Source organism: Chelon labrosus (genome assembly GCF_963514085.1).
Source record: "Chelon labrosus genome assembly, chromosome: 6".
NCBI lineage: Eukaryota > Metazoa > Chordata > Actinopteri > Mugiliformes > Mugilidae > Chelon > Chelon labrosus.
Window position 1 is genome coordinate 13,779,867 of NC_140342.1, and position 71,405 is coordinate 13,851,271.

The window sequence follows — 71,405 nt, forward strand, 5'->3', positions numbered from 1 at the left end:
GGGGAAACAATTTTATGCCTCACTGTCACACAGAATGAAATACAATACTGCATATTCTGTATCAGCTTGTTCCCGCGCTTTAGTGGACTTTAGAATAGATGTAGCCACAGTAAACCAAAAGAAAGAAGAAAGAAAGAAAGAAAGAAAGAAAGAAAGAGACAGAAAGAGAGAGAAAGAAAAAGAAAGAAAGGAAATAAAAGAAACGGAAAGAAAGAAAGATAAAGAATGCAAAAAAAACAAGAAGAAAGAACTAAAGAAAGAAAGAAAGTTGTTTGGCTCTGAAAAATGTTGCAGATGTGGTAGAAATTTGATGTAAAATTTTAAGAATTGTGTCACAGCCTACTTCCTTCTCTAGTGGAAAAGCGTGTACTACGTAATAATCGTATGAAGCATCATGCGGCTGCGTCTGTTCAGTATATACAGTATTTCCGTTTGACCGCTTGACCGAAAGAAACAGATGAGGACCGAAACATATTTAACTTAAACTGCACAGACACAAGAATAAACTCACTATACTGCTTTGCAACTGTACTTAACCCCGGGACGTGCCTATAAGCTTTACTATGCTTACAAGGATAGGTCGAACTCTAATATACATAGTGTTAATTCATTTTTCCAATTAAAACATACCTGGAACAAGTACATCTTTGTCAAAACCATAGGACAATACACTAATTTTACACTATATTGCCAAAAGTATTCGCTCATCTGCCTTTACACTCATATGAACTTAAGTGACATCCCATTCTTAATCCACAGGGTTTAATATGACGTTGGCCCACCCTTTGCAGCTATAACAGCTTCAACTCTTTTGGGAAGGCTTTCCACAAGGTTTAGAAGTGTGTTTATGGGAAGTTTTGACCATTCTTCCAGAAGTGCATTTGTGAGGTCAGACACTGATGCTGAACAAGACGGCCTGGCTTGCAGTCTTTGTTCTATTTCATCCAAAAGGTGTTCTATCGGGTTGAGGTCAGGACTCTGTGCAGGCAAGTTCTTGCACACGAAACTCACTCATCCATGTCTTTATGGACCTTGCTTTGTGCACTGGTGCACATGTTGGAACAGGAAGGGGCCATCCGCAAACTGTTCCCACAAAGACTGGAGCATGGAATTGTTCCATATCTCTTGGTATGCTGAAGCATTCAGAGTTCCTTTCACTGGATCTAAGGGGCCAAGCCCAGCTCCTGGAAAACAAGCCCACACCATAATCCCTCCTCCACCAAACTTAATATTTGGCACAATACAGTCAGACAAGTACCGTTCTCCTGGCAACGGCCAAACCCAGATTCGTCCATCAGATTGCCAGATGGAGAAGCGTGATTCGTCACTCCAGAGAACATGTCTCCACTGATCTAGTGGTGGCGTGTTTTACACAACAGCATCTGATGCTTTGTATTGCACTTGGTGATTTCTGGCTTGGATGCAGCTGCTCGGCTCGGTAACCCATTCCATGAAGCTCTCTACACACCGTTCTTGAGCTAATCTGAAGGCCACATGAAGTTTGGAGGTCTGTAGCCATTGACTCTATGGAAAATCTGTGCACTATGCGCCTCAGCATCCTCTGACCCCGCTCTGTCATTTTACGTGGCCTGCCACTTCATGGCTGAGTTGCTGTCGTTCCTAATCGCTTCCACTTTGTTATAATACCACTGACAGTTGACTGTGGAATATATAGTAGCCAGGAAATTTCAAGACTGGACTTGTTGCACAGGTGGCATCCTATCACAGAACCAGGCTGGAATTCACTGAGCTCCTGAGAGCAATCTGTTCTTTCACAAATGTTTGTAGAAGCACTCTGCATACCTAGGTGCTTGATTTTATACACCTGTGGCCGTGGAGGTGATTGGAACACCTGAATTCAATTGTTTGGATGGGTGAGTGAATACTTTTGTTATACTAGTGTCAAGCACAAAACTAAATATTTCTCTAAAAGGCAAAAATAGTACAAGAGCTACGAACTCAGGCCCAACGTTGTATGCTGGACATCGATGTGAAATATCGTACCACGTTATTAATCATAATAAACTGTACTTCAGCTTCAGAAATTCATTTTCATTCATTCTACTTTACTACTGTCACAGTTTTTATGACTGAAACACTGCACACACTCACCACTTTAAATGAACCTTAATGTATCAGGCAACGTATGAAAAGTCCCCTTTAAGCATAAGCAGATTTTAAAAATTCACTGATAACTATCTTAAGGCATTGTTGCAATAAATTAAAAGCAGTGTGTCTCCCTCTGAGTCACAGGGCTAAGGATCTGTTCTGGAAGCTTTTATTAATATTTCTTTGCCTAAATTTTACATCTCGTTTCAGATCTCTGTCTTCCTCTACTGTAGAATATGACTCATTAATCTAAATGTCCAATAAACATTAATGGGACGGTGAATAAACCCTGCTGAAGCATACACCCACTCTGTTACACAGACTATTTTCCAGTGTGCAGCTCAAGAAAAATAGCTATTTAGAGTTATAGGACACAAAGTGGCCGTCTAGGGACACATACATTTTTACAGTCTATTAATCTATGAATAATTAAAGGCTCTCAGTTATCCCAGAGGAGATTACAGCACTCCGTCTTTCAATACAGTAACTTGTTTAGCGGTGTCCAAGTACAGCACACTGCAGTCTTTATTGTCTGGAGGCTCTGAGCCCAAAAAAAAAACAAAAAAAACGAGCACCTGCGCTAAATATTACAAACAGCAGCAACAAAATAGGTCAAAAAAGAGGCTGCAATACTCCTGATACTAGTATTGTTTAATTAAGGGAGACAAAAAATGACAAGCACAATTCCTTTTTACTCGTTATTTTTATTTCACGCTGACAACTGATGCCTTTTTACTGCTTGAAGAGATTTCTTTCATCATGTTTACACAGGAAAGTATTAAAATCAGTTGTCATTATTCTGTCACAATCACAACACGGCAGGATTGAGGATGCTTTTTTTTTTTTTTTTTTCCAGTTTTCTGAGCGGTGAAGATATGTCCAAACAACAGCTGTTATTGCTGTTTTGCTTGCTTTGAGATTTCAAGTGCTCGCTCGCAGCGCTGGCGACAGTAAACAAGAGCTTCTGCGTGCAGATGACAAAAACAAATAGTTTCCAGTCTCATCAGAGAGGTGGATCTACAGCCAAGCTAACACCATATCCATTATGTATTTCTTTTCCCCACATTAAACAGGAGAAAAAAAATCCACTTTGTGCATGTGGACATGCAATCAGCGTTGATGATAATTGTCGTCATTTGAAGTGCCAGGTTGTAAAGTGGGTGGACAAACTCTAACTCTATGAGCTGGGCATTTCGAAATCACTGGGGCAACAATGAAACCACACTGTTAAAGTACTGTGGGACACCAAAAACAGTATAAAGTAACAAGAAGCAATGAAAAAAGTGCAAAAAACATCCTGTGTTGCCCTTTATCACCACCCCAGCCAACAGCTACTACTTTGTTGGCTGTTCGGGATTGTCTTTTCCAATTTATCTCTGGGATCTTGAAGAAGCAGTCTGTGCATAGCAAGGCGAGCACACAAGCTTCCTCGGGGCTGGTGACAGTGACAGTGTCCAACAAAAACAGCCCATGCTCAAATCTATGGCAGCAGAAGGACTCGGATTCTGTTGGCACTGGAGAGAAATGTGAGCAAATGGACAACTGGTCGCTGTTTGCTCTCTGCTGCTCGGTTTCTGGATGGTCCCCGCCAGCCGTGCCCTAATGCAGCTGCAACCTCGGCCTCTCTCTCTCTCTCTCTCTAAACTCCCTCGCTATCTATCCAAGAATATCTACTCCCATGGTGTCCTCTGCCATCCTATCAAAAGATGCAATTTTCACGGACTGAAACATAGCTAGTTTGCAATAGAGTTCCTTCACTGCGACTTATTTGACGCTGCTTATTTCAGTATGTGGGATGTTGTTATTCTTATACTTGAGATGGTGTCAGTGAAATAAGTCAATGAAATTCCTGACAATACAGAAGGACAATAAAACCTAAAGAGCAGATTTTAAAGAAGCTTTAAAGATGCGGATTTAACTCTGCAGGATTAAAAACAAAGGGAATCAGCAGCGCCTTTGATGTTATCTGTAAATTCATAAAAATTGTTTGAAAACTACGAGAGACCGACCAGGGAGGCATCTGTGGGTGTAATACGACTCCTTTCTCCTGTAATTAGCTAAAAGCATCACGGTAGCATTTTGGATGAGCTGGAGGCGGCTGATCGACCAGCGGGAGCCTGAAATAAAGGGAACTGTAATAGTTTAAATGAGACTTTTTTTGAAGATAGGTGATTGTAAAGTGGAGAAAAACAAATACGTAACTCATGTGGTTCCTCCTCGAGTCTGAGAACAAACGGAGAAAACAAGCCTGGTTTCTCTGATTTGGATTCACTCTGCCGTTTTTGATTATTCTAGTGGCCTTAAATCAAATTGGCTCTCTTGGACATGGCACACAGCAGATATCTAAAAAGAAACAAAAGAATATTATAATTTTTTCTTCTTATTTGGAAGAAAAAGCAGCTAGATTACTTTTTGGGCAAAGCGAGCTGGAGCCTCAAGGGCCCAGACAATCAGCAGCCTGAAACCCCCTTTGTTCAATATGTGTCAGTTGGTTGGAGTTAAATTAATTAATCTGAATTTCTGGGGAACACATCCATCACTAAACCACATGATGAGCACTCAAAAGAGTATGCGGCACAGAGCAGCTGATATTTGAATTAATAGTAAAAACGGGCAGTGGTGCCAGTAAAATGCTGGGATTATGGAAAACTGTGTGGATTTGGGTGATGGTTTATATTGTGCTATAATAAGAAAGTTACCAAGTCACCAAGCGGTGCTGAAGCTAAGCTAGGAACTCCCGGCTACATTAGATATACTCTGGGACATGACGTTGCAACCTCAACAGATCCAGAGTCTCAACTGTGCAGCAGCAGGTTGTTCCTCCCCTTCATTCAGGATCAAGCTCCTGCACACATCTACGGTCTAACATCTGCAAGGGAAGCCATTACTCACTGTAAATAAGGCGATTTGCATTATTCAGTTGGTAGCATTCAAACTGGCTTGAGGTGAACCCGGGGCTTCACTTACAGCCTGTTGTTATAGGTGCTCATGATTAATGCAAATCTCATGCAAATAGCTTCCTGAAGACAGAGAAGAAGTTGGGCTGTGAAGAAAGATGGATTTAATAACTTTTTGCTGAATAAAATTTCACAAATCGGTTGAAAATAGACTCAGCATATCCAAAAGTGAGTCATAACAGACACAATGTCAGATTTGAAAAAAAACAAACAAAGTGAGCTGGATACACAGACGTTTATCTAAAAACTTCTCAAAAAATTCACAGAATTTGCCTGATATGCTTATCAGATAGACAAGTTACATTAATTATGAAACTGAAGAAGCAGAGAAGCAATTAGGGACACGACAATGAAACTGGGGGGGAAAAAAACAAAAAAAACAAAACAAGCACAGGCCTCCTCCACAGATGAGTGCTGAATTGACAAAGTAGGAAGAGAACAGGTGCAAGTAATAACATTTAAATGGCTCCTTTTTATTTAGAGCAATGAGCCTGCATGAACACAGAAATAGAATACTAATGTAGTGTCTGAGAAGTTAAATTTTCCCCTCTCTTTCAGCTCTGCCACAAGTTGGTCAGTACGGACATGAAGGAGGGGAAAGAAGCCTGGACTGCATTGTCCCTTTAATTATCTTATTTAAAGGGAACAGCTTACACAGTGCCACTCAAAAGTATTTGCACCTCTGCATAAAAAGGACTCGAAGTATTAGCACATTTCTCCTTAAAGTAGACAAAGAGAACCAAATCAAACAAATGAAACAGAAATATTAATTAATCGTTAGGTACAAGTAAACCCTTATTTTCAGTATGTGGAGTGGCCCCCTTGTGCAGCAATTACAACGACTAAATGTTTCCGGTAACGGCTCATCAGTCATCTAGAACATTCAGGAGAAATTTGAAGCCCATTCCTTGGTACAGAGTCACTTCAATTCTAAGATGTTGGTGGGTTCTCTCACATTAACTGCCTCCTTCAGGTCCTTTTACAACATTTCTATTGGATTAAGATCAGGACTTTGACTTGGTTGTTCCAAACATACAATTTTGTTCTTCTTTAACCATCCTTTTGTAGAATGACTTGTGTACTTGGGGTCGGTGTCTTGCTACATGACCCAGTTTTTCTAAGATTCAGCTCACAGACAGATGTCCTGACATTTTCTTTTAGAATTTATTGGTATAATTCAGAATTCATTGGTTCTTCAATGATGGCAAGTCATCCTGGCCCAGATGCAGCAAAACAGGCCCAAACAGGGACATTTCCACCCCCATGTTTCAGACAGGATGAGGTTCTGATGCTGGAATTCAGAGCTGTTTCGTCTCCAGACACGATCCTCTCATTTAACCCAAACAATTCTACTTTGGTTTCATCTGTCCACAAAACATTTTCCCTACAGTCTTCTGACTTGTCCACATGATGTTTAGCAAACTGCAGACAGTCAAAAATGTCTCTTGGAGAGAAGTGGCTTTGTCCTTGCCTATCTGACATGACCACCACGGTTGTTCAGTGTTTTCCTGATGGTGGATTTATAAACATTAACATCAGTCAATGTGAGAGAGGTCTTTAGTTGCTGGACATTACCCTGGAGTCCCTTGTGACCTCTCAGACTATTATGCATCTTGCTTTTGGAGTGATCTTGTTGGTTGAGCGCTTCTGTGGAGGGTAACAGTTGTCTTTAATCTCGTCCATTTGTTCACAATCTGCCTGACTGTGGATTTATGGATTCCAAACTCTTCAGAGATGGTTTTGTTACCTTGTTCAGCCTGACAAGCAACAACAGCTCCTCAGAAAGCTCATTTGGCCGTACCATCATACACTTCCACAAACATGTGTTGTGAAGCTCAGACTGTGAAATTTTTTTTAAGCACTGGACAACACTTGAGTCACATCACATTGTTTGAAAAAAAAAAAAAAAAAAAAAAAAAAACTTCTGAACAGATGGACTCTAATTTGGCCTTGAAATTTACTTATAATCCCAGAGAGTTACTTTTGTACCTCACAGGTATATCATATTGGGTGATTTTCCTGAATAAAAAATACCAAAGCATAATATTTCTGTTTCATTTGTTTGATTGGGTTCTCGTTGTCTACCGTCAGGACTTATGTGAAAACTCGCTGATGTTTTGAGTCATTTTTATGCAGAAATGTCCAAACTTCTCAGGGGTGCAAATAGTTTTAAGCAGCGCTGTACGCACGATTATAACCTGACAATGTGTTGTTTTTTCTTACTTGGTGTAATAAGAATGTTTTATGTTCACTTCTATGATCAGCCCAGTTGGCTCAAGGGAGACGGTTGCCACTTCTCTAGGTTTTACATTTTACTATACCATAAGAAAAGAAGAACATCTTTATAATTGAACACATTGTGGTGGGGCTCTACGGGACCCCAAACAACAAGGACTCAGTGGTGACTAGGGATCCAGTCAACCCACTGTTCAATTTGAGCCTCGGTTTTGTGGTCACAGTTTTTGTTTGATTTGGTTCCAACGGCTGTTTGAGAGTTTGTTTGGTACTCCATTCAGTTTCTTCCTGGTCAAAACATGGTGGGCTGTGGTGCTTTTGTGTAAAGAAGTCATTATTTTTCTTACCCTTCCCCAGGAGGCGGGACACTTTCAAACAGGTGACCGGTTGGGAGTACTGCGCTCTTCATGTGCTGATTCGATATACGGTAAACGCTTGCTGTGAGGTAACCATCTGTTGCCAGCTTTAGCCTTTTCGTTTTTCAGTACCTTTGCGTGTTGTTTCAGATTGAGATTCACCTTGGGTCAGAAGAATGAGTGGCAGGGTGCTTTGCAAGAGGGATCGAGCGTTTTTGTACGGTGACAAAAGCCTATGTCTCCAACCACTAAAACAGCTGCAATCATTTGCAATAAGCTTTCACTGAGCTGCTTTTTTTGTGTCTTTCTGAACAAACAGGATGTGAATGATGGACGGCATCAGCGAAGGACAGTTGCTTTTTGGATGTCTGTGTTACCTTTTCAGCTATCCCACTTCAAGACAGTGATGTGGCAGCATAATGGCGACGCAGATGTTCGGTCTTGTTGAAAGTGTTTTCGGTTTGAATAGTGACACACATGAAATAATGCTTGCAGACAGTAATTTTTCTGCTTTCTGCTTACTTTTGCTCACCATTATACTCAACACATAAACTTCACCACTTCCATTCTCCATTCCACTGCTTGCCATGTTGAAATAATGTCTGAAATCTTTATACCAGCATAGTGATTGGGTATTGTACTCGCAGGAAAGCATTTCCTCGTTCAGGCACGTGGACTCAAAGGCGCACACAAACAGAGGCAATCTGGAGAGAAATGTAAATCATGGAAATTGGTTATATGCATTTCACAAGCGCATATTGTACAGAGACGCCTCACCAACCAGCTCGATATTATATTGAGAATGGTGGCGTCCTTAGTCGCTACGTTTACATGAAGAATAGAATTAATATCAGAAAAATAGTCCAATGAGGAAAAAAATACCCGAGTAACCGCCTCCATTGGAAGGAAAGTTCAATTTTACAGAGAAGGGTGGTGTGACCCGTTGATAATTTATCAAATTAGAAACTGTTAGCACATGGTAACCATGTAAACGCTCGGTCCGATCACTACATTCTTTCTGAGCAGGTTTGTCCCAGCATGATGTCTTGGTGGACGCGTTTCTGTGAGGAACAGAAACATGATAAATCAAGTGTTTGAAAAGATGAACAAAGCCAGAGTCAATGTCTGCAGCACCGGTACAAAACGTGGATCCGTCTTCCCTCCATTCTAATTAAATTAATTCAGTCAATGAACTGAATAAATATGTGCAACATATTTTTCTTCTGGCACATTTGACGCTACACTTTACGCTTGCAAAAAAGTTATATTCCCATTTATGTTTTAGGGCATGTTAACGCATATTTTATTGGATAATTTTATTTTGTATCCATGTAAACAGTTATAACCGGTAACTACAGCGGCAGCCCAGACCCAACGCAGACCCTATGCAAACCCAAACACCGTAGCGTGACGCACACCTCGCCAGAAATGTAACTGCGCATTGCAGCAACGCAGACTGCAAGAGCTGTGATTGGTCCACTTGGTAGTAGCGTATTTCCTCTTTAGTATTTCCGACTGCTTCTCTATCTGTTTCTTTTCGAATCGATTGTTTTGGATCAATAAAGGTGGAACACACCGACGCAAGGTTAACTGAGGAGGTTCGGAGATACAAACATTTGTATGGCAAGTCTTTGGTGAATTTTCGGCGAATGTTTCAGTCGCCATTGTTAAAAGTATAGCAGGAAGTGGAAAGTGAAGCAGGAAGTAGAAACAAGACGTAATCCGAATGGCAAAAAAGCTCTTGTCCCACAGTGCTTTAAATGAGCCTGGAATCAGTACTATCTTAATCGATATGTCAACAAAGTACCAGGATTTAAACACAATCTGAAAGGTTTAGTGTACCTGAGGGTCATAAAACATAACTCTACAATTCTTTGTATGCAAAACATGGTGGGAAAAAATGTTCCAGAAACTACGTTCCCACAGAAATCAAGGACTTTATGCATGAAATGAATTCAGTACAAGTGGAATGCAGTAGTTAAACAGCAAAATCAACAGTGATAGTAGGAAGCAGATTTGATTATTATTGCACATTTTCCACCTAATTACCATTAGCTCTTGCATAAAGCAGGTTTCACAGAAAAAAAAAAAACAGGTGTCTAAACTTTTAATCACTTAGACACAAAAGCAACTACTTCCTCTCGGTTGCAAAGCATTAATGAGCAGAGTCATCCCAGAAATGTATTTGTGAAAAATGCAGAGGGAAAGCAGTGTCACAAAGTTTCATTTCTCTTCAGCATTATCAGGCAATTAGTTCCACCCATTTATCACACGGCGGGTTTAGCAGACAGGATCGCGTACAAGCGACACACGTGAGCTCACCCTCACATACACACCTCGTTCTCCAGCGACAAGCAACGCATGTGGAGGTATCAGCAAGGCGGCGCGCACACGCACACTTCTCATTTCCAACAGGATTAGCATATCATTTCACAGAATAAAGTGGAGCTTCTGCACGGGAGCACACAGGGAAGAAGAGGCAGCAGGTTTCTGCAGATTAGACACGTATTCATGGGTACTGAGGACTGACATTGTCTGATCGAGCAGATAATATGGCTGCAATTAGTTCAGAATGTCTCTGTGATGAAAATGTTTCCAACACTAATAATTTTCGTGAATGAAAACTGTGAAATGAGAATAGCAGTTTGAAAGAGAAACATCAACTTTCAGAGGAGCTTGATGATTGTGGCCACACTAACAGGCTGAAGCAGGCTTATGTGGTTTAGTTATGGGCAAAGAGAAGTGGTGTTTGGGTGAGTGCAGCTCCCAGACACTCACGAGGTGGTTTATGTGCACACCTCAAAAATTGCAGCTACCCATTATATGTATCTGCCATGATGGTTCTTGGAGTATAAAAGGATATTCAAGAGCAGCACAAGGTGGGCCCTGAAACCAGGTATGAATTAATAAGGGCACCAGCAGCAAAATCACGCAGAGGGACTATTTTATTTATTTTCCAGTGTGGAGTTTTTCACTCTTCTTGCTTTCTCTTTGCAAATGCTAACTGCCTCCAATGTCGTGCAGAACTGGAAGGCTGTCACAATGGCTTTTTATTAGATTTTCAAAATGTATTAAAGCCTGTCTGAGTAGCTATCTTAGGTAAGCTTAACTTAACTGGAAAAAACAACTATAAGATTTCACGTAAAGTTAAGCGGTAATCTTGAATTAAACATAGGAAACATTTCAAATAATAATCCCTAACCCCTGTGAGCCAAAAGATTTAGACTTCTTCTTCTGAACACCCTTTTTCCAAATCGTGTACTCCTGTTAGCAGATATCTCCGTGAAGATGCTTAGTCATCCAGGTCACGGTTCGTCTAAAACAAGGTTAAAACAAATTCAGCTGGACTTGTCTGAGTTTTCTTTAAGATGTTTCACCACTCTGATAAGTGGTTTCTTCAGTTCTAAACGACTGGTGGGGAGTTCAGTGTTAACGGTGAGGAAGTAGGACCCAAATGCAGACACAAGGGGATGCAAGAGCACGAACCAATAGAACTTCAAATTTACTGAATCCGGAAACAAAAAAGCACCGCAGCATGCTGCCGGGGGGGGGGGGGGGGGGGCACGGGAAGTAAAGCGACAAAGACACAAAACACCAAGGAAGAAAGTTTCAGAGCAGAAACAGGAAACACAAACGGAACCAAAAAGGATTACAACTGAGGAAATGAAACACAATATCATGACATTTAGGTTTTTACTGGGAACATCTGTGGATGATGCACACTGAAGGTTTCTCTGAAAAACATCCACTGACTGTAGGTGAGCTTTGGGTCAGACCTACAGTAATCATGTGAGTTTCAGGTGGCTGCCACCCACAAATGTTCCATATAAAAAACTAAACTTCCCGCCTGTCGTTCAGTGCTGCTCACTAGCAAGGACTTCCTCAATGGCAGCCAATCAGAAGGAACTGGGCTTTCAGGGAGGGGGGGGGGTGGGCGGGGGGGGGGGGGGGGGGGCTTTAAAGAGGCAGTAGCTAATATTGATTGTTTTAGGGCAGGGGAGGAATTTAAGGGATATATAACTAAGTATCAAGACAAAAAATGATTTATTTCTTTTTTTGCCACTGTTAATCATTAAAAGCTTCTCCAGTGGGGTCCAGGAATAAAACATATAAAGTTCTAAATGAGTATTATAGGTCCCCTTTAACATTATACATTGCTTGGATTACATTAACTGTGCTAGAGGATATGTTTGTGATCTGGATGGGGATTGTTTTGTTTTTTATTTGGACAGATCCAGACCAGAGCAAACTGTATCTGTTTCATACTCATCATCTGCTGATCTAACTTTTGGCATGGAAGCATGTTAAGCAATTCCCAAAATATTGAATTATACTTTAAGATGAGAACCAGGAAGCAGGGTCTGTAATCAACGCGTCGACATTCCAGTAGCTAGTCTTTTGATGAAAGAAGAATATTTTCATAAAGACGTGGCGAGCACAGCGGGGAGAAAATACTGTGGGTTCCAACTTGAACACCATCCGACCGCACACGTCAAGTATCACACCTTTTTGATCACTGCAAAATGACACTCTGTTCACAGTGTGCAAATAACAGAGAAATCAGTATACACTTCACAGCAGAGCTGAACCTGCCTGACATGATTTGCATTTCTGCTGAAGTGCCGACTGTAGATTCATCTCTTGAGAATACCGTAATTTGTCTGCATCTGTAATTAGCGGTGCTACACGCGAGGATGTGCAAAGCCGATAGGAAACCTGCTTTTCTTGCTTTTTTATAAAAAGACGATAAGGAACCAGGAGTCAAAGTGAGGATGGTGGATGTATTTGATGTAACGGATGGCCAGTTTTAATACAAGCCTTTGCAAATGGAAATGAAAATCAAATCTGGCTACACTATACTCTGCAATAAACAATATCATTACATTAAAATATTCTCTTTATGCTGTGTTCCATATCACCGATCAGGTATAACATTATGACCATCTTCCTAATATTGTGCAGGTCTCCCATTTCCCCCACAGAAACAGTTGTGACTCATCAGAGAATGGACATGGGCCTTCTGAGGGTGTCCTGTGGTGTCTGGCAACAAAATGTTGTTAGTGGGGGCCTTTGGGTCCTATGGGGCCTCTGTGGATCATCCCACAGATACTTGATCAGTTTGGGATCTAGTGAATTTGGAGGCCAGGTCAACAACTTGTGCTGTTCTTCATGTTTTTTTGAGTTGTTCCTAAACCATTTTTGTGTGTGTGCCTGTGTCAGGCTGCATCCTGCTGGGGGTGACAAGGAGTGTCATTGCTCTGGGGTGGGGGTGCCTGGTCTGGTCTAGGTGGTACATGTCTAAGGTCCAAAAATTTCAGAACAATGTATTGTCACAAGATGGTCAATGTTATTCACTTCTCCTGTCAGTGGTTTTATTGTTGTGGCTGATCGGTGTATATACAATATAATTTTTTTTTTTTACTGGAATACAATATTTACAGAAAACTCATATTCTCGGTAGCCTAAACATTACACAGCACTGAGGTAAATACATTATTCAGTCAGCAGGACTGTTATTATTCTCAGATAGCGCTGAACTGAAACTGTGATCTAACAGCTGCTGTGAATCCACTGGTGTTGTGTTACCTCTCGGAGTTAAAGTGAGCAGCAGGGATTTCAGCTGCCATCGTGTAGCGCCGGAGGGCTTTTCCACCGAGCTGACCGTGTGGATGTGTGAGCTCTGTTCGGCCTCGTGTACCCTTCTCAAAGTAACAAAACTTACAGGGCAAACACTGCGGACTGGACAAGCTCACATTTCACATGCCCCGACAATAAATCCTGACAGGAGGTTGACTCGAGTAAAGGACGTTAACACTTTGCCTTTCCTCACACATAACTTTTCATCCATTTGTCAAAGTTAGAAGTGACCTGTTCGACAAGTAGCCAGTCGCAGATGTACTGAGGACCAATACAACTCTCATGTCTGTGTGGTAAACAGCAGGTGTCAACTTAGCACAAAACATCTCTGTCCAAAAGTAACAAATTTCTATTGATAGTTTCCGTCAAACTCACTAATTAACATTTAATATTTCTTGTGTTTAATCTGTTTCAAAACCGAATTGAAAAACTGACATCCTGTCACTAGGAGGAGGGGTGGGGGGGAGGTGGGGTAGGTGTTATGGTGGAGACCAAAAAATCTCCGCTGGTTGCCTGGTAACTGGTCCCAACCAAGATGTCAGACTATTCCTATAAATAATAATCAAATCGGGACATATTTGTCAGATTGGAGTATCTTCAAAAGGAACCACATTTAGTTTTGTCCTTTTGAAATGTTATTTACTTTCATTTATTCAATTTAATTTTGTGACTTGCTAAAACTTCCTTAAACTGGAACAAGCCTGATCCACAGAGGCCCCTCCCCTCAACCCACAGGACCCAAAGGCCCCCACTAACAACATCCTGTTGCCAGACACCAAAGGACACCCTAAGAAGGCCCATGTCCATTCTCTGATGAGCCACAACTGTTTTGGAGGGATACACAATATTAGGAAGGTGGTCCTAATGTTATGCCTGATCGGTGTATTAGTGAGCTCACCTTATTTAGGACAAGACTGAAGCTTATGATAAAAAAAAAAGGGAATGATAACTGTGGCCCTGAAAGAAGGCAAGAGAAGGAGATTTCTATTTTCTTCACTTCCATGAAATTCCCAGACTGAGAGAGAGCACTCCTGGCAACATACTACTAACCCCACATAAGCAGCTTTGAGAGACTCCTCAGTAAATGAAGGTAAATCAAGGAAAACCATTAGTGTCAGTTCTGTGCCCATGTGAATAAACAGCTGGGGCAAAATAGAACTGCAGAAAGAGATTTGAACAAACTCCCCAGAGCCAAAACATCAACGCCAGAAATATGTGGGTTCAAACTCTTTAAAGGCGGTCTTAAGTCTAAGTCGTGGAGGATTCAAACTCCTGAGAACCGTCATTTTCGGAAGAGCAGAGAAGAAGAGGTAGTGATTAAAAAGGTTTCCAACGGTCGCAGCGAGGAGTGGAGAGAGTGGGAGAGGAAGAGCTGAGTGGAGGGGAGGAGCTGCAGTCAAGGCCTGTGCCAGCTGCTCTGTTCTTACGTGGGATGGCTGTAATTAATTTGGACACTTGGCTGCCGGGTGGCATCAGCAGTAACGTGTGTGTGTGTCTGTGTGTGTGAGCGTAGGGGCGCGGGCAGGAGCCTTTTATCAGTGAAGACATATCCCCACCCTCCTACTGTATGATGCCCTTGAGGTGGCTATTTGCATTGGTGTCAGAGCAGGGCACATAAGCTAGTTGACACACAAGCTCACACACTCAGTCACGCACACACGTACCTGAAGCAGTCAACATGCAGAAGGTGGATTTTAATCATTTCTGACAATATTAACTTTGATATTTTATCATTATTCGGTGTGACTGTGTGTGAAAATTAGCTTTTTTCGTTTTGTTTCCCAGAACACAGTTGGTGCAAGTTGTCATTGATCTCCGCAGGCCTGCAGCTTGAATTTAAATCACGCTTATTAAAAATACATTCATTCCTTCACGGGGCCACGGGGGGCTGTAGACTGCAGCCTATGCCAGCACACAGTGGGTGGAAAACAAAGAAAGCTCCTGTATAGGTCACCAGTCAACGACAGGTTTAACAAAAATGCACAAGAACACGCATAAATATGAATGAACGCGGCACACGGTTCACCCGACCTGCATGACTTTGGACTGGGGAGATACTTTAAAGGAAAAACTAAAAGACAGAAAATACAGGGATGGGGATCAATCTCTGGGTCCGTTTTTCAGTAAAGCCTCCCCACTGTACGACTCAGACCAGGAGGTTAAAATATTAACTAAAGAGCGAAGTCAGGGCCAGACAAAAACCACCTCCAATTATTTCAAAGAGTATAGTATCCAACAAAGGGAGGAGGATAAAGAGAGGGCTACACCTGATGTACAACAGAAGGCACATCACCTCTGCGGCACGTAATTATTGAAGCATCACTAACTGATTTTTTTTTTAATCACTTGCTCACAGTGAAACATTTTAAAACATAATAAGGCGCATTTTTACAACAACAACAAAAAAAAAACAAGTTCTCTATTTACACATCCAGCGAGAAGGATTAGTATTCACACAGCACTGCGCGTTTCTGGCCGACCAGTTCATGAAAGTCTAATATTCACTCTTCTTGTTGCTCTTTTTTCTCCACCCACTTCTCAGGGAAGTATCTGGCTTCTCAGCTGTTCCACTTTTGTCACAGTCTCTAACTCCACTTTTTGATACCGTGATTTGTCACTGCTGAAAACATCTGTGTGTGTGTGGTAAAACAGTAAATTTGTGGGCTGTGAAACCAAAATAGTGAGCTGACAAACATGAAAATGTATAGTTTTAATCACTTGTGTTTATTTATTGTAATCTCCTATGTTATTGTGTAACTGTTGTGATTTTTAAGTCTTTTACCAGTAACTGTCTACTTATTCGTCTGAGTTGAGTTGCCTACTGATTATGTCTGTTCTTTTGTTAAGCTGAGGACACGCTACAAGATTTTTTGCCAGTTTCTACCCACAATTCCCAGTTGGGCAAAGTCTGCACCAGTCTGCACTATAGTTGGTAGACAGTCAGCATTTGTAGTTGGCGCGAAAATCTGTTCGTGTGTGAGGGGAGCAGACTCGACCTGACCTCAGTTGCAGTCAATCAAACACGTTTGAATTTTTTGAGCTGCATCTGGACGCATTCGGGTAGTGTAAACCGATTACCAACCCAACTGCAAACACGTGTTGCCAACAGACAATGAAAAAGAGAAGTGGGACACAGGAAATAGCGTCAGAAGGGACGGGGAGCGCCAACGACGGTGAACAACGAGAGCAAGAGAGCGGCGACAAAGCGAGTCTGGACCACAGGAGAGATTAACAGAGTTGTGTCAGGAGCATGAGTGACTCTACATTGTTGGTTGCAGTGCATACCACAACTGTCACCATCGTGAGAGTTTGCACGAGAGTTGGACGCATTCAGTTGGCTTTAGTTGGTTTGACAAATCGTTTAGTCTGTGATCCCTCATCAGGCGCTGATGTTAAGTGTGTGAGCCCCAGTCTTTCAGTCGTCACACAAAAAATCTGCTCAAGCCAGTCTGTTAGTGTGTACTCCTAGTCTCTTTAAAATCTGTAGAGACTGTGAAAGTTGTGTAGCGTGTCCTGAGCTTTAGTGACAGTGTTCCACTGTGTACCGCTGAAGCACTCGTCTCAGTAGTTTGGATACTGCTTCCACCAACAAAGAGTTTCAGTCTGAGTTTCATTCAGTTTCTCAAGCGTTTGAAGCTACTTTCATTCAGACCATCAAAGAGCAGGAAAGTCATGCAGAAACTTCTCACCTCTGACCCCCCAGGGAATCTCTGTCACCAAAAGGTATGATGGAGACTGAGGATTACGCAACTGCCACTGATGATTTCCACACACTGGTGTCAGAGGCTGCCACTCCACTATGGCACTCTTGGAGTCCATCGCAACGTCTAAGCTCTGATCCTGGATTTTCTCCCATGTGTCTCATACTGTATGCTGAAAGGTTCAGAAACTGCTCCATACCTTCTTGTTTCTGGGCTGAAGTTTGCCTCCCGTCACAGGGACCCACAACCATTTCCTAAACATAAGAGCCATAAACTATATGTTGTCAACGAGTTGCTTATTATGAATAATAGAATCCCAATAAACACATCTGGTAAAGTCAGTTCCTGTCGTTTAATATCAGAGATTTCTTTATTAATTGTGTCTCGTTCTGTACTCTTCTGATTGGTTTAAAGCAGGAATGAAAAACAAGACATGCAGTCAGAATTGACCAAACTTTGAGTGATAGACCGGTCGAATCAAACCGGATCAAAGCACTTTTGCTGTTTTTTTTTACTTTTACTAATCAAGTCAGTTTTCAAGTATGTGCTATCCATACATACAATAATCAATGGCATACTTCTACTTTCCGTTTGACAAGTAAACAGGGCTTTACTTGTAAAATCAGTGGAGTGCTCCTTTAACCAGTACCGACCACTCTGTGCTTGTAATTTATATCAAGGTAATTTATATCGGTGTTCTCAGAGGAAGAGAAACTGCTGAATTTATATCCATGACAGAGACAACTTACAGCTGAGACCTTGACCTTGATCTAAATGGATGATGATGTGGATGTTTACACGAGTAAAAAGGACTAGCAAAGGTTATTTAAACCATTTGGCCCCTTTTTAGTCACTTGAAAATAAACTGAAAATGAGCGATATGAGGAAAATGTGAGCGCATGCTCGCTCCGTTAGACTTGTCCATTTACCACAAGGGGACCTTGGCATGAGTCACGCTGGCATTAAATAATGTTCCGTCAATCCTACAGACTGTGCAAATGGCTGCTGTGGGCAACATTCAAACTCAAAGTCTACACTCATCGCACCAAATGCTGGATAATAGATCTAGCTCTGATTGTGGCCAGCAGGCTATATTATAGATATTCAGAGTGCCCCCTAATGGTCCAATGGGGTTTGTGACAAGCTGTAATCAAGAGTGAGTGCTACCATTATATGGTAGATTATAAAATAAAATTGAATATCCACTGTAAATGTGTAAAAAAAAAAAAAAGGGGGGGGGGTGAAGGAAAGGATATAATAAGTTATATCAAAATGAGGATGAATAGGACTTTTTTGAGCTAAAGAGGAAGAGAGAGGAGAATAGGAAACGTGCATGAGCCATAGTGCTTATTAGTCAACCTTGGGCCGCCTGATGAAGGACAACCCATCGACAGAGGCTGCTCTGTGCCCGCAGGCAGCCAGAAAGGGGAACACACACACACACAGTCTGTCACTCCTCTCTCTCTCTCTCTCTCTCTCTCTCTCGCTCTCACACACACACACACACACACACATACTGCTTTAATTAAATTTACAGATGTCAAAGCTCTGATCACGAAAGCAAATCCCCCCTCCTCCCTCCTGTCATTCATCTGTCCATCCATCCTCGCTTCTGTCCCTCTTTCCCACCCATCCCGAGCAGAGGGGACAGCTCTGACGGCTGAGACGGTTAATGTCGTGTCGTTGGCCCGCTCTCTCCAACACACACACACACACACACACACACACACACACAAGGCAAGTATAAATACACTCTGTCACGCACACATGCTCAGACACACAGAGAGAAAGTGATTCCAGACAGCTATTGATCTGTTATATAGCTGATAGGACAGTAATGAACTTCCTGTAGAACAAACGGCGGCCTGTAGAAAGACAATTCTGCTCCCGCCGTCCCTGACACTTCAAAGTTTTCAGGCTCATATTTTTTAAGGTTTTTCATAGCCCGCAGTAAGTTCTTCATTTTCGAGAGCTTGTGTTTGCGTCGCACATAAGCCCGCAGGACTATTGAACCGCTGCGTTTCATTAATGTCATTTTCAGAGATGTCATCACCAAGGACACGGCGAATGGAGCAAACGCTCGAAATGCATATGTTATTTAAAGTTTAAACCGCTTTTCTCTCTTCACTTCACTCGTGCATGCATAAAAAAAAAAAACACAAAAACACAAGGGTGATAAAGAGCTGCTTTACAATGCTGAGAGATTCCCAGTTAGGGCATTGCATTCTGGTTGTTGCCGGGGGGTGAGAAATGGTGGGGCAACAAAACAAATTGTACATGACGTCTGCTACTTTAAAAGCCTGCTGCTGACAAATAGTGAACACAATTCACTTATTTATTCTGATTTTATTTCATTTTGTGAAACACAGTGCTGTTCTGATTTGTTGAAAGGTGTTTATTTAGTTTAAATATAAGCCACACTTCCACTTATGTCTGAAAAGCTGCAGGCAGTTTTTCTAATCATGCTAATCAAAGTTTACTTTTTTACTATTTTTTGTTCCCACTAAAAAATATGCATAGGATCTAATGGAGGCTCTTATTGAGCTGGTAATAACAATCATATCTCTGTGAAGAGGGCTTGCAAGTAAACTATTCGTTAAAGTCTCACGGCCGGCAATGGGAGCCACCGAGTTAAACCAGGACGAAATTAAGGCGCAAACTCTTGACACTCTCACTTTGTTATCATCATTAGACTCACGGGCAGCAGTGAAAATCTATAGGCCGCAGCCGACCGAGTGCACATGCTCGCTCACCCTGGCTATATGATGATGGAGTGTGACGTTAGCTCCAGTAACAACTTGTCAGGCACTTACATGGATGACCTGACGTGCTGAGAGGATCATTAAATTTTCTAAAGGAGACCAAATGATCATGAGATAAAATGGCAAGGACTGACCTCGGAACTACTTCTCTTTGTTTCGCCGCTCCCCGTCTCCCTGTCTGCCTGCTCCCTCCTCGGAGCTGCATCACCATTAAGGTAATGGAGCTGCTAGTGCACAGTGCCGGGTGTGCATGTGACACCGATGCAGAAGGAGCGTGTCTGCCCCGAATTTACAAAGGAAGTCATCAATCTCTGTGTCGAGTTGCAATGGTGCAACAGAAACAGTATCTGTATTTGAGTGTAAACGTCCCTAAATGGACCCTGGGCTAAAGATACCGGGATGAAACGGGTAAATGAATATAAGGTATATATGCTTTTAGTCTCTCTCGTTTCCTGTCTCCATCCCTTCTTCCTGCTTCCTCTTATACACTTCCTTCACAGTCTCTACGTGACGTGCCATTCAGTTAACACTTTGCCTTGGGCGGTGTCTCAACATAAATCTCAGATATTCCTGTAGGACGCACCACAGCCAAATGCAGGGTTTAAAATGGAGTAAGGGAGAGAGAGAGAGATACACTTTTTATTTCCAAACCTGACTTCACGGGAAAGCCGAATCCGAGCAGAATCTCAAAATGTATTAATTTGGCCTGTCTGCTCTCTCCTCCTCCGAGATAGCAAGCTCTTAATCCACTTAGCTTTTTTTGTCAGTTAAAAAAAAAACCCGCTAGTAGTTCTCAACTTGTCGGGGATCATTCACTCCGCCCTCAACGACATGCATAATCTTAAATTAAGCCAACAAAAAAAAAAAAAAACTTGCTTCTTATCAAAAATGTCTACCCTGCAGAGAGAGAAAATAAACTAGGTTCAGATAGCGCACACACGCATTCACAGATTTATTATACGCATGGGCACGTGTGCTAATGCAATGCATGTGCGCAAACAGCCCCAGCAGCATGACACACACACAGACACTCAAGGGAGCATTAAAAGTTGATTTAGTAAACAAGGATTTACCATAAGACTCTGGTGATAAGAGAAACGTAAAGAAAGGAATGGTTAACTTAGAGCAGCATTGAGCTCAGGGCTCAGAGCTGCCGCGTGTTAGGAGAACTAAGTTAAGGTATCGAACATTACTCCCTTTTCTTTAATACTCCTTCCTCTCTCCTGGTTATTCTGTCCATCCTCCCATCCTGTACGCTCACCTACCAGCCTGAAGCTGCATTCTTACCAGGGTATATGACATCCTTTTTAGGTCTATTACTCAGGACTGTAAGACAACAGCTTGTCTTTGAGTCTTCCAGATGTTTTGTATATAGGATGCAATGTACTGTGCCTTCATTAGCATTTTCGAAAAATTAAGACGTGCAACATTTTTCATGTTGCACCTCAGATCAGAAGTGACGATAGGCTCCACCAGATCCACACATGCATACCAAGTTGCTCTTTATCAGGCGGGTCATGCGGGTGATTGAATATGTAAATACCTTTCAGGGTGTTGCATCATTCATCATTGTATTCAGTCATTAATGTTTCAGAGAGGTGTATTGTTAAATTTAAAATTCAAACCGTTACATATCTCGATCTTCAGACTGGAGGACGTAGAGTCCTGATACTGTGTTTTCTTTTGAGTCTACAGCCAAGCTAGAAGCTCTGTGAGACCCCGCTGAGGCACCATGGTGCTTTAAAGGGATATTTCAGTTTCTTTGAAGTGGGGTTGTGTGAGGTTCTTATCCATACTCAGTGTTTTACCTACAGTAGATGGTGATTGGCTCCCCAATTTGGAGACGCGAATACCATCATGAAAGCCAAGTAATGAAGTGCTGTGTATGGGGTCAGCAGCAAGACAAATTTTAGCCACCAAAACCAAGGATCAGTTAAATAAAATGATTACAGCTGATGTGACTACTGACTACTTGGAGAGCATAATAAGGCTGTCAGACAGAAACTTCAAGGCCCCACTGACAGGAATCTTACAATTAATTGGTTTTGCCAGTCGACCGTAATGTGAATTCTAAAACAGAGGTCTTCAACAGGGGGTCCGCGACCCCTAGGGTGTCCGCGGTGGTACTGCAGGGGGGTCGTGAAAGTTTTGGTTGATTAGACCTTTTTTCCCCCTGCAATTTTTTCCATGAATTTAAATGTCTTTAAATACACATACATAAGTAGGGGGTCCCCGCTCCATTAGTTTGGGGGTCCTTGGCCTGGAAAACGTTGAAGTCTAAAAGACAGCTCAAAGGCTAGCTCCCAGAGTAAGTCCCCAAAGACCTCCACATTAAAATGCCTAACTTTACCGCACAAATAAACGTGTTTAAATCCTCATCTGTCTTTATATACAGTCAGTGTTTTTTTTTAACGTGTTAATTCAGATCCAAACTAACGTGCTAACTCTCAAGTCACACAACAATTAGTAAGTAATCAATGCCACCGTAATCAAGCTATCCCTTTAAGATAAATGCTAACATGCTCACAATAACAGTATGCTAAAATCTGCAGGGGTTTACCACCTTCATCACGGTTATAATTTAGCTCATCAGCTTGCTAACATTTGCTATGTGGCATAAACCAGAAAGTGTAGCTCAGACTGATGTAAATAACAAACTGAAAATCATAAATTTGCACTATTTAATTTGGTCGGTCCGATGGTTGTTGAAAAATCTCAGTCTGGATCAAGGAGAATTGATCATCGAGTGTATTATAAAGGCTTAGCAACTACTAAATCCCACAACAATTCTGTCTGAACTAAAAGTCAGAGCAGTTTGTTGTAAGTTGCAGACTTCAACTTTAACAGGTTTAACACGCAAGTCAGTGGTAACAATAACATGCTGATAACCTTGGTATAAGTAGTTAAAAAAAAATAAAAACAACTTTTTCCACTATTTACGTTAAGTTGAAAGTTCTGGTGGTAGAAGTTATTCAGTGGACCTTGACTGACCATTATTTTGCCCAGAATCTTTATTATCTCTCTCTGTATTTACTTTGACTTTGCTATTCTGCTGCACAACATACTGTATGTAGGTTTCAAGTTTAAGATGTTTTAAGTTGCCACTGGGAACTCTGTGCTTCTTCGTGCAATACACATTGAAAAAACATTGCTTGCAAGAGCAACTGGGAGAATTAAACGGGAGTTTTTTTCTGATATAGAAGTTCATACAGCAGCATAGTGCGAGATAAGACTGAATTCCTAACCCCTGAACTTGTTGTCACTTGGGCATCGGTGCATCGCGAGTACTTCGAACTTAGTTTTGCAATTTCACTCTTACTTTTTAACCGAAAATGGAGCTCTACGTCGCAAGAGAGGAGCACTGGAAACCATGAAGGTCAACAGGGTCAGGTGATGATCATTTCAGAGCGCTTATCAAACACCATTACACACACCATATATCCTTTTATATGATCTTTGAATGGACTTCCCCGAGGAGGATGTGCACTCTGTCCTTGGTGTAATGGCACGGCGAGTTAATAGAGTTGCAGCCACCTACACCATAATGTACCAGATGTATCATACCCCTCCCCTCTCATTCTCTACACAGCGGGACAGCGGTATGCTTTGCTGTAAGGTCATCTCCATGACTTCATTGAGGGGTTCATTGCAGTGGGTCAGACCTTTAAAAGGTGTCGAATCACTCATGACTTCTTCAAATATCCAGGCCACGACAGGCAGGAAACTTAAGGCAGCAGAGAAAATAGGCAATTTTGACAACATAAACTGTAATTTCCAGTGTCTTCAGCATTACCACAAAAATTATTTATGGTGACATTGTCTGGGCGATATTCTGAAAGTTACATCGAACATAGTTTGGAGCAGTCCCAACCACTTTTGTCCAAACACTGTTGACCTGTCAGGAATAGTAGTAATACCAGTAGGCTCATACCAGTAGCTGTAGAACTTCTATTGTATTTTTTGCTAGTTAACATGCACAGTTTATTTTTGAGTGACTGCAGCAAGATGGAAAGATAACCCCGCCACTTTCTCCACTGTTATCTGTACTGAGCAGTGGTATTTAGCCTGACAACCCCTTCTTTATGAGCAAATGATATTTCATACATATTCATGATTCCCATGGCACGTCCTTCTTATGACCTCTGAATTGCCAACTCATCTGCAGCCAGTATGTCCTCTCTCTCTCTCTCTCTCTCACACACACACACACACACACACACAGATCTGAATAGCATATCCCGACTCATAGAATAGGGTCAAATCAAATTACTTCTTGTGTGAACCAGCAGTATGGAAGAAAGGGATGCATGAGATGAGGAATGATGCATGTACAGTAAGCAAATTCAGAGAAAGAGAAACTCATAAGATGGAGAGGGAAACGGTGATTGTGTAAAAGTAGGCAAAGGAAAGAATAAAACAGGGGCAAAGACAATTGCTACATGCAAGGAGAGTAGGTTATGTTAGCAGGATGAGCACAATGGAGTAGTACAATAACTGAGAAATAATTACAGTGGATACAAATACAATAGCCCACCATAAAACACAGCTAAAGAATAAAACCAGGGTAAGAGAAAACAGCACTTCTGTGATCTGCCGAGTTGCCTGATTTGATCTTCTCGAATCGGGCAAAACTACCAATAACGACAGTCTTAGCACTCCAAGACTAAGAAAGCTACTGGAACTTTAGATCTTTCCAAAGAATAGGAGAGAAGAACCGAACAGCAGCCCCCTGCAAAATGAACTTAATCTGTAAAGACAGCATAGTCAGGGATATAAATTACAAGAGGAGGTAAATGTGACCGTAATTATTACTGATGTAGAGGTGAATTATTCACCACACACACACTTCAAAATGATTAAATCACTGAGTAAAGGACGTAATGTTTCAAATCACCCAACATCCTCTCGGGAAACACACCCAGACTGAATAAAGCTTCAGTTTACAAGCATATTATTAGCTCTAAAAACATACACCGATCAGCCACAACATTAAAACCACTGACAGGAGAAGTAAATAACGTTGACCATCTTGTGACAATTCAATGAACTTTTGGGCCTGGTATTCATGTGGACATTACTCAGGCATGTACCACCCACCTAGACCAGACCAGGCACCCCCACCCCATGACAATGACACTCCTTGATGGCAGCAGCCATCCCCAGCAGGATGCAGCATGACACAGGCCCACACACGAAAACAGTTTAAGAACAGCACAAGGTGTTGACCTGGCCTCCAAATTCACTAGATCCCAAACTGATCAAGTATCTGTGGGATGATCCACAGAGGCCCCTCCTCTCAACCCATAGGACCCAAAGACCCCCACTAACAACATTCTGTTGCCAGACACCACAGGACACCCTCAGAAGGCCCATGTCCATTCTCTGATGAGTCACAACTGTTTTGGTGGCACAAGGGAGACCTGCACAATATTAGGACACAATATCATGCTTGATCAGTGTAAATGTCAACTTCATGGTGGCGCTAGATGAAAAGTTAGTAGGCTCCATCCTCTGGGAACCATGAATGTGTTTAAATTTTATTTTTATTTTTTTACCTAGCTTGTATGAAAAACACAACTCATAACTGTGATGAGTCGTGTGTGAGCTATGCACGGATTTCTTTTGGGGGAACACAGTAGCCTTGTATGAACAGACCCAACAGACCAAAGGACGTGATGTTAAAATACATCCAATCTGAATGCGTTTTAACAATGCAGCCATGCCAGTGGCTCTGAAAACAAAGATGCCAACCTCATGGTGGCGCTAGATCAAAATTCAAAGTAGGTGGGCTTCATCCTCTGGGAACCATGAATGTCTGTAAAATTTATAGTAAATCATGCAGTGATTGTTGAGACTTTCACATCTGGATTCAAGTTTTCTGGCTTAAGCTGAGACCAAAAAAAAAAATGTGTAAGCGCATTGTCTCACGTGCGAAATATACCTACTGGTGTCTGAATCGTCACCCGGCTGATTAATATTTCAAATCACCGCTTTAAGAAGACATGTCACAGTGTTTGTGCATGCAGCGTATGGATCCTGGAGGGACGTATTAATCTGCTAATGTGACACGCCTGCGTCGATTTGGAGGAACACGGCAGCCTCGTACGCACAGACAACCGTCTCTGTCTCAGGCTGACAGTGACACAGCCGCTTGGGATTTTCTGTCGCCTCGGATTTCCCGCCGACTGCAGCGCCATGTGTGTGCTTGTGAGGAACAAAGCCATTAACATTTAAAGGGGTTGATTAAAATGTTTGAGTCAAAGGACTGTAAGTCAGTAAAAGGAGGGGAACAACAGCCTGACGTCAGACCTCCCTTTATTTGTCTTCAAATATGCAAAAAAATAAAAAGTAGTTCATGTTTGAAGGAGAGTTGAAGGAATAATGTAATTATTATTTAAATTATTTCCACTTCACACTTTCTAGCACTACAGAATGTGTAAAACACGGTGGAAGACAATCTTATCTGTCATTCTACTGCAAACCAAAAGAGTAAAATTATGAATGAACATGAGTAAGAGAACACAAATCAACACATTTTTTAAGAACTCACAATCTTGAATCAATACGCCATGGGAGTTTGGAGTTTATCCACCTCAGTATTGTATGAATAAAACACCTTTTGCTGTCTCTTTCTCAGTTTCACTTGAAACACGATTGCATCAGTATGCAGCCGAGTGGTAAATCTGGTTATGCTTTGAATAAGTCACAAAATTATTCTTTCACTATCTCTAATGCAGCGTATTTTCTCCATCAGCGCATTTTCTTATCTGCTAGTGAGCGAGTGTGTGTGTGGGGGGGGGTTCGTCCCTGCTGAGCAACAGGCAGGTGGATGCTGAATGACTGCAATATGCTGCAGCTCCTGTATGTTGATATTATCTGTCAGGTATCATTAGTTTTACACTGGAACCGTGGAGCTGAAGCACATCGACTGTACCAGCCGTCCACGTGAGCCTCCAAGAGTCAGCATGTTGCCTCACAATGAAATGTAAAATAATACTGTCTGGTTTAATGATTCAGTTCGGGTTAGAAATCTTTCACACACAAACAGATAACTGACATAAAATTTTGTTGACAATTTAAACACTCACGCAGATGCTACTGAATGCACTGGTATCGCATGTGGATGTAAATTTCCCAAACTGACATCAGTATGGATTTCTGCGTCCCTCTCCCATCAAATTTATGCCCGTCTCTGACTAAGATCTAACGCGTCTCCCAGCTCAGTAGGGGAAACTTGCTGACATCCCTGACACACTGCTCAGTCTCTGCTGCTCTGGATTGACAACGCCGCGCTGTGACAGAGGGAGAAAACTAATACGTGCCAGTCAGCCTGGTTGGATGGTAGGAGACGAGCGTTTGCACTGTTGATGGAGGTAATTTTGCACAGATAGGGGGCAGAAGGAGGGGGCTACAATAAATAACTGAGTACTAAAGGTTTGTGAGTGGTAAATACTGCATGACTCTGTTTTCACTGTGAAAATAAAAAAGGAGGACGATGAGGCAATTTCAAAATCAATGAACGAAAAACAAAAACTACAGCTGAGAAACTCACAGAGGTCACTATGCAGAGGAACGTCTCTGATAAAAACTTTTAACAGATTAGGATAAATACACCGATCAGGCATAACATTATGACCATTATATCTAATATTGTGTAGGTCTCCCTTCCTTCCTCCAAAAGAGTTGTTACTCATCAGAGAATGGACATGGGTCTTCTGAGGGTGTCCTGCGGTGTCTGGCACTTGATCAGTTTGGGATCTAGTGAATTCAGAGGCCAGGTCAGCACCTTGTGCTGTTCTTCATGTTTTTTTGGTTGTTCCTAAATCGTTTTTGTGTGTGTGCCTGTGTCAGGCTGCATCCTGCTGGGGATGACTTCTGCCATCAAAGACTGTTATTGCTATGGGGTGGGGGAGCCTGGTCTGGTCTGGTCTAGGTGGGTGCTACATGTCTAAGTAACATCCACATGAATACCAGGTCCAAAAGTTTCCCAGCAGAACATTGTATTGTCACAAGATGGTCAATGTTATTTACTTCACCTGTCAGTGGTTTTATTGTTATGGCTGATCGGTGTATGTACTGTACTCTTACTTGTTTTATGAATCAGCATTATTTAAGTTTAAGGCCAACATTAATTTCTTTAAGCTTTTAAATAAATCTAGCTGTAATAGATAATGTTTTGAAGAGGTCAAATAGTTCATGAGCAAACAAAGGGACTCCCAAATATAATTTAAACATTGCATATTAAAGCACACAGCTAGCAGACAGAGAACGAGAACAGCCCAAAGGCCAAGTACTTTTCAGTAAACAACCAAGTAATGGTGTCTGGGAAATGGTAAGCAAGAAAATGTCATTTGGCCCAGGTGGATTCCTATCTGTCTGGTTTATGGCATTTGGTAGGCATTTGCGTTCCTGTGTGGGAGACTCATCGGATTTCTTAAGCAAATACGGAAAACATGAAAGCAAAGTGGTTGTACAGAAGATACGCTCCTCACTTTCCAATCTCAGCTCGTGCTATTTCACTTCTTTCTCCTAATGTTTCTGTCTCTGGCAGCTTGGCAGAAATGAACAGAAATGCAGGGGGGAGCTGCAAGCCCAGTATCTCGCTGAGTGAATCTGTGCTGCCAAATAAGTATTAACTTCATACTGTCGGTGCCAGCGTGCCAGTTATTTTCTCTGTGATGCACCCTTCAACTCAAGTCTGCTTCAAAGCATCCATCTAGGCTTGTGTCAACAGAGAGTGGCTCAGATTATTTAACTGACATTTTGAAAAGACTAGCTTCAAGTCATCAGAGAGGGAAGCAGCTCGGGAGAGGGTTGTGCAAGTAAGAAAGAGAGCACAGGAATTAAAAAAAAAAAAAAAAAGAGGAAAAACAGATCAAGACAGAGAGAGGCCAAATAAAAACAGAAATAGAAAACAACAAGAAAAATAACCATGCAATGATGTCCTAAATTTGTAAATGACGGGTTGTGTGGATTTTTCTAGTCTCAGCAGTTCGCTCTGACAAGGGCACCCTGGCTTCTGTATAATAACACCAGGCTCTTTGAGGCATGGTGGTCATCTTTGGAGAGTGGAGCAAGGAGAGAAACCTGCATTATCCCAGAGGAATACACTGTTTCCCAGGGGAGGGGAGAGAGAGGAAAAGAAAGTGGTACAGGAGAGAAAGCAGAAAAAGCACATCTCGGGTACTTCAGCATCAACAGTTACCATAGTAATTGTTTCCAAGGGATGACTGAAGCCTCATTAAAGCTAGAAAATAGGTGACAATTTGTAATACAAGGGCGACACCTAGTGGTTACACTATGAATACCAGAGCGCTGTGTCACGCTGGAGGTAATCAACTTATCCGTTTATGATTAAAATGTTAGAAAATGATAATAATAAAAAACATCCTTGGAAACTTCCTCAAGCTCAAGGTGATCTTGAAAGTGTGATTATCTTGTATATAACAAGACTGGAGAAAATCTGTGCCAAATTTAATAGTTCTTTAGCACACACTTAAAAGCAATTCACAAGATAAAGATGGCAGACTTTTATAAATCATTTTAGACTCATTCAATCTTACCTTTTTTCTGTGATGGCTGAAATACCAATAACAGGTGCTCCCCACGTTTTATATAATTATCTATGAACGTCATGTATCGTTACTATTTTAAAGCTAGCTTCTGAATGGTATGCCAGTATACTTGCAGAGATTTGGGACAGGTAATTCAAAACAGTGAATAAGTCCTCAGCTTTTTATATATCTATTCATTTACTTTTTTTATTTTTTTAAGCTGTAAGAATAATTTTTTTGTTAGAAGAGAGAATTTGCAAAAGCATAGTCACACCGTAGAGATCCGATTCTCAAAGCAGTGAGCAGAAATGTCAGCCCTTGTAGCGAATGGGTTGAACAACACACAAAACCAGCAGTACGATCGTTTAGAATGAAGCCGGATGAGTTATCGCTGGAGGAAAGGCTAAACCAGGAGCCAACGTTTTATTTTCTAAAACCTCACAATGAGCCGCAAATACCAAACTTACTACACATCTGTATAAATCTGAAAGCGTTACATAAAATAAGGTCATCAGTGAGTTTATTATCCAGAACATTCTGTACATTTATTTATGGCATATTTCTCACACAACGGTAAATCACTGACAGCACCGCAGTGAAGAACATGAAGGTATTTTAGCTTAAAATTAGTGTTGTCGCCAGATACGGTGTTTATATCTGAAATGATCTTCCCGTACAATGTTCATTGTTTTCCATACTTGGTATCTAACATATTTTATGTTCACCAGCTTACTCTTGTGATTTGGTTTGTATTTGTATGGAGGTTTGTCTCCAAATACCTGCCGACATTAGCTTCATGTTGATTCTGAACAAACAGAAAGTAGTATGAAACTGTAACATCGGCTCCAGTCCGATGAACAGTATTTCAAAGTCAGTCTTACTGTAACAGTAACAGATGATTAAATTCAGAAATGTGTTGGCCCAATTTACCTGCTGAAATGGGTTCAGCTCTGTGCGTTTAAAGGCTTCAGACTGCTCAACTCTTCTTTGCTCTTCCTCTCCCTACGCCCCCTACCGCTCTTCTTTCTGCTGTATCTCTTCTTCTTTGTTTCTTCTTCCGCATCAGAGTCACTGTCCTTTTTTGGTCGTCTTTGTGCGCTCTTCCTTGCCGTCTCCTCCTCCTCCTCCTCTGCTGCTGAGTCTAAGGATAAGTCGCTGCCTGATTGCTCGTCCTCTCTTTCCTCCTCGTTGGAACCGGTAGTCTTTAACTTGGATTTTGCTTTCCTAGTGTGTGGAAGCTGGTCTTTCATTTCCCCTGTCTGAGCCAAGCTGCCTGCTGCATTTCTCTTAGGCCTCCCTTTGGGCCTACCTGTGCTCCTCTTTGTCCTACTTGCCTTCTTTCCTCTCTCTTTCTGCACCTCCTCTTCTGAATCTTCTTCTACACTGTTACACTCAGAGTCCGTTCCTCTCATTTTCCTGTTGCCTTCAGCGTCAACAGCACCGCTTGCCCTTCCTTCTACCTTACCCTTCTTCCGTTGACGCGCGGAGCCCGATGTGTGGTACCGCTGGACGTGACTCTTCAAGCTCACGTTGTGATTGAAGCTCTTGTCGCAGTGCTCACACTTGAAAGGCCGCTCTCCCGTGTGCAGGCGCATGTGGGATTTCAGGTTGCTGGACTGGTTGAAACCACGCTGGCACACCGAACACTTGTACGGTTTCAGTCCAGTGTGCACGACTGAGTGTCTCCGAAGGTGATGAACATCCTTGAATTCAATCTGACAAACTCCACATACGAACTCCTTCGGGGCTCTGTGCTTCGCCAGGTGGATGCTGCGTTTCTTACTGGTGGGAAACGTCTCTGGACAGTCTGGACATTTATAGGGATCTTTTCTATCCTGGTGGTTCTGCTCATGTTTGAGTTTGTTCACCCTCGTTTTGAAGGTAACATAACAGTACTTGCAAGGATGCTCATAAGTTTCCCTGTGGACCCTGCTATGATGGGTTAGAGACTTCTCAGAAATACATCTTTTGCCACAAATATTGCAGCAGTAGGGCTTTTCTTTGTGCTCGCATATGTGAGGCTTCTGCACGCTGAAAAAACTTCCACACTCCGTGCAGAGCTCGTTAATTTTGAGGCCACCGGGGGAATCCGAACCCGAATCCTCCTCCTCCTCGGACTCCTCGGACTCTTCGGGCTCCTCGAGCTCCTCGAGCTCCTGGCTGAGCTCTGTTGGATTCCATTCCTCGTCTGAACCCACCTCACCTTCATTACCTTCCTTGCCGACACCTGAGGCATCACTTTCTTCATCGCTAAAAGTAACCGTCTCGGACAAAACAGCACTGCTGCCGCTGTCATCTGTTGGCGCCGCCTGTGAAATATATGGGAAGACAAAAACGACAACCTAGCATGAGTAAACTTTTGCTTCGAAGGAGATTTTCACGGATAAGAGACATGAGCTGCAATTGCACCTAAATCCATCTTTCTCCGAGTCATACCTCACTTTCTGATTAAATAATTAGATCCAGCGTCAATCACAAATAATTAAATAAGGAATCACAGAATAAAGAGTCTCCATAACAAGTTAGGTTTGCAGGCTCTGGTCATTCTTGAAGTAACTTGTCAGTAGTTTCTGTCTGTACGACTGTTTTATTGTTTTAAATTATGATTTTTTGAATTTTAGGTAATTCAACAGAGGACATGGTCTGGAAATACAAGTATGTTTCTTTATTCCTAGCATCCAGATGTTACATATTATCTCAGCAATCGAAATCAAATAAACCTACCAGTTGTGTATCTGGAGTTGCATTTGTGACGTCTGCGTCGACCTGACTTTTCCGCCGCTTCCTGGAGTCACACTTCTGGCATCGTTGGTTCAAGGCGATGAGTTCCCCATAGGAGACCTTCTCCATCTGAACATTACTTCCGCATGTCGGGCATTTGCGGCCCAACAACTCGAGGAGGCAGTTTTCATTCACAGCGTACTTTCCCTTCATGTTCGGCGTCGCTCTAAAACACAGTCAAAAACACACGATCAGACTCTACGCGATGGAAAATATATATTAAAAAAAACATGCTGAAAATGTGCAACTTACATTTCCTTGGCTGAACATGCAGTCTGAACTTTTTGTTGTGCGTGGCAAGATGCAGAGGAGACGGCATCTGAAACATCAGGTAAACATCACTTGACACAGGACAGAACAAACAACCCTTTCTTTATCGTTATGACATGTTATAGAAAGTCTCTAACCTGATAAAGTGCATGCAGATTTTTCATGGCGGGAAGTCGGGCTAATAGATAATTCAGGGCCATCACCCTGACAAGCAGCATCAGTGGCTTCTTCGGGCTCCTGCACAAAAAAAAACAACATAAAAGCTCGTCATTAAACACAAGCTAAAGATTTGTAGTTTGAAATGTATCGTTGAATCAAAAATGGTTTAACTTTGCCACAAGCTAAACTCTAAATGTTTAGAAATACAACAGCTCTCCACACAACTACTAAAGACCTGAACTCAGCCTTTTATGATGGGAAGATTTATTACAGGACAGCATCAGGAGTAGACAGGAGTTCCTCAAAAGGTTGTGTTTGTGTGTCTTAACTTGATATAGAAACTATGTGGAAGCCTTGTGTGTGCACTAACTATAGGCAGTTTGACAGCACCATTTCACAGAGCAGGAAACTGACATAACAAGCATCATTTATAAATGAACTCACAATAACAGCAGCACTGAAGGGACATCTGCCTTTCAACACCTGTCAGTACAAACAGAATTTAAACTGGGCTGCAGAAGGAGGACGTGCTAATTTGTGAAAAGATGTGGGAGTAGTGTATTTTTTTGTTTGAAGACATTTCATGTGGATAGGGCTCTGACATCCGTCAAATATACCCACAAAATAGTGAGTGGCGAATGTCTGCAGCAAAATCACTGCTACTTGACAGATGAGCTTTTAATAAACAGGAAAGAAAATCCCTCTTATCCCATCCTCTAGTATCATACAACAACTCTTTCCTCCTCTCAAGCGTTTCTCAACTTAAACCTGTCCTAGTTGGGACCAGTAATCCTAGTCACCTTGAACTTATACTTTTTTTCATGTATTATAAACAGATCCAGCATAACATTATGAGTCATATTGTGTAGGTCCTCGTTCTGCCTCCAAAACAGTTGTGACTCATCAGAGAATGGACATGGACCTTCTGAGGGTGTCCTGTGGTGTCTGGAAACAGAATGTTGTTAGTGGGGGTCTGTAGGTCCTATGGGTTGAAGGGAGGGGCCTCTGTGGATCATCCCACAGATACTTGATCAGTTTGGGATCTAGTGAATTTAGAGGCCAGGTCAACACCTTGTGCTGTTTTTCATGTTTTTTTAAATTGTTCCTGAACCGTTTTTGTTGATAATAACTGGCCTCAAAAATGAACTACAGTGGTAATGTTGCTACATGCTGCTTCATTATAGTTGTTCCACACTTTTGGAAATAAAATGTGCTTGCTTTCTGGGTTCTACCTCGCCACTGTTGCCATAATGCTTGCACTGGGACTTAGGGTATTAGGAAACATTTTTAGACAGTGTGTACCGTTGTTGACACCTAATAAGTAAACTGAATTGAATTAGTTAACTGGTAACACCGTCCTCCCACTCATCTACTCACTTAACTCTTTATCATCTACAAAACTGACGCACGTAAACCTATGGTATGTCCCAACCGGCCTCTGTGGATCAGGCTTGTTCCAGTGCATCCCACAGATACTTGATCAGTTTGGGATCTAGTGAATTTGGAGGCCAGGTCAACACCTTGTGCTGGTTTTCATGTTTTTTGAGTTGTTCCTGAACTGTTTTTGTGTGTGTCCCTGTGTCAGGCTGCATCCTGCTGGGGATGGCTGCTGCCATCAAGGAGTGTCACTACTATGGGGTGGGGGTGCCTGGTCTGGTCTAGGTGGGTGGTACATGTCTAAACAACATCCACATGAATGACTGGTCCAAAAGTTTCCCAGCAGCCTTGGGCGCCATAACATTGACTGATGACTTCTTATAGTCTTTAAGTTGTGTGAAATCATTTATATAATTAATAAATACATGCCAACACTTGCTTCATATGCTGTTATACTGAAGAGTAGTCAGGCTTTATTTATTTGTTTAAACTGTACCCAGGAAAATCTTTTTGATCACTTTATCTTAATTGGAAACAACTTCTCTAACTAAAAGTCGGGATCAAGCGAAGAAAGAACAGTTCAGATGGAAATCTAGGATTCGTTTGTCATGTAGGATGTCTCATCCAGTGCTGCAGCAGCAGACTCACCAGATGTTGAGGACTCTCCAGATGCTCCTCTGTCTCTGACTTGACACACAGTGATGGGAGAGCATCGGGCTTTAGCTGCACTGTGCCTGTAACCGGAGTGAGCCTTTCAAAGGAGTCGTCCGTAAAGTGTTCACAGCAAATAGTGATATCAGTCCAGGACGATTCCTTGAGTCGCTGTCCGTTGACTTCAAACAGAAACTGGACCCACACCAGTCTCCTCTCTGGGTCTTCTGGTAACTTGAACCGGTGAACGCCGCGACGAAATGAATCACATCCGACGACGGAGCACATCCTGGATTTAAGCTTTGACAGCCTGGCTCTTAAAGTGGTCGGGCAGCGTTAAAGTTTCATGTTAAGGAGAACTGGAAATGACATGCAGCATCCGCTGTCTTCTAGCAGCAACAATAACAAGCTAACAGCTAGCAATGTTGCTAGTAGCGGAGGTGCTAACGTAATGGGCGTGGCTATGCGTCTGGGTTCGCGCGGTTTGATGTCAGGCGTATCCCGGCTTCACACTGAAAACGTGAGAAAATACTGCCTTTACTGGTCTTTACTTACTTAAAATAATGGCATGTTTAAAACTGAAACGTTACCAAGGACGAGGGAAGTGATATTTTCAACAGTGAGTTCACTTTTAAAGGAGTTTACTCGTTTACACCACTTTTAAAGTCGCCTACTTGCATATAAAACAAATGCTCCACTGAATTTGCTTGCTGTGTAAAGCAGAGGCCTGATGTAGATCATGTGCAATCATATGCAAGTCCAAGATTAGTTCACAATTTTTCACGATTAAAGTGACCAAATACCTGAGGCTTACACTGCTGTGATTAATTAAAATATGAACCTCTGTGTTTTAATATTAAATTATACCTTTATTTTTTACTTCTGAGTTGCAGTGAGCGGATGTGAGAAGAAATGCTTAATAGGACTGGATGTTGTAATCCCTTTGATGACCAGCACAATACTTACAGACTTGTCCTCTTGGATTGGGAGATGATGTCTTGGGTGGAGTCAGGTCAGGCCGGGAGGTGACCACACAGCGCCGCCAAGCACACCACATCATCAGTTGTGTACCTCGGCGTCATCAGGTGTTTCAGCCTTTTAACCACAATACACACAAATCGAGGAATGCCCGCCACAGGCTGATTGGACCTGGGTGTGTGTCGACACACCACTAGACACACCACTCTCTGTGTCTTACCATACAAACTCTGTGAAAAGCTCCTGACCTTGGATTGACACCCTCCCTCTGTAACTCTTTGCTGAACTTCCTGACAGACAGACCTCAGTCAGTCTGCTCTCCGACGTGTGATAAAAACTGCACAATTCCTTTACGGAGAAGCACACATCATCATCAAGGACAGCCCACACGCACGACAAGACCTCTTCACACTCCTGCTATCGCTACAGCAGGGTGAAATTAAGGACGGCTGGACCCATCGGACTCAACAACAGCTCATACACTGCCTCACTTCCCCATCACTGACTGGATCTGTAGCACAACGAACAGAGCACTTCTTAAACTCAGGTTTTAAGCTTTTTAGCACCTTAGTTTTTTATATTTTTGCTCTTTGCATGTTTTATATTTATTTATTTAGTGTTGTTAGTGAGAGATTTGCAAAGAATTTCATGATAAGGTCTAAGCTACAGCTTTTACTGTGCATATGAATATAAACATCAGCATTTTCTTTACCTAAGCATTTTTCCAGCTGTTGCCTTCAGCGATAACTTCTGATAACTGCAGATACCGTCCAAACAGGTGACAGTTGCAGACGTGCTGCAAGCAACAGGTCTTGCTGTATATAAAAGTTGGGGGTTTTCAAAATAAAACACAGGCAACTAACATCTCATCAGTTTCACCTTTAAGCAGTCTGATATTGTTACAATTCCTTTTTCAAATTAAAAGTAAAATTATGTGTTTTAACAGTAATAAAATGTTTTAAGAAAACAATATAACTGGTCACAGCAGCCAGTCCTGGTCTTCTTCCTTGATCTCCCCTGAGCTCTCACTGAATGCCTTGATTACCGAGTATCTTTTTCTTCTTTTCTGCAGGGTCAAAATCAGAATCACAATCAGAGTTTTTTGTTCTTTCTCTTGATTTCACTGTGTCCTCCATCGCCCTCTCGTTCCTCTCCTCCTCCTCCTCCTCCTCCAGCTCCTCCTCCGCTGAGTCAAAGGATATGTCACTTTCAATAGGCTCGCCCTCCTTTTCTTGATCGCTGCAACGTGTTCTCTTCAACCTCTGCGCCTTTACTCTGCCGGCGTTCGTGTCTGAACCCTGTCCTTGAATATTTTCTGCTGGTACATTTCTCTTAGGCCTCCCGATGGGTCTTCCTGTGCTCCTCTTTTTCTTTTTGGGCAAATATATCCTCTTCTTTTTAAACTTCCGTTCCCGTTCTTCCTCTATGACGTGAAGCGTAAAATCCCCACCTCTCTTGTTCCCGTTACCCTGAGCACCACCAGTGGCACCTTTGCTTTTGTTTACTTTGCCCGCCTTTTGTTGCCCTCCTGACCCCGGTGTGTGGTACCGCTGGACGTGGCTCTTCAGGCTCACGTTGTGATTGAAGCTCTTGTCACAGTGCTGACACTTGAAAGGCCGCTCTCCCGTGTGCAGGCGCATGTGAGATTTCAGGTGGCTCGGCTGGTTGAAGCCACGCTGGCACACCGAGCACTTGTGCGGCCTTTCTCCTGTGTGAACGACCAAATGTCTCTGAAGAGGAGTGGAGCGGTTAAATTCCATCCCACATATGTGACATTTCAACTGCTTGGGGCCTCTGTGATCTTCCAGGTGGATTCTGCGCTCCTTGTTGGTGGCAAACGTTTCCGAGCAGTCCGGACATTTGTAGGGCATTCCCTCGGTTTGGTGGACCTCCTCGTGACTGACTTTGTCGCCCTTTGTTTTGAACGTGGCATGGCAGTACTTGCAGCGATGCTCGTAGTTCTCATCGTGCACTCTGCTGTGGGAATTTAGAGCGACTTCACTAACGCACCTCTTTCCGCAAATGTTGCAGGAATAGGGCCGAATTTTGTGCTCGCACGTGTGACCCTTTCGTTTATTGTAGAACTTTCCACAGTCCGTGCAGAGCTCGCTGTGTTGGGGGAAGAATGAAAGATAGTCGTCATTGTCGTAAGTGCTCTCCTCGTCAGATTCACTGTACAGCCCGTCATGCTCGAAAACGCCCCTGGCTGGATTCCAGTCGTCGTCCAACTCCAATTCACCTGATTCCACCGTTTCATCCGTGGACGCCTCGTCACTAGTTGCGTCGCTCTCAGAGACATCTGTGTTGCTGTTTTGATTATCACCTGTTGATGGTGCCCTTGTCTGAAAAACAGTGACAACAATGGGTATTAGTGGAATTTAAAATCTGCACTTTGGCTGTGGTTAACTAAAGATCTGGTGTCCTACCTCAGACGTCACTGCTGTGCCTCCACCCTTGGGGATCCGAGCGTTGACCTGACTTTTCCACAGGTTTTTGTAGTCACACTTGAGGCACTGCTTTTTCAAGACGAGAAGCACTCCATGGGTAACCTTCTCCACGTTTACTTTGGAGCCGCACAAAGGACACCTGCAGCTGAACAACTGTACGAGCCATTTTTCATTTACAACATACTTCCCTTTCATCTGAAGAAGCGCCGCTCTGAAAAAGAATTCAAAGGACAAAATGGTTTGAGATAATGGTTCAGTGTAGTCAAAACACACCTTGTCTTGTCAGCTTGACTTACTTTTTCCTGATCATGTCGATGTTCTCAATTTGCTGAATCATCTCACTATAATCGGACGTTGACGAAGCCGAAGACTCACTCTGCGATGGGCTTTCTGGGTCAACTGCAAGTGAAAGTTTATTATTTGCACGAAATGAATATATTTCAGTAAAAGCAGATTCTGACGGATGGATAAAACTGTCACATTTCTTACCCATTGAAGTAGAAGAATCATCAGTGTAGGATGTTGGACTAGCATGGGTTTTATGATCATCATACTGAAGAGTAACCTCTGTGCTTCTGAAAGGCTCCTATGCAAAGTAGCAAAACAGTAAATAAAAGCTACAAATAACACAGCAACAAGTTAGAGAGTCGTCATTAGAAACGATATTTCAACTAAGGGAATGAAACTATGCCTCGTGTACCATACTTGTATGTGTCTTTTTTTTTTTAAATAATTAAAATAATAATACTCAGACAGGTACTGTACCTAAGTACAATTTGGCGGTACTTGAACTTTACTTCGATATTCCCATTTGATGCCATTTTAGACTTCCACTCCACCACATTTCAGAGGTAAACATTGTACTTTCTACTCCACCTTTAGTTACTTTACTAGATTTTATAGAATAAACAAAGCTTTTTTAAAATACAACAGATTCGACTAGTGATTTCCAACCTTTTTTATGGCTTTGGATGTCTTTCACAACGCAGTGTGTCACAATTCAGATGTCTATGAGTTATTCAGCTCCACCATATATTGATTTTCCATTTCTGTACATGTCCAAATGATCCAGTATCGCATCAAATATGACTAGAAGAATAACACTAGCCAACAAAAAGTGTATAAGACGTGTGTTGTTTCCTCTTCCATGAATCATCTAATGATCCTCTGATTTTTTTGGCGTCATGTTTGCATTTAACTCCTCCAGCTACAACAGTCACATGCTGCTTACACGCTGATGCCTCAGTGTTCATGATTTACCGAGGGCACACATAATAATATGTCAGTATGAGGGATCAGTTCTTGGGGCTTAAAACTTTTAACTGCATTTTCCTGCTGATATTTGAAATTATGTGCATACTTTTATTAAATTGGATTTTCATGCATAACTTTTTATTGTTGTATTGGTGCTTTTACTCAAGTAAAGGTTCTGCATACTGCTTCTACCATTGTTAAATACTAGAAGGAGGGTGGAAAGTAACTTATGACAATACAGTCCTGGATTGTTTACTTAATACTTGCTTTACTTAACCATCTATTTGAATTTATACATGACAATAACATTCCTACAGGCCTTTGGCTGTGCTCGATCATTAGTCGAGAAGGTCGCAGCTGGAGCAGCAGACTCACCAGATGTTGAGGACTCTCCAGATGCTCCTCTGGCTCTGACTTGACACACAGTGATGGGAGAGCATCGGGCTTTAGCTGCACTGTGCCTGTAACCGGAGTGAGCCTTTCAAAGGAGTCGTCCGTAAAGTGTTCGCAGCAAATAGTGATATCAGTCCAGGACGATTCCTTGAGTCGCTGTCCGTTGACTTCAAACAGAAACTGGACCCACACCAGTCTCCTCTCTGGGTCTTCTGGTAACTTGAACCGGTGAACGCCGCGACGAAATGAATCACATCCGACGACGGAGCACATCCTGGATTTAAGCTTTGACAGCCTGGCTCTTAAAGTGGTCGGACGGCGTTAAAGTTTCATGTTAAGGAGAACTGGAAATTTCTAGCAGCAACAATAACAAGCTAACAGCTAGCAATGTTGCTAGTCGCTATGATGCTAACAGAATAGCTATGTGGCCGGGTCCGCGCAGTTTGATGACGTCGTCGCCTTGTTATTGATTTTAATGATGGTTGGGGGAAAAAAACATTATCGTGCATTAGCGCCATCACCTGGATGGAGTCTGGACCTGAACACTACTACTAATAGATTAAATATGAGGAAATCAGACATTTAATTAAAGAACATACGTTTTCCGAAGGCACTGGAAAAAATAAACACTTCTCCCTAGAACTTCTTGTTGTCTGGATATTATTGCTTCCTCTCTCTTACTGCCACTGCCTCCTGCCATGAAACACTTCAACTGCAGCGACGTCTGTGAATTATGGTGACCCCAGGCACCGCAAATACAAATATTCTTATTGTACCAGGAAAATTACATGGTAACCCAAGTGAAAACCCTGGTAAATCAGTTCATTAAAATGCTGTGTATACTGTCGAGGTTCAATACTACTACAGGAAAGCAGTAATAAAATTACATGACTTTTTTTATTAACCATAATGTGTCACAATGACATATATACAGAAAGAAACAGCTTCTCTTAAGGTGCATGTGTTTTGAATGTCTAATAATTTATACATACAGTCCAGTTCTTTATAAACAACCACTTCCTGTAGCCTTTTTCATAAAACCCCTTTAAGTTAATTCATTTTGAGTCTTCACACAACCAGATTACTCCTCTGTTGTCCTCTTCGCTTCCCTAAGCCTTTAGCGCTGTTAATGCTGCTGGGTCTCCTTGGGTCAAAGTCTGAGTCACTATCAGAATATTTCGCTCTTCCTCTCGATCTCGCTGTGTTCACCTTCTTCCTCTTCTCCTCCGGAGAATCAAAGGATGAGTTGTTGTCTGCTGTCTCATCCTCGTGGCCTACATCACTGCAGTGTGTTCTCTTAGAGTTTGAATCCTGGCCTTTGACTTGAACTGCCAGAACGAAGTTACCTGATCCAAAGCTCTTCGGCCTTCCTATCGGCCTACCTGTGCTCCTCTTTTTCTTTTTGGGTGTGTGCATACTCTCCTCCTGCACCTCCTCATCTGTATCCTCTTCACTTGCATTGTCAAGTCCTGAGTCCACACCTCTCTTGTTCCCGTTACCCTGATCACCAGTGTAACTTTCCTCTTTGTTTAATTTGCCTGACCCCGGTGCGTGGTACCGCTGGACGTGACTCTTCAGGCTCACGTTGTGATTGAAGCTCTTGTCACAGTGCTGACACTTGAAAGGACGCTCTCCCGTGTGCAGGCGCATGTGGGATTTCAGGTGGCTCTGCTGGTTGAAGCCACGCTGGCACACTGAGCACTTGTACGGCCTCTCTCCTGTGTGCACCGCTAAGTGTCTCTGAAGAGAAAGCGGCCAGAGAAACTCAATCTCACATATGTGACATTTTAACTGTTTGGGGCCTCTGTGATCTTCCAGGTGGATTCTACGCTCCTTATTTGTGTAAAACATCTCAGAACAGTCCGGACATTTGTAGGGCTTTTCTTGAGTTAGGTGGGTCTCCTCGTGAACGACTTTGTCCACCTTCGTCTTGAACGCAACATTGCAGTATTTGCAGCGATACTCGTAGTTTTCGTCGTGCACTCTGCTGTGGGAATTTAGAGCAACTTCACTGACGCACCTCTTGCCACAAATGTTGCAGGAATAAGGCTTTATTTTGTGCTCACAAGTGTGAGATTTTTGTTTGTGAAAAAACTTTCCACAATCTGTGCAGAGCCGACTGTTTTTGTGGGCGAGAGGAGGATATACAGCTTGTTCCGCTTCCCCTTTGTCTCTGGATTCCTCATTGGGTTCCTTGTGGAGCTCTTTAACCGGCAAAACGTTCCTCAGTGGCTTCCAGTCCTCATCTGAATCCATGTCACAGGGATCACTTGACTCCGTTCCATCCATCGGATCGCTCTCCTCATCTATAACTGCAACAATCTCAGGGACCTTTGTGATGCTGCTTTGGGTGTTATCTGTTGACATCTGATGTCCTACCTCTAAAGTTACTTCTGTGCGTCCCCTCAGATCTTCAGCTGCTGGGACAGCATTGACCTGGCTGTTCCAATGGTACGTGTAGTCACACTGAAGGCACTTCTGGTTCAACGTGACGAGTACGCCCTGGGTGGCTTTTTCCATCTCAAGCTCACATTCACAGGACGGACATTTGCTGTGGAACAACTGGACGAGGCGTTTTTCGTTCACGACATACTTTCCTGTCATCTTTAGAAGTGCAGCTCTAGAAAAAAAATTATTATGACTAATAAAATATCTATACACAAAGCTGCCATTAAATGTGTGAAAAAAGTTAAGCATAACATAACTTACTTTTCCATCATTAAATCAGTGTTCGCATTTTTAGGCTGTGATACAAATGTATCTGAAGTATCAGGTGAACATGAGACATCTCTTGGGGCTGGGTCTTCTCTTGAACCTGCAAATTCAATTATATATAATAAGTTGAGAGAATGTATCACTGTAATTAAAATGCAATCACCCACCATTTATTTTACTCATTAAAGTCGGTCTTGCTTTTTCAGGAGAAACCGGACCATCACATGTTCTGAGTTGATCACGTTGACAAACAACTTCTTCAGGCTCCTACACAAAAAAAAAAGGAAAAGACTGTTAATTTTGTATTCGGTTAGGGTTACAGTGCATATATGTTGTGATTTTACTAATCAATACTTGACGGCTTCGAGCAGCCACTGACTGTAGGATGAGCATACTTACCAGCTGGATGGTAAATAGGTATATTAGTATGTAAATGTGGATAACACACTATCAGTGTACTGTGTGGCAGCACTATACTGCCCTAATGGCACATTACGCACCTTTCAGAACAAGCAACATCTGAGGCAAGACGCAAAGGACACAAGATGAGGATTAGACAGTTTGCTCATGAGGTTGCAATTGACTTTGTGCTCTTAAACGGACCCTTTTTTAATCATTATTCTTACTGACTGCATGTATTTACACACACTTACCAATTCATTAGGTACATTAATGAAAATAAATACCTTCTAATATCACAGTCCTGCACTAAACCTGAGCTTCATGAAGGTTATGGTGTTCAGCATTTGTTTAAAATAACTGAGAGAGCTGATGATTCATTTTGGATTTTGCACTTTTCTGTACTGTGAAATTGTACTGTTGCATCAAAACGCGTTCCTATTATTTTGACAACCCCATTGTAGTCAGTGGGCTTGGCTAAATAACAGTTTAGCAGCACCACAAACTACATCCTCCAATATGATCATATAGTTGAATTATAACTTTTCTTACAGTGTCAACATAAACTGAACTGTCATGAAGACTTCATTATCACCTAATAAACTGGCAAGTGAGTTGTATAACTGAATGTTATGTTGGTGTGCTTGACTCAAAGTGAATGAATTATGACAGACAAGGACACCCACCTCACATTTAGGTCTCTCCACTGTTTGTTGATGAGGCTCTGACTGTTGACACAGAGATGGGACAGCACTGGCCTTAAGCTGAACCAAGTCACTCGAGGTCTGACTGACAAAACTGCCATCTTTAAAGTGGTCGCAACAAATAGTGATATCAGTCCAGGACGATTCCTTGAAGCGCTGCTTATTGACTGTAGCCAGAAACTGGACCCACTCCAGCCTCCTCTCAGGGTCCTCTGGTAACTTGAACCGTTGCGCACTGCGACGCAACGAATCACATCCGACTACAGAGCACATGCCGGGGAAAAATGGTTGTCCCTGTGTCTCCGAAGCAGCTCTTCTTCCCTTATAAGTGTTCATTAAATAGCGGAGTGAGGACGGGTTTGGAGTTGCAGACGTCAACTACAGCGTTAAGTTATTTTGGCTAGTTGTTGTCGTTGCTATATCAGCTGCGTGACTGGGTGGGCGGGGCTGTCATAGCGGGTTTAGCGTGTTGTCATGCGCATGCTCATTTCGACCTTCTTCTTCTTCAATTAGTTTTCAACTGCTGCCACTAGCCTTAACTTAGAAAAGGCATACGTTTGTCGTTCAGTTTGCAGCCGAAAAAGATGATTATTTTGTTTGAATTAATTCATTCTGTGTTATTTTAAATATTCATGCGTTTATTAGGATTTCACCATTTGCTGTTAGCATTGCATATCCCCAGGAGACAGGATAAATGCTGAATCTCTATAGGGACTGTAATATGGCGGGTGGATTGTGCCACGGATTACCTACTAATGGAGATGACGTGCAAAATTGTTGTGCTTGCAGCTTCTTCTGCCATAATGCACATGGGTATCACTGTATATTTCGGCTGTTTCTTTTGATTTTCTTTCTCTTCACAGCAGTGCTGGTAAAAACACATCAGTTGCCGTGGCATACAACACTCCCGCTCAAAGATGTAAAATGCATTTCAAATGTAACATGTCTGCCCGAAAACAGAGAAATTGGGATAGATACACTGGAAATCACGTTACACAGTGTATGCATCATTTTCCAAAAAGGAATGTTCAGCAAAACATTAAATATGCGGGCTAGAATCACCAGCCAAACCACTGATAAAAGCTAGCACTCTTGAGTGAACGTTTTACCCATTCATCCAATATGCTTTTCTCTATGTCTCACTAAGTTCCGAAGGCGACATACTTTTAGACGACGTGTGTATCACATGGCTTAGTGGCGACGTGCATAGTTCAGACGTACTTAGCATATTTATGATGAATTTCGATCATACGTCGCCGCCACGGTAGACATTCCTGACATGTACATTCCTGACAATCTGTGGCACAATCCACCTGCCATACACAAACCAACCAACCACCCACTGCACAGGACTCTCCTGTAGTCTCCTGTGCACCAGCTATACCCAAGCTTTCCACAATGAATACTTTTAATAATGCCTTACTCGTTGGTCTATCCTGCATCATCAAGTATCTTTCTGTCTACCTGGCATCAACCAGATAAATCCCCTCGTATATGAGCTGGGTTCTGATCAAGGGTTTCTTCCTGCTCTGTGTTCTTCAACACATCTTGGATTGTACGCACTGAATCTTCTCATCTACTTATATCTCGATCTTGACAGTTTGTTTGCCAAATGTTCCAGTGCTTCCCAACCTATTTTTTTCAACCTCTGCTTTCTAAATAAACACTGATTAATTTCTAACAGTAACAGATCTTTAGTGATTCACTTCACAGTCAGAAAAAAAGGGCCAGTCAGTGTATGTTGAACCTAAAAAAAAAAAAATTAAATGGCATAGATTAGAACAACTATATTCTTGATTATGAAGCTGTGTTAAAGACTATAGTTTAACATTGACTTTATCGTTTTGTGTTATGGAGAATGTGTTGGAGAACATAAGAAACATTTTAGTCTTTGAGCAAACTTACAATGGTGAAAACAGTTGTGCACTGACCTGTGAGCCAGTGAAAATACCAGCAGGTGGTACTGTTCAGCTTCAAATGTACCGGGCAGTAAAACCGGGATAGTATGACTCCTGCCAGTAGTTGTCAGTGTTTAGTAAGACTCAATTGGAAAATGCATTTCTTTAGAGATATAGCCTCTTTCTTATTCATTTCAGAAGGATATGCACATGAATAGCTGTAATAACCAGTATGAGAATAGTATCAGACCTAAGCACTCCACTGGCTGCTCACTATGTTGTTTAGTTGCCACAGATATTTAAAATACATCGTTCCCCACTCTACCAAAAAAGACAACCTGTCAAATGTGCAGTTCAAGTGAAATGGCTTGTGTGGTTGTGTGTGTATGTAGTTAACAAGTCTAATAATTCACAAGTTAAAGAATGCATATTTTCCAGGAGGTGGAGCACGTACTGTAACTACAGTACACGCCTCATGTTTTGTGTTCCAGGGGATTTGTGTGTGTGTAAATAATCCCCAAAAGTCACTGAAATCTGTCTTTTAAGCATTTAATTGATGTCATTATTCACAACAATCGCAAGCCGTTGATGATACGGTGACACATCGTGCGCTCTTGTCCATGCCTGAGGAAGATTTTCGTATCAAGAGCTCTAAAAGGCCTGACTGTTGGCCTACATACCGCTTAAAAAAATGAATTGACCTTCGGGCCACGTGCAAAACCAGAATCATATCTTCTAACGCTGATTAGTCTGCAGCACACACTGAAATTCGGGTTCAAGGTCATCTGTGCACTTTTAAAACACACAGCACCGGAACAAACAGGAATGACACAAAAGCAGCTGTAGTGACAAGCTGATGTAGCTTTCTGTGTTTCTCACTGTGCTTGGCGCATGTGTTAGCAATGTCCAAAAACGTGCCACGGCTTTAGTGGCAGAAGAAAAAAAAAAAGGGCCTCTGCTTCCTCAACAAGTCATTTCATGTGTCTATTAGGACACAGTGCAGCAAATATCTGCCCCGAGGAGGCCAGTCAATCAGCTTGTCACCACACTGCCTCATAATTAATTTCTATTCTTGTGTTTGCCTGTGCACATGCCTGTGATATGTACACAGTAGCTACTGTATGTTTGTTGTGTGCGTTAGTGAATAAAATTACAGTTTTTCTTGCCTAATGAGTGTTTGTTTATTAGGTTTAAAGAATAAAGATGTATACATTTACAGTGCCAGTGTGAGTCAAGGATATCATTATTCACCATCAGTGTATTTGCAGCAAGTGTTGAAATATCAAAGGCTGATGCTTATTAGGAATGTGCCTTTAAACCATAAACAGGGCAGGACCTTAACCCAGACACAAACACACTGTGTGAGAAGATCATTTCCACACGGCGTATCTGTTTACGCACCAACAAAACCTTTTTTTTTCCTCCCAGTGCAGTTCGATATGAAGCTCCCATGTGGCTGAGCCAGAGAAAGGAGGGAAATCTGGTCCAAAGAGTGTCGAAAATTAACTTTTGTTGGATGTTTCAGACTGGAGGAATTTCACCCCTGACTCACATTTACATTCTATCCTCCTCCATCATACCAGTTCTGGGAAAAAGAGCGAGAGCCGCAGTCGAAACATGTCAGCTGCCTTTCACATCCACGGAGGAATGTTGGCGAGTCTTCACAATGTTGTCAGTCAGTACGCCAGATAAGAGCTCTCAGTTCATAAATAAGATTGATGGCATCGCATACCACCAGTTCCTGCTCTGTGTTTTCCCATACAAGCCTCTCCGTCAAAAGCATCTGCGCTCTCACCCGCTCATATCCTCTCTGTCCAAGTCCAGGCTTGCTTAGGTGTTTTAACATTTTCCCCATCCAATTATCAAACACACTGGCAGGATGCGCTTTGACTTTGTTCAGGTGTGTGTGGGAATAGAGGGTGGATGTGTTTATTTAGGGTTCAAGGTTGTGTTATATGCAACAGAAGAATTGAAAACTCCCTTTAAAGAGTACTCCAAAGAGTTAGTCCTGGCTTTATGCATGGTTGGTTGACATGTGACAGACACATTAAAGAAAGGTAAAAAAAGACTTTTGCCTCATGTAAGTTACAAAAATGTCTCTAATGATGCTACTTAATCGCATGGTTTTCGCTACCCATCCCTGTTTAAGCCCACATTTTCAGACTCCGTAACACAAATTGAACTCCACATAATCCCGGGTTATTTTCTCAATCCTTAGAAAGCTCTTTTTAAAGCCCCAGAAGATATTACACTCATCAGTTTTCTCAGACTGTGTTGTGGTTCTTTTGACATGAAGTGAAAATCAGCGGAGTGCCATCTTTTAACCAACGTAAAATCCATTTGTTTTAAAGAAGACTTGCTTAGCTCTTGTAATCTAACACATTTCTGAATAACATTTCTCCTATCTCACAGAGGTTCGGCGGATTAGCCTGTTTGATTACGTCTCGGTGTAGTGTGGTGCTTGAACAATCCCCAGAGACAAAATGAATATTTGATTTCTACTCTCCACTTGGAGGTCATCATCTGTGGATCACGTCCTTGGAGAGATTCGCCGTCACTTCTGGATAAGTGATACGAGGGAAAGTCGGGGAACAGATAAACAGATGGAAATAAGTCTGTGACGATCTGTTTCTTTTCCCGACGGAGTTGAATATGTTGCATCAGTAACACTTTCTAATAAGGAGCACTTCAAACTGGGTTGCGAATGTCAAACAGACTGGTGTCTATAGAAGTAATTTCTATTTAATGATCAGTTGTATTAAGGTTCTAAATTGACATGCATTTGATTAGGATCACCAGCATCTCTTTTTTGAAAATTAGCAATCAAAGGATCTTTCTATTCAAAACCAAATTGTGTTCTTATGCTCTCTCATAATGGCACTGTTGTATTTTATAAATATAGTATCATACAAAAGCTGTAGGCCCTTAAGAATTATGAAACAAATAAATTAGATGACCTTTTGGTGTGACTGTCCTCCTTTAAAACAGCACCAGTTGTCCCAGATACACTTGCGCACATTTATTTGAGCATACTTGGCAGGTAGCTAGTTCCAGCATCTTGGAGAATTCTCCACACGGATTTAGTCTGTCTCACTGACTTCTATCTCTTTATTTACTGGTAGACTGGCTCCATGATGTAGAGGTCAAACCCTTGTTCTTGTAGCTGGAGATATTTCTTTATGACTCTGGCTGTGCAGGTTTTGGGGTCATTGCCACGTGGCAGAATGTACCGGAGACCGAACCTCCATTGTGTTATATCATCTAAACTATTTTAGAACAATGCTGCGTGTTAAGGTATCGTCAATAAACCAGAGCAGCCTGTATTGGCAGAAATATGTCGGGATTAAAGCGGGTGTGTGCTAGAGCTGTTGTGATGCTTTTAATTTTTAACGAACCACACAGAATGACTGTTGAGGCACGTGAATGGACACTGATGACACCATACCATTCATTGTCCTTGTCATTCCTGCTGCATTGTGAAATCTCATTGTGGGTGTTGCTCAGCTGCCTCGAACTGGTGCAAGTCGATATCTGTGGCTCGGTTGTGTGTTTGTGTGTTTGTGTGTGCGTCAGATGGATCTGTTTGGGAACAAGATACACATTCTCTCATCTTCATCTCCAGCTCCAGCGTCCTGAAATAGTGCGTAAACACCTCCGGGTGCGAGTGGAAACGGAGGCAATAAAAGCATCTAGGAATGGTGGCGAAGGTGCGCAGGAATTTCAGCTGGCATTAGCGGCTAATCTGAGAGAAACCTGTCTTTGTCACGTAAGGGGCTACGTGTCCCTGCGAGAATGCGGCCTATGTCAAGCACGCTCTTCATGGCGAGAGGAGAACAAGAGAGCTGGCCACCCGAGAAAGTTGAACCCAAAAGAATGCAGCTCTGGTATTCATTAATGAGAGCTCTCTTCTCCGTGGCGGATGGAGAGGACAAGAGGAGATAGAGTGACGACGTCAAAGAGAAAGCTATGATTATCTATCTGCGATTTCATCTTTAGCACCAGAGTGTTTACTGCCGAGAGCGGAAAGTAAATCATTCACAAGTCAATGAGCCAGTTAAAGTATATTAGAATATTTTATTGCTTTATGAAATGTTGCATGAATTCAACCATAAAAACCTTCATATTGTTCACAGAAATGTCTGTTTGAAGTCAACACTTGGTTGGTTGTGTACAGCTTGACAAGACCGCGATTGTCGGCACATAACTTACAACAAACACACATAAACTCTTTGGCGTCCTGCTCAAAGCACTATGGTATCTAAAATAACAATACAAACATCTGTAGAAAATATATAATAATAATAATAATAATAATAATTAACCTGTTTGTTAGTCCAAAGCTCACAGTAAACAAAAACACACAACTTTCGTCCGACGACGGTGGCGACCAAACCAGCAGAATCGCCACGTCGGGACGCACTTACTCTCATACTGTAATCACACATGCAAACACACTTTGAAAAGAAGAAGAAAAAAAACAAAAGCATCCGAAAATAAAGAAAGAAATCAACACCGTCCCAAAAACTTACAACACCAGGTCTGTGTCAGTTTGGCAAACAAAATACCAAAAAGTCTTTTAAATTATACAACGCCGCCCGCCGCTCACACACACCTCAAGGCCTCCGCAGAGCCAGCTGCTCGGGCTGAAGAAGTATGAACGGCGAGAGCGTTTTAAATCAGTGTTTTCTGTCTTATCAGCTTAAACTACAAAGGGGAGTCTTCCAAACAGATAACATCTGCATGGCGGGAATGAGATTACTCAGATTACGTCCACATTTTTATTTTATTTTTTAAGAGAGGAGGGGAATGCAGGTCACGTAGATAACCTCTTACTGAATATTTATCTAGAAGAGCATGAGGCTTAAGTTAATATTTGGGGAATGTGGAAACCAGATAAGATAAATAAGTAGCTTCTTAGTTCACTGGATAGGGCAAGGGGATAATAAAGGGGGGAAAGCAGCATTTATAACTTTATAAATATTTTGGCATACACTCTCTGAGAACATGTTGCCCTATTACAATCCACAATACTGTCCAAGTACCTCAGAAGATTCATCTCTTCTCACTCAGCTGGGCAAGCTGCCTGCAGCTGACCGGCTCAGTGAGAGGAAGCGAGTTGGAGCACAGCTCTGCCTCTAAAACGTCCTTTTTGTCGTTGGGCTCTCGCTTTCTGTGACATTCTTGCATCCGGCGTTTTTTGTTCCATTCTCGGTTCTCGCACAGACACCCACGCGTTGTTTTCCTTTCTCATTCAGAATCCGCATATCGGCTCCTTAAATGAAGACTTCCACCGCCTCCGACTCCAGCTCGTCCAGGCCTCTGAAGGGGTTTAACAGCAGCTTCTTGGGCGCTGCCTTATCTGGGAGGGACAAAAAAAAAAATAGAAAGACAGAGGGGATAGATGGTTATATAAATGTTTTAAAGCTACAACAGTGGCCTCAGATACAGCTCAGCTAGCAACGGCTAAAGGTTAACAGATATTTTCCACAGTCAAACAGACCCCTCTGGTGAATGTGCTCAGTCAACAGATCCGCATTATTTCCTAACCGTGCACATTCCACACGGCCCACATTATGAACCATGACCTGCACAGATGGTATCTGGTTGGGTGCTGAAGTCGCAGCGTGGTTAATCAATGTGAACATCCATGAAGTCAAGGCTCTTTTCATGTAGGCAAAAAGTCTACTTTCATGCCGCATGTGTGCGTGTTGTGCTGGCTCGTTTGTTAACGCTCGATGCTGCGTGTGCAGAAAACATTTCGCTTTCAAGTTTCATACTGAGAGAACTATTGGATTGTCGCCCCCTTGTAAATAAAAGCCACCCGTGTGTATTTGATAGATAACTCACCACTGTTGAGCTGAGCTGTGCTGGCGGCCTCTTTGCTGTTGGGTCCCTCCACCTTCCGTTCTATCGTCCCAGGTTCAGACTGAGCAGAGAACTGGTGGTTTGGCAAAGTCTGATCATCTGAAAGACTCTTACCTACAAGACAGAATCACAGAAAGCGGTCACTGTCTGCACTTTCAGCACTACTGCAGTGTAAAGCATAGGGTAGGCTGCTCTGCCTCAGGAACAAACATTAATTATTGAAGGAGGGAACATTATGCTCCTCACCTCGGCTCTTAGTGTTGCTCATGGTGTTGCAGATGGAGGGAGTGGAGGAGGCCGGTCGGAGTGTCGACCCCGCCGTATTCAGGAGGTTCGTTCGGGGGCTTTTCTCGTCCTTCCGGCCTTGATCCTGGTGCAGCCGCTGATTGAGGATCTTGATCACGGCGTCTTTTTCCAAGATCTGAGCGTACAGAGCTCGGATCCTGATGCGGAGCAGAAGCAGAGCAAGACACGTCAGGAAGCTGATAAACAAACAGAAGGACAACTTCGGGCTTTTCTAAATATATTCCATTCAAAATAAAGGGGGTTTATGGAAAGTTCACCTGTTCTCCATCTCCTGATTCCTGTAGTCAGCGACTGGCAGGTCCTCATTGAAGCTGTTGTTAGAGGAGTGGCAGGGTGAGTGGTTAATGATGGTGGTGTCTCTGTAAAAGACAAATACATTGTCCCGGGCTTAATTCTAATTCAAATTAAGTGGAAGATATCTGTATCCAAGATGTCCCAGTGAGCACAGAGGGAAAGTTAAATCACATCAGTCTTTACCTCTGGGCGGCAGCAGTGGCAGCCACCTCCATGGCAAACTGCCTCATGGTGCTCTCCTCCAGGTACTTCTGCTCCCAGCGAACCATGTCGGCTTCGAGGGCCAGGATCCGCTCCTCGCGCTCACGTAGGCGCTCTTGGAGAGAGCCCATAGTCACTCCCGGTGGCTGAGATTGCCTCTGAGATAAAAAGAGAGAGCGGATTTAAAACATGTGGTAAAAATACACTTCTATTACTTTTGTATTATTTAGCAGCAATGGACTCCATCATAGCTTTCAAGGCCTTTACCTGTTGTGCCCTCAGACTCCTCAGCTCCTGCTCCAGTCGCGTCCTCAGCTTCATCTCCAGGCTCTCCCTCTTCTCACAGGTGGACTGCAGCTGAGCCAGCGCACTCTGAAGCCTCTCAACTCTTTCCACATAAGCCCTCTTCCTCCTCAACTCCTCCTCGAGCTGGCGGCCTCGTCCCCGGGCCGCATCCAGGGCCTCCTCGAGTCGCTTGGCCCTGAGGCTCTGCTCCTCGGCCGCGGACCGCAGCCGCTGCAGCTCCCGCTCCGCGCGCTCCCGCTCCAAGTTCTGCTCCTCGTCTGAAGCGAAGAGGAAAAGCAAAGGTTAAGTGTGTGTTAGGGGACCGGCTTCAAACTGCGCTGAGGTCCTCTCTCAAAACAGGTGAAAGTATCTATTAAGATTCCACAATTCCTCCCTCCTGAGTCCAGCCCCAGTAATAAGTACCAGAGCCGCTACATGGTGGCCGGTGTTCTTCATTTAGCGAAGCACTCGTGGAATGCTGAGAGGAAGACGGAGGAGGAAGGGGGAGAAAGCTGCACTATCCCTTTGACCCACATAGCACTGAGCATTCCTCATCAAGGCCATGCAAACACCACCACTCTGCTTGAGCCCACTTCCTTAAACAGACAACATAAATCACACTCACAACAGGTGGGGGGGGGGGGGGGGGGTCGTTTCTCTTAATTCTACTGCTGCTGCTCTGTGATTTAGAAGTGGCCCTTCACAAAGAGGTGCCCGGATTGAATTCCCTATTATTAAGCCGTCTTACCAAATAAGCCGAGGTTATGCAAGAGAAATTCCTGCATGCAGGGTGCCTTTTTTTTTTTTTTTTTTTTAAACTAAAAGGGCCCCATGCTGCGCTGCAATCCAGCCCAGTCAGGCATGTTGACTCCAAAGGAGGATGTAACATAGAGCAGAAAAGAGGAAACTAGCCCAAAAACAATATGACATACTTACTTTGTTCGAGGAGTTTCGCCATGATGTGCTGGTTATGGTCGGCGGCCTCGACTTCTTTTGCAACATGTGTTCTGGCGTTTTCCAAGTTTTCTGTGTGCAGCAAAGGGTTAAAATTAGACTTGAAACACAAATCATACACGCAGAGAAGCTATATTAGTATTATTATTAATGTGGACTACTTCTTCTTTGTTTTGTGTCAGTACCTCTTAGGTCTCTGTTGAAATCCTGCAGCCTCCTGATCTCGGCCACCAGCCTCTTCCTCATTGTCTGCTCCAAGTTTTCTCTCTTATTGCTGCCCTGCATCAGCGTCTCATAGGCCTCTGAAATACGCTGGATCTCCTGCTCCAGCTGAAAGAAGAAAAAAAAGAGAGAGAGAGAGGAGGAAGAGAGGAGAAGGTAGAGAAGAGGAATTTATGGTTAACCTACTTCAAAAAGCAGAGAGGAGCTGGAATGTGATTCATGTTGTTACAGTACATAGATATACATATGGGTACATGTGCAACTGTGTGTTAACAGTACACTCAGTGTGTGTGTGTGTATGGGTGTGTTTGTGTGTGTGAGGTATAATTCAGAGAAGGAATTCAAGCCCGCACCACTCCCTGTGAGGCTGATTTATATCTACATTCCTGAGGGCTGATAGCTCCAGTTCCAGGTGTGTGAGTGCGCACACACACAAAACGCACTGCGAAACACAATACACACACGCGCGCGCACACACACACACACACACACACACACAAGCAGGTTTGGGAAGGCTGCCAGCAGAGGGAAGGTGTGCATGCCTGTGCCTGGGTTGTGGAAACGGCAAAGAGACACCCACCATTACAGCAGTCACAAAGGCATGTTTACCCAGGGCTGCGGCCCGACGGAGAAAACTTTCCAACCCTGGCAATTATCATTCTTTAAGGCTGAGACAAGGCGAGGGCCATGTGACATAACTGCAGCAGTGGATTTTTGCAAAGATTGGCTGAGGTGTCAAATGTCGCAAGAAGCCGTTGCCACCACGCCGAACAAGAAAATGTAATATTTCAGGTTTCTGCTTTGGTCAGAGGGTCAAAAATAACGCAAGGGAGCAAGGGAAAGAACTGTGGTTTCAAATGGGAGCGTGGAAATAAACTGCTGTTTGGTATAAAAACAACAAAAAAAATTTTTTTTTTACACAGCACCTGCTTTAGACTCTCACCCAGCCTCCAATTAGCTACCAGTCGACTGCTGTGGGACAAGCCCTAGAGTACTCTGAAAAAATCTATGGCCTCTTTCTGGCCTCCACTAGGTCAGACAATGAGAGGAGCGCGTAAACACAGTAGCAGACTGTGACCTCTGTTTGTGCCTCTGTGGCATGGAAGGAAGGTAGCAGCTGCTGATCTCATCTGTCCGTCCAGATGAGGGAGTGTGCCTGGGGTTGGATATCAGGGGAGCAACTGCTCACTGGGGTTGTGTTTCAGAGACAGGTGGCTGGGATGGAGGTTGTTGTCTGGGCGTTCCTCATGAAAATTACTGTAAGCATTTTCTTCTGATTGTAAAAAAAAAAAAATTATTTACTGGGGTCAGTGGCTGCCAGTTACCTTTCTGCCTGGACTGTGTTTTTGTTTTATTCGACAGGAAATGGAGTCATACACGTTGTGGGCGCCCTCCCTTTTGTGTTGATTTTGAGTGTAATGTGAGAGATGTCAGCTTCAGTCAAATGAGATTTTCTCCCATCTTATCGCCTGTCTTACCTTATGAATACGGCCAGCCTTCTCCCTCTGTGATTCCAGCTCTTGCCTCAGCCTCTCGTTCTCTATAAGCAGCAGCTCCACCTGGTTGGGCTCCTCCAAGCCAGCAGGTGGCAGGCTGTTGAATGTGTAGCCGGGAAGTTCAGCCGACTGACCAGACTGGACATACCTATGAGAGAGACGATGTTTAGTACAAACCCAACGTGTTCATTAAATGTCGCTCAAGCTAAATTTAACAGTCTGAGCCAGACATAGCATATGAAATATCACCCTATGACTCTATCACCGACTCCAGTGGCTTCAGAGAATGTAAAAATGCTATATGAGGAACATACTTTTCTAAAAGCATCCCAGGCAACACAAGCATGTGAAACTATCTTGTTGCAGTATGCCAAACATTACAAACACCTACAGGGCTGGACTTGTTCTCCTGTGCGTATTTCAAAGAGGAAACATGAATCGGTATGCAGGCTACGTTATGACTCACACTGATAAGTATGTGTTTATGCATGCGAAACACAATGTGAGACAAAAAGGGCTGGGCGGGCTCTCGTAAAAACTAAAAATCACGCCACACACTATGACGTTATGATAAAGTAGTTTGAAAAACATGCACACAAAGTCACAGGTATGGTCATGGCAACCAAATTCCTTATGTTACCTGTGTTGCTGAGCCTGCACTGGCTCCTGGACCTGTTGAGGGATAAATCCTTGGCCCTGGATGGAGGCTGAGTACTCTGGGGGTGGGTTGCGTTTGTCCATGCTTGGCCCCATACTCTGGAGGCTTGGTGGAGCGTAGTAAGGCAGCTCAGGGTAGCTGTGAGAGGTGGTCTTGATGGCCTCCGCTTTAGCCACTGCATCGTTCCTCTCCAGAGATATCTGCATGCGATGCTCGCTGAGCGACCGCACATGGCTGCACTTCTGCTCCATTAGATCCACTTCTTCGTGGAAGACCCCGTCATGCAGTAGGTTCCCGTCGTGGAGCTGCCTGATGGGGCCTGTAGGGGCCCAGTGAGAGGCCAGATACTGAGACTGCTCCTTGGCCTGGTCATAGGTCGGCAGCTTCCCCCTGTGCTGCTGGTAGCCACTCTCTGAGTGAAGGTAGTCTCCCTGGTGCTCCTGGCCCTGGGGTTCCTGCCTCGCAGAAAGCTGAGGGAACAGAGGGTCCTCCTGGGTGAGACTCTCCAAAGAAGACCGTGGGCTCCTGCCCATTTCACCTCCACTGCTGGGTCCACTGTTGCTTCCACTGCCTCCGCGCAGGGCCTGCTGCTGAATGGCTAATAAGGTGCGGGTGTCTGTGGGGTTTCCATAGCGTAGCTGCTCCTGGATGAGCCGGTGCAGGACCGTGCCAGACGGCTCTTCAGTGGACGTCATGCTGCTTAGTGAACAAAGTTATTCTCTCGAGAGATCAGTTGAGTTTTGTTTTGTTTTTTTTCTCAGTGTGAAAGTACTTAAATAAATCAGCTGTGAACCTGGAACACAAGGGGATGAGAAAATAAAGTGGTTATTAGACACTGACAGTTAAAACCAGCAACATACAGACAATTCAGTTATATACTTTAATGTCATGTTAACACTTTTCCTCTCTTAGAAAAACATATGAAAACAGTGCAGGCATGACTCTACAGGAGCAACAGCGACAACACAGAGATGTGGAGACAGCAGGCAAAGAGAGAAAAAAAATGCATGCGCCAAAAATTCCACTCTCACGGGGGAGCAAAAGCGCACAAAACCGCGTTGTAAAATAACTTTGGTCATAACTTCGGTCTTAAACAACGCAAATGTTTCATTTAAAAACTTTCGAAAAGAAACTTTAAATTCCCTCACAACACAACACACTCCACTCTCAAAGGTTTCAACCAGAAGTTACCAAGCAGCTACTTCATTCCTGTTCGCTGCGCGTTTTATTTAGTCCTTTCTCTCGTGGCGGAACACACAGAAACAGAGGCGCTCCTCTTACCAGCTCACGCTCTCATCGTAGCGAAACGCTGTCCTCGGTGTCGAAGTAAAAACTGAGAGTAGTTCCACTATTTCCAATGGGCTTTTTTAGAGTCAAACGTGTCTCATCGTCCTTCCCCCCCGGACGAGCTGCCGCGCTCCTCTCTTGCTGTGAAATGATTGTGGAGAGAGCAGGCGGCGATAATAAGTAACCGAGGAGGGACTGAGGTCGGAATGCCAGGAATGTAAAACGCGAGGTCCCTCGGGGATCAAAAGCGTAAAACCACACGGGAGGAGGGGAGGAGGGACGCTGCAGTGCGCTTTATTATTACCAATGAGGAGTGAAAAAGAAGCCTTTAGGAAGGGGCATTTGTTTTACAAAGCGTTGGGAGAATGGCTTTAAATAAACGCATTTAAATTTAGTGAAAGGGGAGGATATTTGTTTCCCTTTCTGGAACAAAATCTCCCTCCTTAAGAGGCTTCCCAGTAGCAGGGCTGGTGTTTGCAGTGTTTTGCTCCTCTGATAAAGTAGTGTGTGAAGTGTTCATATCATTTAATGTAGTTAAGTAGCCATACCACACTGTAAAAGTACTCATTTAGAAAGATGTGCATTCAAATACCTATTTAAGTATCCTAACATCATGTAGGATCAATAAGACACACTGTGCCAAATGATCTCTGACATACCTTTATTATACAGCTGTTAAATAAACAATCATTTACCTCATAACCCATAAAAAACATAATTTAAAGGTACTATTACCTCAGCATTGTATGCATGTAATGTATGATAGCTTTGCACTGCAAATAAGAATGTACTTTGATTGTAATCATGGGAAAAGTCAAGGGTTGATTTTGTTCATTAGCCCAGAGTTAAAGATTAATTCATATTTCAGAAAAGCTTTCTGACGTTTTTTTTCCTTCAAAGTTGCAGTATATCTCGTACAGTCCATCCCTACCTAAATGTTATTCATAATTCTGCTCATGATACTTGCATTCATGCACACATTATGTCAACATACTGACCTATAATGTAACTAATTCTGTCACTGTCCCTGTTTATTCTTATAACATCAACTGTATGAGCACACCACCCACTAAGCTTTTCTACACGTGATACTTACAAACAAAGGCCTTTCCCAATCTATTATCAGTCTCCCTTGAATCACCTAGTATCATGTACTCTTGATTGTATCATGTTTTCTAACCCACCTCCCTCTTTTGTTTCTGTGTCCATAAGGGACGAGCTCTTCTCAAGGTTCCTTCTTGTCTTTCTTTGCCACTGTTGCCACCACAGGATTTTTGGACTCTTGATTCTGTGAGGCGCCTCGAAGCAGTTTGGATCGTGACTGACGCTACGCAAATGAAACTGAACTGAACAGTTCATTTGAATCACTCTATTTGCAGTTTACTGTCAGCACTGTCATCAAATTACCTCCAGATTTCACAGTTCTTTTGAGGTGGCGTACTTTCTTCTGATATAGAATAGAGCATTACATTTGATCTTTATAATTAAAAACCTGACTGTTAGTAGTTTGGTGTTGTAGTTGGTAGCTTATTCCATCTTCTTTATACACACTGCTGTCAATAACAGTGCATCAGATCTTACACAATTGAATGTGCTTTGTGTGTAAAATCTTTATAAAAAGTAAAAGAGCTGTTTAATAAACAGTGGGGTAACAGTGAAAGGCACAGAATAGTGCCCTTATATGTAATGCTTGCTATCTCGGGCCTGTAGGAATGCAGCCTCCTGGCATTCACTACAGGTCACTATGGGTGAGTAAAAACGGCTGCAAGTGTGTTGAGGCTGCTGCATGCCTCAAATGTGTGCATGTGCAGTGGGTGCGCGGCAGCTGTCTCCTGGAATCTGAGGTCTTCGTAACCCCATTACTACAAACACAGTGGCCCTTTGTGCCCGGCATGCACGGACCAGAGCCTGGAGGATGCCACACCGTGTCAGACCTCCTGCTGATGTCCATATCTCAAACCTGCAGACGCTGGCTCGCCTCTCTGACGAGATTGCACACAGAATCACAAGACGGGAAGAATGGAGAGGCAGTCAGCACAGGGCAGACCACAGCTCAGCTGAAGTGTGTCATTAGAGGAGAGAGGAACGTCCATTTTTGTTTCCTCACAGATACGTTTCCCGCCTTGAGGGAGAACTCAGATCTTTGTGACAAGCTTTATTTGTGTCAAAGTCAAAAGACAATACTCAGCTATTTATTACCTGCTGGAATCTGACGGCTACTATATTAAGGACTTTAGACGCAACTCTGACTTTTATTGCGGGCCTTTTGATTAGCAGAGGTTTTAGTGATAACAGACAAATCACGTCTCCGAGGTTACAGATGCTTTTGCTCAATCCACATTATCTCTCCAAAAGTCCACCACCAAAAATCAAATGCAAATTGAACTGGTGAAAAATGGGTCTAATCAAAGCACAACAGGCCTCAGTAATAGATTTTTTTTTACAGTATGTGGCCACTGGCCTCAGGCTGATCATGTCATTAGACCTAAAAATCTATAGGTATTGAACTGCTCATGGTATGTCTGCTCAGTCTTCCCTCTGGCTCTTTCACCCTCCTTAGTATAACACCCAAATTCCCCTCATGTTTCAGATGGTGCACCATCTTAGAGGGACACTTTTTTAAAAGACGTGCAGACACCAGGTCTCTGTGGGCGGCACTCACACGGAGGCGACCGGTCAGCAAAGTGGAACATGTTTGCATTTCCCCTTGAGATCCACACTGCATTCTCCACCTTTTTTTAAAAGCCTGCTCATGTCATTTAACACCACCTCACTACTTCCTCTACTCCCTCTGTGTGTGTGTGTCTGCTGGTGGACAACGCCTCTGGTCATTTTGTCCTCCATTGTAGCACACTTCCTGTGAACTTGCAGAGGAATGTGAGGCTGGCCCTTTGAAAGTTATGGATGCTTTCAAAAAGTCATTACAGGAGATGAACATCTAAAATGGCGGGCCACAAAAATTCCTCATTGTCTGTGTGTCTGTGTGAAGTTCTGAACCACGCCAAACTCGAGTTGCTTCACAACTTACCCTGTGTTGGTGAGAATAAAACTGGCATATCTGAGAACACCCCACAAAATAAAACACACAATTGTGTTGTTGCTATTCTCGGTAAACTCATATTTCTCTTGAGGTTTTGGTGGAAACAAGAGCACAAATGAGGCAACACAGAGTGTAGTCAAACTACTAGTTACACAACTGGAAACAGTCTGAATCTAAATTTACTCGTCTGAGCCGTGTGTTGAAGTCAGTATAAATATGTCTTTGTCAAAAGGACAGAGGCAGGAAGACAAATCTGTGTGGCAGAGCCGCTAAAGGGGCAAACTGCCTTTGAGCATTACTTGATGCAACTTTGAAATCTGTCTAAAAGACCTGATCAGATGTAACACACAACGTAGAATGAACTCAGTATTCATGCTGCTGTCGATAGCAGTAATAGCGAATTCACTGTGTTTATGCCAGCAGCTTTTGGAAATATATTTATACGTTAAAGGTAATAACTGGATAGAGGTGCCTATAATACACACAAACCTCATTGGCTGTAACGTAAAGAATCTGTACTCATATTTCAGACAACCAACTATACAGCTTTACTAGAGTCAGTTTATTTCCAAGGAAGTATTTCTTAAAACATTCTTCAAATATGGGTTAATGAGTGGGGCGGTTAAACACCCAGAACAACTGTGACTAAATTCATCGCTGTGTTCAGACCTGTAAGAACTGCATTTTCCACTTCCTCATTTTAACATGCAACTTTCCAAACCACTAAACACATCCTGCCCTCAAGTCAAACTCCTCTTTACCCGTCGAAAAAAGTATTAGCTCGTAAGCGAACTCATATTTATTCGGTAATTGACGGATGACATTAATTAATGATTTAAAAAAAAAAAAAAAAGTGTTCACGCCTCTTTGTGAATGATTCTTTTGTTTGTTTTTCAGGAGCAGTTGCCCACAGCACCATTAAAGTATCGTGTCTCAGCCACCTGTCTGGAGTCATAGATTCACAACATCATGACATGTTTGCACTGTAAACCTGCAAAGCGGTATTGTGAGACTGGTTGGTTTACCTCTTCTGATGGAAGCAATGCTGCTGCTGCTGATATGCCAAACCATCAGGCTCCTGAACACACTTGGCTGTCAGGTTATGCTCTGTGATGATGAAATGCTTAAATATCACCTGTGAGAATGTGCAGGGGCAAACATGCGCTTGAATAAATGGCAAATAAACAATAAGGATTAAATCCAGGTCATTAAAAAAAACCTAAAAATGTCCAAATATTAGAAATAATAGGACATGAAAGAGCACAACACTGTTTATAACATCATCTTAAAGTCAGCTGGAAAATATACAGTATCAACAATTAAAATGATTGAATGATGTTTTATATAATCGTGAACTGATTAAATATGAGTTTTGGGTTGTTGTTTTTTTTTGACAGTTTACACATTAAATGATTGGTTTGGTTGAAGCGCCACCGTTCTTGTTAGCTTGTAATAATACAGCCTACAACACACCTTAATTTTCATTTTGATGTTTTTCACTCTTAGCTGTAGACATAATGACGTAGTTTATCACAACACGTCATAGGAGTGGAAGGTATTTTCACTTACCATAGTTTAGATAAGTGATTATATGGGGAAGAACCCTAGTTGTTGCTAATCTGAAGGCCAAACAACAAGATGTTTGACTATCTCTCTATCACTATGTTTCACTTTTATCTCACACTTTCTTTTTGTTCCCTCTGTCTTTGGACTCAGAGGTCATGTGAATCTTTGATCGCTCTTGAAACAGAGAGTTAAAGGGAACAGACAGGAACAGGATGCATGTTACACTGTCGGACTGGTGGGAAAGAAAGAGCCCGAATAGCAGACACGGTCATCTGATAGGGCGGGATTGGTGAGGAATGTAACTGATAGTGCTGGAAGAAGTGGGATGGATTCCTCTCCTTAGCTCTCACATCCCTCCACTGCTTCCTCGTTCACACAATAGACAAAGACAAGGTGTGCTCAAGTGGTATCCTGTTCTCAGGAAACCGCTGACAACGAGCTTCCCATGTAGTCGTGTTTCGCAATGGCTTGGATTCTGATTCCAGGGTTGGTTTCCAGATGAAATTATGTCAAAAGCAAGTAGGCACGCATGATCAGATTCCTCTTTGACACCTGTTTGAATTAATAGCAAAGGAAAAAAAGAAATAGATCGGTTACCTGTTTGTTTAAAAGTCGAGAAGCGCTGCCTGTTGCAACAAGTCTCACGACGTTAAAAGGGAATTTCCAGGCATTTATGGCAAACAGACTTCAGACATGAGTCACTAGAGATGAATCTATGCAGATTACAACACAGATGTCTAGTTCTGCAATATCTGTGGGTAAATTTTAGGTAGTAAAAGTGGGATTATGTGTGCAAGATGTGGCCTGGAGTAGTTCTAAAGTTTGGAATAATGCACTTAACAAGGGCTATGTGTTTTTAAACTTAATTTAGCCTAGCCTAGCCTAGCCTAGCCTAGCCTAGCTTATCTTAGCTTAGTTTAGCTTAGTGTAAGGACAGGAAATTGGTCACCACTTCCAGCGAAAACCTTATAACTTATACTCTTTTGTTCCTCTTCAAATAAACAACTAAAACATAACATGGTAACTCACAGGTTTAAGAGCTAATATGAGCCTAGCTAGCACTTTCCCTCTGTTTTCGGTCTTTATGTCGAGCTTCAATATGTTCGATCCGAGCGGACCTCAAACTTAGACGATTTTGTCGTTCCCTTTGTTCAACTGTGTTGCTTGGCTGTGTTTTTCAAAGAGACCACATGCGCCCATCTCTCTGTCTGCAGAACTGGAAAGTCCGCATTTTTCTCCTTTTGCCGTGATATCCGAGAAGGCCTCTTGTGCATTGTACTTTGCCGTGTTGAAGTCAGTCTTGCAAGCATTCAAAAATGAAAGGAAATCTAAAATGAGACGAGTAGCTATATGTGTAAAGCTTTTAAAGGACAGTGCTTTAGTAAGCAGACTGCTACATTAACTTAGTAGGTCATTTTCTTGTAGGTCAGTTAGATGCACAACAGAGGAGTTGAAACAGAAATGTCCAACAAAGGTCAGAGATAGTGAATAACACATTGCTTAAATACAGTTTGAGACTGCCCTTTTCCTTTTTTATGTCTCTGTTCGATAAAGTATTCTGAAAAAGCCCCTGATTCAATGGGGATTTTGCACTGGGAAACTGGGAAATATTCATATTGCACCTTTAACACACAAGATCCACATGTTGACAACACCATGGTAACGTTAGTGTTTCTTTTTGTCTCATAACACTGAATATTTGGCCTCTGTTCACGCGCATTACTCATACAGCTCTGAGGGCAAATAGCTGAGTGTCACTGTAATGATGTTCACTTTTCCATTTTCTTCCCATCGCCTCATTTACCCCGCTTCATTTCTTTCACTTCTCTTTGAGCTGACTAAAAAGTGCACGGATAAGATATAGGCCACAGGCTACTCATATCCAGACATTTGATTAAAAAGTGACTTGTTATACCCTGTGTAATAAAGACTTAAATTGATCAGGCATAACATTATGACCACTGACAGGAGAATGAATAACACTGACCATCTTGTGACAGTACAACGTTCTGCTGGGAAACCTGGCATTCATGTGGCTGTTACTTAGACATGTACCACCCACCTAGAGCAGACCAGGTACCCCCACCCCATAGCAATGACACTCCTTGATGGCAGCAGACATCCCCAGCAGGATGCAGCCTGACACAGGAACACACACGAAAACAGTTTAGGAACAACTCAAAAAACATGAAGAACAGCACAAGGTGTTAACCTGGCCTCTAAATTCACTAGATCTCAAACTGATCAAGTGGGATCAAGTGATCATGTATCTGTGGGATGCTCTGGAACAAGCCTGATCCACAAAGATCCCTTCCCTCAACCCATAGGACTCAACTCACCCCTCCTAACAACATTTTGTTCCGTCAGAAGGCCCATGTCCATTCTCTGATGAGTCTGTTGGCACAAGGGAGACCTACACAATATTAGGAAGGTGGTTATAATATCAGGAAGGTGGTGTATATCGTTCATTAGACTCTCAAAACAGACAGTTGAGCTGGACTTACATCATAGAGCAGATCCAATTAAAGTCTCACTTATCGTCATCTTAACTGACAATTCGCAAAACTGAACCAACCTGAACATTGTTACTCTGCGGCATAGCTGCGACGCTCTTTATAAATACCGGCCAAAGCTGACCTTTCAAGGTGTGAATTCATTTTGCAGCCTTCTGCCCCGGAGACAACATGCCTACTGCAGACGAATGACACAGCGACAAGCCACGACACCCTGTCCTAAAACAGTCTTCCACCCCAGCGGGCGGCTGCCATCCTGGGAGGTCACCAGAATGCCAGTCATTCATTCGGGCCCCAGCATGTGTGCCCCCAGCAAATAGCTGTGCTCCTCTGCTGCTGAGGCTGCACATAGCATGTGATCTGATGGCTGGTTCTGGCCAGCAGCACCGTGAAAAGAGAGAGAGAGAGAGGGTGTCTGTATACGAGCTCAGCAGCTCTGAAAATGTACCAGGGGCTTTCCATGGCCCAGAAGCAATGAGGGGAATGTGGGCTGGGATTGAGAGTGGGGGTGTGGTAGGGGTGTGTGAGAGGAGAGGATGAGCAGGTAGATGATGGACATAATGACCTGCGGAGCGATGGATGTGATGGAAGGCTGGGAATTTTTGAAGCCTTATTTGGACTCTAAATCAAGTAGTAAAAGTATTTATGGCGTCTGCAGATGGCATTCATTACAGCTTTATTTACAAAGCAGGGTGTATCTCGGGGTATGTCATGTCTGACTTTTTAAAACTGTAGTTACATAGCGCACATTCATTACATTACATGCTGAACAAGTCAAACAAATGATGACATGCAGTCATTACCTTTTTTTTTACAGCACAAAATAAAGTTTAAATCAAATGTCAAAGAGTGTATTTAAATACACAACAAACTGTTTAGATCCAGCTTTACCTGTGGTCAGTATTTGATTCAGTGTAATTTAGGTTCTGCGAATTCACCTCGTTTGGCAGGAAGACAGAAAACTGGAAAGTGTCCAAGAAACGTTTCTGATCCACGTTTCTGAAAATGGTTGGCATGAGGAAACAGATTAGCGTTGGTGTGGCATTTCCCGAAAGAAAAGGCGGGACTGAGGTATTGTAGACTGTAAACATCCATCATTGCCAAGTATTAACAGTATATTTGTGTAAGTACCCTCACTAACAGAAAGGGGGAGACAAACGTTTCACAGGGCACCTTTAATGTTTTTTTTTTTAATGAGGATGTTTCCAATTAATCTGCCGGTGTGATGTGATCTACGAACACAAATTTCTCCTTTATTTTATACGTAAACATGCGTACACTACACTCATACTGCTATTAACTGTCATAATTATATTGTGCAATCATGTAGAGTTTAGTCACCACCATTGTGCAACAACCCCTGGTTAAGTCTAGACACTTATCCTCCACACACTTGAGTTTAAAAAAATAAATATTAAAATGTTTTTATTGACTGTAATATTTTTATTTTTAATTATTTTCATTTTATATTTTTTTTTATGCTGACTGACTAACGGACTAACTGATTTTGATTATTATTATTATTGTTATTATTAAAACACATGGGATACGAGTTTATCTAAGGCTTTGACAGAATAAAAGAAGTGACTACAGTTGTGTTTGTGCGGCTTAACTGATTAAAATGAACTCGACAAAACTCAAAACAACAATGTGTCTTTTCACAGAGGGCGTTAAATGAGACACAGTTTCTTTCCCACACATAAAAACCAGAAAGAGAAAAGATTTTGACAGTGGAACGAGTCCCTCTGTGGCAGCTTGTTTTTCTGCTTGGTTTGCTGTGAGCCCGTTGTGCAAATCAAACAATTTCTAAAAGTGTCAACTGGAAAAATCCATTATCTTACTGATGACTTCCATCTTTGTTGTTACTACCAGTAAGTCACGATGATTCAGCTGTGAGATATGTTAATGGTTGCAACTCAAGGCCTGGACATGTCTGCTGACACACAGAGGTCGTATTGTGTTAACCATAAGAAGCTCATTGTCTTATTTTACACAGGCGGACTATTTTTAAAACCGCGGCGAGAAACCAGGGGGAAAATATCTATTCTGTGAATAATTTAAATGGTCGATAATTTGAACTGGGGGGAAAAAAAATCATTTGAATCTTTGAGTTAATGAAAAGTCACATTGTGCATTGACCCAGATAGATAAAGCTGTCAGCAGATCAGCTGTGTCGGCATTGTGTCGTTAATGTTCTTGGGGGGGAAGCAGTATCACTAATATGTTTTTGATGCTGACTGAATGTCAGTGCATCTGTTCCCATTATCAGCGTGTTTATAATATCTGTCACTGATTGGAAGGCCTTACGCTTTTAATCACGTTTAATCTTCCTCCAAATTACTTCTCAACACAACTGATCCAAACGTTATTCCATCAAGACCCATTTCACTCTCACTGAGATAGAAAATAAACACAATTTTAAAAACTAAACGTGCTGTAAGAGTGACCAACAACTGGAACAACTGGTTATCCTTAATAGTGAATGACACTTGAGAGGTATCTTCAAGGTTCATTCATCCACTCCTTAAAAACGCTCCACAAGTCAAACATTGTGACGCGGTTTCAGCTAGGATCAGCTATGATCCCGACATTACGCAGTTTCCCACAGACACCATAGCTCATCTTGTTTGTGCTGCGATGACCTTATTTCAACAAAGTGTTTTTAGAGGAATGAGCAAGTCACCCTGAAGCAGAAAAGTGAAAAACTAGTCAGTATTATCGCATTTTAGGGTTTTACATTTAGAAAATTCTGACTTTAATCATGCACTGCTTTTGTATATTTACAATCAGTTTAGTTTTAGGGAAGGGGGCATCATCCTAGCTGTTTTTGTTCAAAAAAAAAAAGAAAAATAATAATAATTGTGTAGCTCTCCATCTATGCAGAGTGAAGGACCAACGCAGAGGCTATGGAAACACGCTTGCAAGCAGCCCTCCAACAAGCCAGCAGCCCAGTTTGGTTGAAAGGTCGGCTTCAGCCGTGACATGCACACACACAAAGAATGAAAAAGCACAAACCAGAGTGAAGCAATGGCTACACGTTAAAACTTGGTTTCACCCCATTACAAAGAAGCTCTTTGTCCAGTCTTTTCTGCAGTCGGAGCAAATCTGAAGGACCCTCAACAGCGCAAACATGAACAAGAGAGGCACGTTTTTGGATGATCCACATAGTTTGTTTTACACAGCTACCGTGTGGCCTCCGGCACCAGCGGAGAACCAATGTTGCATGTTGCCTGGTCCTTGACATAAACATCCAACAAACAGTGAGCAACATTAATTTAATGTAAAGTCATATTTTGGTCAAATTCAAGTCCAGTAATAACTCCCTCTTCACTTCAGTCATGGTGGATGTGTTTACATTTTTAGATGCTATATGCTCCAGTAGGCCTAACACACATGGGGATTCATTGTCTTTTTTATTATAACTGGAAATAACAGAAAACAAGCTCTGAACCCAAACAGTAAAGCGTTTGGACTATAAAACCAAAACAATGAATCTCCAGAACAAATAACAATTCTTTAAAATTCATTCAGTCTTTCATTTACTTTCTGTAACCGCTTGTCCTCTGGAGGGTCATCTCTGGGCGAGAGGCGGGGTACACCCTGGACAGGTCGCCAGTCTATCACAGGACCAACACAGAGAGACAGACAACCATTCACACACCTAAAGGCGAGCATGTCACAGTGGGAGGAAGCCAGAGTACCCGGAGAGAAAACACACAGACACAGGGAGAACCCAGCCAATGGATTCGAACCCACAACCTTTCTCGCTGTGAGGCATCAGTGCTAACCACCACGCCACTGTGCCGCCCACAATTCTTTGCTAACCTCTACTCGCTCAGGTATTAGCTTCTGGTAGCCAATGTTAGCGAGAAAATTAGCAACCTGACCCGTCTCCTCTCCTGCTCTTATAATTGCTTAGCATGTTAGCTAAGAGCTCCACAGGGGTTTAGCTTTCATAACTATCACTTGTGGCACCTGTCCAGTAAAAGTTACATACATCCCACAAGATTCACTTAAAGGTATAATAATAAAACTTTTTTTGCTGTTTGCTGTGAAATAACAAAATGAAAACAACAGGAGAGTGTGGTGGTGGCAGCTCGTGATGGTGAAAGTGCAGAGAATGATCACCTGGAACTGCTTTAAAGTTGGTTTTTGATCATTCTTTCACAGTCCAGGCCACAACTTTGGTTTTCTCATGGGAACATTGTTGACTCTTAAAAGCGTGATATGTTTTGAACTTGTTTCTGCTCACCTGTTGGTCATAATGTTACGCCTAATCGGTGAGCAGAAACTATTATTCATTCCTGCTTGTGTCCCTAAAGGCCACTTCACAGTGTGCAGAGGAATGCCCCCTCATTCCTCCCCTCCTCTTATCATTCTCACTCGAGAGAGAGCAGTGATCACAAGAAGCCCTGTTAGCGCTGCTGTCCCACAGCAAGAATGCAAACACCAGAGAAGCTCTTCCAAGAATCCCCAGTTGAGGACTTTTCTGGAATGTCCTAACGAGCCTTCTCCGCTGTGTTTACAGTTCCAGGCCGATGGCAACCCTGCAATCTGCCCTGCCAGCGTATCATTATCTGGCCTCCTCAGGGGACACACAATTCAAACAGCAACAGTTAGTGGAGATTTTTTTTTTCTCTCCCTAACCAGAGGTTTAGAAGTTTTCAGAGCTGACCATACTACTCCAAACAGAACAAGAAAGACAGAGACGGGATGCGGCCACAGACAGTGACTTCATGAGCTTTAATAAATTGCTGTGAACCGCTTCAAATTAGCGAGATGTCTAGACAAATAGCTAGATGCCGAGGAGCCGCTGTCTTGTCAGTTTAGTCTTGTTGTGTTGCGATTTATCAGCATGTTGGTTCTCGGCTGCATGGTTAAAAAGAAAGGCCATAGGTATATTGATAAAAGAAAAAAATATGAGAAGAGCGATCATTGTTTTTGACTTACACCCCGCCACTATCAGGGTTACAGCTTGAGCATCACTCAAACCAGGAAGGAAACGTGACCTTGACTTTTTACTTAAAGTGGAAACTTCATGTCAGGAGAGAGAAGAGAGAAATGTACTTTGGCAGAATAGGAAAGGCATGTGACACAGCTGTGTTGGTGGTAGTGTGTGTGTGTGTGTGTGTGTGTGGGTGTGGATGTGTGTGTGTGTGTGTTCCCCCAGCTAACAGTATGTTCTGATCTACTCCAGCGAGATCAGAAACACAAATAAGGTCTCAGACTTTATTGACTTCAGACCACTCTTATGTAACGCAGGAATGTTGGCACCTTGACACCAAATCAAACAGAGAAACAGAGGTTTCTAAAAAAACAATATTTATTCTGAGCCAACATACTTGCGGTAAGCACATTTGACGTTTATAATGTTGAACCTCCTGAGGCTGCATGCCATCGCTGTGTTGAACTACTACAAACCTTAATTAGTTGCCCCCTCTAGATCGCTTGTTCATTTACATAGATCCCATTGACTCATGCTTCTGTTCAAATAATGATATGGATTGTTGTAGTTGATGAAAAGTTTGATCTTCTGAGCTGGTTGAGACAGAGGTATTTTAATGACTTTCCCTGTTAGTCAGTTTAATCAGTAACAGCGCACATTACTTTATGAACTAAGTTTGTATGAACAATTATCTCAATCTGCACTAACATTTCACATGGCAGCTTTGTGGGGAAAAAGTATAAAGTGGTATGAAACTGAAATACTTTCTGATAAAAATGATGCACCTATAACTTCTAACCCAGCTGCCAATAGTTGAGTTGCATTGTGGAGAATGCAGGGTCCAGATTTTGAGAAGAACGTGTGGAAATGAAAAAAATATATTTTTAGTATCTCTGCTGGACAGAGTAGATTCTTTCCGAGACGTCGTCTAAACTGACATGCAACACACTACACTGGTGGAGTAGTTCAAATACTGCAAAACTATAATTCATAAGCTTAGTTCTTAGAGGATTCTGTTAATGAATGATGATACTTGAAGGTACAGTGCAGAACATGTGTCTTCCCCTTCTGAGTAATAACACAAACACTGCAAATGCATGTGTTTAATACTTCACCAGGCATAACATTATGACCGGAGAAGTAAATAACATTGACCATTTCGTGACAATTCAAAGTTCACAACAGGCACCCCCACCCGATAGCAATGACACTCCTTGATGTCAGCAGCCATCCCCAGCAGGATGCAGACTGACACAGGCACACACAAGAAACATGAAAGCACGGCACAAGGTGTTGACCTGGCCTCCAAATTCACTAGATCCCAAGCTGATCAAGTATCTCTGGGATGCACTGGAACAAGTCTGATCCACACCTCACCTCAAAGGCCCCCACTAACAACAGTCTGTTGCCATGTCTTTGGACAGTGGGAGGAAGCCGGAGAACCCGTAGAGAACCCACGCAGACACAGGGAGAATGAGGTATCAGTGCTAACCACCACGCCCCTGTAGCCGCCCTGGATGATCCGTGTTTTTCCTAATGGGCCGTGAATTTTTAAAAGCTTAGTCACATTCGTTTGTATGTGAAAGTCCCACACTCTCGCCTTAAAACCCCCTGACCACAAATAAAAATGGGATCACCTTCTAAGAGCTCAACAAGCCTAACCCCATGGTTGTGTAATTAAATACTCGGTACACACAACACACAATACTGTTTTATTATGGCTTCCTCCCTCCATGCCGTCACTGCTCAGTTATTTACAGTTTTCTGGTGCAATAAAAACAGCCAGTTGTAGAAACAGTTAAGAGTTAGTTTTCAGTTAATACAGAAAGTTATTTTGTGAAAGCACTAGGTTATACGTACAGTAGCATTTGTTCAGCCATATTAAGTTACTTCGTAATATTACTGTGACATTAAAACATCATATCCATCATTATAACACGGTGAGTAATCATGGGAAACAGCAGCGGCTCGAACAATCAATATGAATTAAGGTCAATGTGCTCATTCACTCGTAAACATAATGCCTGTAGTGAGGTCTACGCTTATCAATAGATAAACAAAGTGGGTACACAGTCCAGGACATGAGGATGAACTAAATATGTGCATTTATCCAGAACATGTTGTTACTAAAAACAACTGGTATCAAAGTTTGATATATGCAAAATGTCATGTTCTGTTTACGCTCAGTGGTTCAAAGTAGTAAATCCGTCTGCTCGCAGTTTCATGCCAAGACTGTGCAGGGCGCCTCGTAGGCAATTTCCTGCCCACAACAATAGTACGAACAAAGAGCGAAGGGTCCTGACTGGAAGTCGTGCAGACCTCAACTCTTTAGAGCAGACCAGCGGTGGCCCGGCAGGAACACACACTGGAAGGCTGCCCGCAGATTTTTTTTACAGTGCCAAAAGAAACGAGGCTGAGAGGATGCCCAAGCCGTGG

The 71,405-nt window shown here is 42.6% G+C and overlaps 4 protein-coding genes across 5 annotated transcripts; all 4 read right to left on the reverse strand.

The window, feature by feature from the left end:
• Positions 1-29,711: 29,711 nt before the first annotated feature.
• On the reverse strand, positions 29,712-35,359 carry LOC311488817 (uncharacterized protein). The gene is made up of 5 exons (XM_084545668.1): positions 34,547-35,359; positions 32,500-32,599; positions 32,345-32,411; positions 32,036-32,258; positions 29,712-31,620 (listed from the first exon to the last, which is right to left on the reverse strand). The coding sequence occupies exons 1-5, from the start codon at positions 34,835-34,837 to the stop codon at positions 30,256-30,258; spliced, it is 2,046 nt and encodes a 681-aa protein (XP_084401794.1). The 5' UTR covers positions 34,838-35,359; the 3' UTR covers positions 29,712-30,255.
• A 1,032-nt stretch (positions 35,360-36,391) lies between these two features.
• Positions 36,392-40,235, reverse strand: LOC311489605 (uncharacterized protein). The gene is made up of 5 exons (XM_084546751.1): positions 39,604-40,235; positions 38,464-38,560; positions 38,271-38,373; positions 37,954-38,185; positions 36,392-37,869 (listed from the first exon to the last, which is right to left on the reverse strand). Exons 1-5 carry the CDS (start codon positions 39,892-39,894, stop codon positions 36,553-36,555), a joined length of 2,040 nt encoding a protein of 679 aa, XP_084402877.1. The 5' UTR covers positions 39,895-40,235; the 3' UTR covers positions 36,392-36,552.
• A 118-nt stretch (positions 40,236-40,353) lies between these two features.
• LOC311488988 (uncharacterized protein) lies at positions 40,354-44,130 on the reverse strand. Its single transcript, XM_084545874.1, has 4 exons — positions 43,422-44,130; positions 42,504-42,603; positions 42,331-42,436; positions 40,354-42,241 (listed from the first exon to the last, which is right to left on the reverse strand). Exons 1-4 carry the CDS (start codon positions 43,773-43,775, stop codon positions 40,690-40,692), a joined length of 2,112 nt encoding a protein of 703 aa, XP_084402000.1. The 5' UTR covers positions 43,776-44,130; the 3' UTR covers positions 40,354-40,689.
• A 5,244-nt stretch (positions 44,131-49,374) lies between these two features.
• LOC311489493 (angiomotin-like 2a) lies at positions 49,375-57,043 on the reverse strand. Of its 2 annotated transcripts, none has more exons than XM_084546599.1 (11): positions 56,900-57,043; positions 55,601-56,411; positions 54,943-55,108; positions 53,428-53,572; positions 53,225-53,314; positions 52,271-52,566; positions 51,986-52,161; positions 51,766-51,819; positions 51,449-51,645; positions 51,185-51,316; positions 49,375-50,696 (listed from the first exon to the last, which is right to left on the reverse strand). In XM_084546599.1, exons 2-11 carry the CDS (start codon positions 56,311-56,313, stop codon positions 50,611-50,613), a joined length of 2,055 nt encoding a protein of 684 aa, XP_084402725.1. In that variant the 5' UTR covers positions 56,314-56,411; positions 56,900-57,043; the 3' UTR covers positions 49,375-50,610. The 2 variants fall into 2 exon arrangements, with proteins under 2 accessions (XP_084402725.1, XP_084402724.1); XM_084546598.1 differs by having other exon boundaries at positions 49,376-50,696; positions 51,766-51,867.
• Positions 57,044-71,405: the final 14,362 nt, after the last annotated feature.

Coding starts and splice junctions, on each gene's coding strand:
- LOC311488817 (XM_084545668.1), bottom strand. CDS start 34,837: ATGTGCTCCGTCGTCGGATGTGATTCATTTCGTCGCGGCGTTCACCGG. Junction 32,259..32,344: donor GCATGTTCAGCCAAGGAAAT/GTAAGTTGCACA, acceptor ACTGTGTTTTAG/AGCGACGCCGAACATGAAGG. Junction 31,621..32,035: donor CAACTCCAGATACACAACTG/GTAGGTTTATTT, acceptor TATATTTCACAG/GCGGCGCCAACAGATGACAG.
- LOC311489493 (XM_084546598.1), bottom strand. CDS start 56,313: ATGACGTCCACTGAAGAGCCGTCTGGCACGGTCCTGCACCGGCTCATC. Junction 52,567..53,224: donor GGCGAAACTCCTCGAACAAA/GTAAGTATGTCA, acceptor TCTTCGCTTCAG/ACGAGGAGCAGAACTTGGAG. Junction 51,317..51,448: donor GAGCAACACTAAGAGCCGAG/GTGAGGAGCATA, acceptor TCTGTCTTGTAG/GTAAGAGTCTTTCAGATGAT.
- LOC311488988 (XM_084545874.1), bottom strand. CDS start 43,775: ATGAACACTTATAAGGGAAGAAGAGCTGCTTCGGAGACACAGGGACAA. Junction 42,437..42,503: donor TTTAATGAGTAAAATAAATG/GTGGGTGATTGC, acceptor TTGAATTTGCAG/GTTCAAGAGAAGACCCAGCC. Junction 42,242..42,330: donor ACTGATTTAATGATGGAAAA/GTAAGTTATGTT, acceptor TTTTTTTTCTAG/AGCTGCACTTCTAAAGATGA.
- LOC311489605 (XM_084546751.1), bottom strand. CDS start 39,894: ATGTGCTCCGTCGTCGGATGTGATTCATTTCGTCGCGGCGTTCACCGG. Junction 38,561..39,603: donor TGGAGAGTCCTCAACATCTG/GTGAGTCTGCTG, acceptor TACTTTGCATAG/GAGCCTTTCAGAAGCACAGA. Junction 37,870..37,953: donor GCACAGCAGTGACGTCTGAG/GTAGGACACCAG, acceptor ACTGTTTTTCAG/ACAAGGGCACCATCAACAGG.